This window comes from Pezoporus wallicus, unplaced genomic scaffold (genome assembly GCF_028554395.1).
Source record: "Pezoporus wallicus isolate ANWC-B61680 ecotype Strahan unplaced genomic scaffold, APGP_CSIRO_Pwel_v1 contig_3568, whole genome shotgun sequence".
Taxonomy (NCBI): Eukaryota; Metazoa; Chordata; class Aves; order Psittaciformes; family Psittacidae; genus Pezoporus; species Pezoporus wallicus.
Genome location: NW_026637826.1, coordinates 1,567,980 through 1,640,068, shown reverse-complemented (window position 1 = coordinate 1,640,068; position 72,089 = coordinate 1,567,980). Strand labels below are relative to the sequence as shown.

Genomic DNA, 72,089 nt, shown 5'->3' with positions numbered 1-72,089 from the left:
GATAAATGGCACAGAGATGTCACAGGATTACAAACAGGCAAGGAGGTATTCTCAAACTCCAGATTCACAAAGTAAAATGCCTTCCATTAGGGGAAGATCATCACCATTTCAAAACATGCAGATGTCTAAGGGAAAGCCAGGCACACACACACACCTCATCCAAGTGTTGTAAGGTTTTACTATTAGGAATAGCCTGGAGAAGAGAAGGCTGCATGGAGACCTCATAGCAGCCTTCCAGTATCTGAAGGGGCCTATAGGGATGCTGGGGAGGGACTCTTCATTAGGGACTGTAGTGACAGGGCAAGGGGTAACGGGTTCAAACTGAAACAGGGGAAGTTTAGATTGGATCTAAGGAGGAAATTCTTTCCTGTGAGGGTGGTGAGGCACTGGAATGGGTTGCCCAGGGAGGTTGTGAATGCTCCATCCCTGGCAGTGTTCAAGGCCAGGTTGGACGAGGCCTTGGGTGAGATGGTTTAGTGTGAGGTGTCCCTGCCCATGGCAGGGGGTTGGAACTGGATGATCTTAAGGTCCTTTCCAACCCTGACTATTCTGTGATTCTATGATTCTAATTATCGATCTTTACTACAAAGGCTGAGCTAGCTCTTCAGTACCTGGTACCACTTGTTGATGCCATGTGCTTCACAAAACCTTTCTGCAGGTCTCTTAGGTCAACAGGAAACTGTGAATGCTTCCCCATTCCCCTGTGCCTAGAATCAGAAAGTTCACCTGTTGACTGTGAGAAATATTTCTGTCATGCCTCAGCTTTGCATTTCATTTCCAATTAGGAGCTCCAAATGGCAGGTTTAATCAAAAAGCCTGACTGGCAGCATCTGCCATAGCAATGCATCCTTACAGAGCCAGTGAATTATCCCTGTCCCTAGTAATTTAAGTATGAGAAGAATTTTGGGTAATACCTACAGCATGTTAAAATCCTTACTCAGGAACTGGGAAGAGGAGCAGATTTTTCCATCATCGAGTTCCAACTACATAGTCAACAGTATGTTCTGTATCTTTACGTAGGCTAATTTTACCACCTCTCAAACATGAAGGCTTTGCTGTCACTTCCATAGAGACATATATTCCAGATAAATTTCAATGAGGAACACATTAGAAAGTTGTAATTCAGGAAAAACTCCTGCCAACCATCGCACTGTCACCATATGCCAAACGTACGCTGCTCACCCACATTACTTCCACCTCCTTTGTCCACCTTTCTGATTCTTGTAAACTGCCACAACCCCTTCCCATTCTTGTGGGTACTTAGCAAAGGTCTGTACAATCACCTCTCACTGTGTCACTGCCTGCAGGACAGGTCTAAGCACAGTGCAGTCTAACACATACAACACAGTTAGCTATTCCAGAGCCAGTATGCAAAAACAAGTTAAGCAGCAAGACAGTTGCAGCTGCACAGGTCTCAGCCCAGCCCAACCAGGTCAGGGACTTGAAAACTCGAATGAACCCAGCACACCGGCAGCTGAGCTGATCCCAGTACTGGGCTGTAACTGCGCAGGATGGGCTGGGCTCTATTTTCAGAAACCAAACTCAGGTCTTGCTGTTTAGATGCAGACTGGAAAATTCCAGCCCTGAAAAGGGTGCAGTTGTTAAACTTTCACAGCTTTACCTACTTATCTGATAGCTGTAACTTTGTCAGCTCGGTAGCGACGAGATGCTCGCATCAACTGTCAAGTTCTACTAGCAAAGTCACTCATATGCTGCAATAAGAGACCGCTCTTCTACCTAAATCACCCTTCCACTTACTGCCTTGGTTTTGTCCTCCAAGAATGCTGACATCTTTCAGAGTTGGTAACAGCTGCGCTGCTAAAATTCAGGTGCTTTGGGTTTTAAATATAACTATCAGGATCTGAGCAGTTCTTGTATAGAGACTCCAAAAGCTTTCCCATTTGTCTTCAGACTTTCACTGTTAAGAAGCTGAATTTGAGGCTCACTCGGAGTGAAAATTCACTTTTCATGCCTATCCTCAAGCACGACAGCTTTGCAGATTGGAGTCTGCTCCTGCTTTTAAGCATTCAGCTGTAAGATGAAGCAATGAAAAGATTGGACAGATGAAGCAAAAAAGGGAGCGAGATAAAACAGCATTTTGCAACACTGACAAACTCAAGGGGAAAAAGTCACATTGCGTGGACTTAACAGACTTCCTCTAGTCTTACAGTAATCCCCAGTACTCCATTTGCAAGCTCTCAGGCACCAACACGTCTTCTATCTTCTTATATCGCTTTCTTCCATTACTCATGAACCTTGACAGTTCCAAAACTGTTTTACGAAATCTGGATTTCCATCTTGTATTTCAACGTTTTCCCCCTCTGAATACCTAGCTACGGCTTTGCAAGTTCAGTGGGTTTAACTGTTTTCAACATCTGTTTTCAGATCCCTCTGCTATAAAATAAGACAAAACAAGTGCTTCCACCCACCTCCCCCTCACCCAAGGAAACAGCATGGGTTTATTGTTCATTCTTGCAGCCTATCATCCCTGCTTGCCTTCGCATTCCCCTTCAGAAGATGGCTGCGTTTCTGAATTTCAGAAGGAACAGGACGTGTATTTTCTATGCAGTGCAGGACCCAGGCAGACAAGCACACACAACTCTCCCAGCTGCAGCACATACAGGCAGCAGCAAGGTTTCGAACACAAGCGGAACTGTGTGTGTGTGTGTGTATATATATATATATATATATATATCTACATATAAAAGGTGACGAAGAGCACACAGCCCTGGAAGGAGCAAAGGGAAATCAAGAACACAAAACCTACTGAGCAAATGCTGGCTGACAAAACATTTCTTTGACAGCTTCCTAACTGCTCTTTCCCTGTCTGAGTCCCCTCTTGTCCATTTTGGGGACAGAAGACTTGCTTTTCAAACACTAGCAATACAGCACAACATCATGACAGCCTCCTGCTGAAGCACCTCCTCCATCCTTCATTTTGAGAAAGCACTGATTGCCATTAGGGATCCTGGATGTGGTCTAGGATAGCAGAAACACATCCCTTAACCTACTCACCAAATCATTTGATGCCAGTCAAAAATGTATTAGCTACCTAACAGGTAGGAGGGAGAAAAACACTTCTAAGGAAAGCCAGCATGCACTGCATGCAAAGTGCAAAACTAGGACTTTAAGAAGCCAAACCTGCATTTGTGGAAGCAACACCAAAGGGTAAATGTGTAGCCAAACAAGGCAGTAAAAACCACAGACTTTTAGAAGAAACAAGAGCAGGAAATGAAGCCAACACCCTCAAGACAGAAGCAGTGATATGTTAAAAAAGGTCTCAAATGCATGAAAACAAAATTTCACCTAAGATCAAAATCCTTCTTTTATAACTGAGTCTTTTTATACCTGATGACCATCAGTTTGGTTCTTCAACAGGGAAAATAGAAATGATTGCATATTTTAGTATCCACACCCTACTTCTGTGACATAAATCACCCAAGAGTCAACCTGCAGAAAGGAAAAAAGCCTTCGAGAAACCAAATACTTATTAGGAGAGAAGCTTTCCATGTTGATTCCCAAGCCATCACCCCAAAGTTCAGGAGGAATGTTTCAGGTTGACAACTTGCATTGAATATTAAGCCACATGTTCCTTCCCTCTCCACACATATAAATACAAAGTAGAGTGAAAGCGCAACTGTGCAAAACAAGGACAAGCTATTCTAAGCATACAGAAAGTGTCAGGATGATAAAACACATAAGCACAGAATTAAATCAAAGTTAATGGCTACTAGCTGGTATTTAACTTCCTTTCATTTCTCTTTTCTTTCCGTTTTTCCACCCAGCCTGCTCGGCTAATAAAATTGCCATTATAAGTGACAAGCAAAGGCACGATTCAATGCTACATCAATTATTATGACTTTATTGTGACATACTGGTATTCAGCTGATCCCAAAAGGCTATACTGATGCCTTGGATGCAATTAATTTTTGATTGCTCTAAGTCACTCCAGTACTGCACGTAAAATGTTCATAGACATTTGAATAATTCTATTTTATGGAGGGAGATTACTGCACAGAGATCATTTGAAATTAATTGCCAAGTTATTTCAGTAAATGTAATACACCGTTCCAGTCCTATTGTGGTAACAGTTATGTAATTGCTTTACAAAGTAAACTAATGAAGTAAATGAACTCTGACTAATAGATGACATAACAGGGCTGAAAAAGTGAAATCACGCTGCAGATTTCTTACCTACCTCTACAGGGTTGGGGTTGGTGAGTTAACTTTACTGGTGCAGAACTGAATGTAAGACAGACCTCATAATAAGGATTTTTTCACTGGCTGCAGTGACCTTATGGGGTGGGGAAGATGATTTCTTTTGGACAAATGGATAGAAGATGCCTACTCAACACCTCAAGTATTTGTAAAACCTGAGCATAAAGAAACCTTCATTATCACCAAGATTTGCCAGCGTTTGCTTTGCAAGTGATGAGTTTTTCTCGGGGCTAAGTATCATTTCACACTATCTGCTACACACAGAAGGTGAATTTAACCTTCTGAGCTGCTGGGTATTGCCCAGTTAAACTACAAGACACATGCAGTTTATGGGACAGCTTTGACATTAACAGCTGAGACATGCAAGCGAACCAGCTAATGGAAAGATTGATGAGTTGGACTGCAGCAAGAATGGTAAGAGTTTGAAGCTCTGCAAGTCGGGACCGGGGGAAAGCAACTGCAAAGTTAAAGCAAACCAGGAACAAGAAGGGCTTTTTTAGCACATTTCTAGAGGCTGACTGCAACTGCAGCCTCCAGCTCTCCCCTAGGAGCACTGCATCCGTGTTTCAAATCATTACTTCAAAGTACAGAAGCACAATAGAGTGATGCTTTCAGAAGGGTCAGTAGCCCAGAGAGCCACAGGAGTCAATACAGTCATTGGGGAACATTTCTCTTAATTTCAGGGTTAAGGGATGTCGGAACACTTCCTGCCCTCCAAGGATGTCAGAACACTTCCTGCCCTCAGCAAATGTGCCCTAAAAAGTACAATATAAAATTGTTATTAAAAATATAGAAAACAACATCCTGAAATGAAAAAGAAATAATTACAATTCATGTATCTTACACTTTTAATTATAGAGAATTTCTTCGTATAAAGTTCCCTGATAATGATCTTGTAATTTAATATCAAATTCTTTATCAATGTTTAGAGGGACTGGATCTGCTGAAGTCCCACATGATTTACACTCACCCACATCAAGAACAACAGAAAAAAACAGCCTCTACAAAATGCTGACCTCTACTCCTTACCAAAGAACAGACAGGTACAGGAAACTGTCTTAGCAACTGCTCCAAGACCTGACAACTTCCACCAGAATTGGACTGCTTAGGGAATTTATTTCAGCTACTCTTTGAGTCACAAGCTCCCAGCTATACTACAGGAGGATGTGTTTTGGCAAGCATAACTTAGACTCCTATTAAGCAAAGCAGGAAGAAAAGAAGGAATAAGAGAAGAAGCATGCTACAGGAGGGAAAGGGACAAACGGCTGAGCAATGAAAGGAAAACTAGCCTCACTTCTGATTGTTTTATCAAAAAAATGACGAGCATCATTTGGATTCTCTCACCAGGCAGAGATAACATCTCTGTTAAAATCAAACACAGCAGCATCACTGTGAATGCCAGCAGACATTAGTAGGCATAAAAAATGAATAGCTTGCTCCCCATCAGCTCCTCCGTTCGCAGGACCAGAACTTCTTTATTTGCTGTATCATGCCGAGATGTTTAAAAGGAAGGTGTTCCTCACATGTTTCTTCTCAAAAACATTTTTAATGTGGATTGATTTGGGGTAGAGAGTCTGAGGATTTTAAGCACAATCCAGACCATGTAATCCACAGGGAACCACCACTCCTGCAGACTGTCAGCAGCTGTTGGTAGTGCCTAGAGCTGATTAACCAGCTTGTGACACTCCATGTGTGACTTCTTAGCATTTATAGTTCTAAATGAAATAAACAGCAGCAAACTATCCGCAGGAAAACAGCCTTAATATCTTCCACGAGTCCTCTAATGTACCAGGGCTACAGAGAAGTATCTTTGTTTCTTACAAACGTGAGTTACTAGACATATCAAGAAGTGAATGTCTCCGACCCTGCAGCAGGCATGACAGCCTCCAAATCCCAGTGGGTGGCAAAAGAACTTTTTCCCTGTTTACAAACAAAAAATCATTGCTTCAAAGAAGCCAGAGTAAAAATGAGAATGGACATGGCAGGCTCCTTCAGGGAGTCTGGATTACCTGGCAATGACACTGGAGACCAGGAGAGGCAGAGAATCGTTGTCATTCCAGGAGAAACACCTGTTCAGTTGTTTTGTTGGAGCACTAACTTTAACATTTTTGCTAGAAAACCTTAGGAAGTGGTGGCATTTTGAGTAGCTGGCATAGCTAAAAAAGTAGTATCATTGGGAAGAATGGAAGAACTGTATCAGCTGGCTGGATACGCACGCTGGCCTGTCAGCGATCTGATCTACCAGGGGAAGTTCCTATTTTTCTGGCCAAATTTATTCCTATAAAATATGGGCCACTCAGAGGCATCAGTGCAGGAAGAATTCCCCATGCTGTCATTGCAGCACAGTTCAGAGAATCACAGAGTACCTCAAGTTGGAAGGGACCCATACGGATCAAAGCCCAACTCCTTGCTCCTCAAGTACTACCCGAGACTAAATCATGCGACTTAGAACGTCATCCAGACACTCCTTGAACTCTGACAGGCATATTGAGATTAACAGAAATAGGAAAGGCCCTGGCAGCATCAAGTAGTCACTAGCACATCTTGTTTCGCAGGATCACAGCTTTGAAGCTGGAATGATCTTTGTCTGGCTTTAGAAGAAGATACGAAAAAGGATCCAAATAGGTAAAGCATGTGCCCGCTGATGTCAGCGCTTTAACCATACAAGTTAATACAAGCTTTTCCTAATTCTTTGAATGATTTGCCTGTAAAAATCAACAGTGCACAGCAACAAATCCGTATTGTGATACCGTCCAAAGAAATGAACACCCCAAAAGAACTCCCTCATCTCTGACAGACAAAGGCTATCACCCCGAGGAAGAGGTTAAGAAGTTATCACACTTACAACCAGCCCAAGGAAGCAGGTACAGGAATCAAAATCAGTTCAGATTAGCAGCAGGGTGAGGGGGATTATCCAAAGCTAAGCACAGGGTGAAATCCCTCATACGGACTCTATTAACTAAAAATGAAATCTAAGAGCAAAGGTAAATCATTACAGGCGTTTCAGAAGCCTTAGTCACATGCCTCCAGAATACTGCCTGTAAAACCACTGGCAACACTGAAAACATGGTAAGGGGGAAAAAAGGCTTGCAAAGAACATGAGGTGGAAATTCTATCACAAAGAAACAGCTCCACCCTATGTTTGAGCAGCGGAGGTATTTGTTCAAACTTACCTCCCAAAAGTACATCTAGGGGACATCCAGCTACCACAATCCATAGAACAATGGTCAAAAAGGCATCTCTGCTCTGGAGTTATTTTTTCCACTCCAGTGTTTGCAGTATTACTGGCGGTAATAACTATGCTCTCCACAAAACAGATGTTGTGTCATGACCTCTTTACTTTTCCAGGCTGAATTCAACGCCAGCAGTGAATTTTCTAGTGACAAAACAATGTTATGTTCAGCTGCAGTATTTTTCCACCTAATTCACAGCTGCAGGGGGAAAAAAATATCCAACCAACCAGTCAGAACCCTTCATAAATTGCTCAGAGTTAGGAGGGAACTAGTTTTACATAGCGTATTTCAATTCGGGTGACAGAATCCATTTTTTATTGGAAAAATATATTTGCTTAACACCTCCTGGCTTTGATCCTTTCTTTTCCAGACTTGACTTCAGCACCAGATGATTTGTGCAACTTAGGAACTTAAATTCGTGCCCAAAGTATTTTTAAAATGATTAGTGTTTTCTTTTTCTTTGCTGTGACCGCATGAACACCTTTCCACCTTGAACACTAACTTTAAAGTCTAGAATTAGGTAGTAAAGTGCAACTGATGGTGTCTAAACCTTGTTCTGAATTGCCATACATGGGCTTTGCTCAAATAATACCCCACTCAGTGCAAGGGTAAACTGGAATGCTATAGGACAGCATCAGGGCACTTTTCACACTCCTTCCTTTCCCAGGAAGGAGCCATGAAGGAAGCAAGAGTCTGAAATATTCCTGCCTTCAATAAGGTTACAGGCAAAACTCTGCATTCCTCTCCCTAGCTCTGTTCTTCCCTTTTTGAAGATGTCTCACCAAAGCGTGCTATGAAAACCAGAACATGGTTCTTATTTACTGGCCAATTGGAACTACTCATACATCTTCACTGTGCTTAAGGACTGCTCTTAATTTTTTCTTCTTTTTGACACAGCTTTAATTATTTCAGTCTTCTGAAACGGGTCACATATATAACACATCTGTCCTCTTGGTTATATTCCTTTCCATTTCCTTAGTTCAAGGAGATGGCATACAAATTTGGAAGTAAGTCATGCTGAACACAGACCTATCTGTGAACCACAAAACCTACCTAGCAAATCAACACCATCAGATGCTCGCTTACCACAATCAATGCAGAAGTCTGACAAAACAAAACAGAAAACCAGTGTTGTTTTACCTTGCCCCACAATTACAGCAGGAAAAGCAACCACCCCACTCCAGCTGCACGAGAAAGTGCAGACTCATCAGATTCTGTGAACAACACTTACTACATCAGCATATGGTTATAAACATCCCACTGAACTGGGTGGGTGCCTCCTCCTAGACCACAGCAAGGTAGTGCAGGAACCACAGTTCAGATCCATTAACTGAAGAGAACAACCATCTTTCTGTGGAGGTAATCCAAAATGCAACAGAGATAAGCACTTCCTATCACTGATTTGTTCAGATCCCCCAGCTGGTAATGCTTTTGAGCATGCTGTGTGCTTAGCTTCCATGGCCCAGCTGTACCTCAGATGTGGAGGGCCTCAAACTTCATTTTAAGCTTACAATGAAAAAGAACTACGTTTACATAGCAGCATCAGAATGCAAATGAGTTATGTATTTTGTGCTGAACAAAATCATTGCATCTCAGCAGATCTATTGATGGACCAATATGGTTCATGAAGACTCCAGTCCTCTCTCATCCATATTAAAATAAGGGTAATTAAACCACAAAAAAACTGTGATGTTCAAACAGCAAGACATACAACATCTGCAAAAAGAATTTTAAAGTTTAGATCCAAGCACTCTCCAGAAGCCAGCTGAGCTCAAGGTACTCACACTCAGGACATCCTCCATCTGAACTCCACCACCACCTCTTATGGATGCCAGGCTGGACGAGGCCTTGCGTGAGATGGTTTAGTGTGAGGTGTCCCTGCCCATGGCAAGGGAGTTGGAACTGGATGATCTTAAGGTCCTTTCCAACCCTAACTATTCTAGGATTCTATGATGCTAGACTATGGTCAACATTCAAGCTTACATCTATTGCCTTTCACACCTATGAGAGCAGATGAACCATTAAGGTAAAGCTTTTAACTTCCAATTTTTTCTCCTTAAAAAAACCCTAAAGAGATATGCACACGCTTCCCCCACCCTTATTTTTTACAAATAAAATATTTACAACACTAGAAAACACCAGTAAGTGAATGGCTCCTTGGCACCTAACGCTAGCACAACCAGTTGAAGCGTAGTTACATTAAACTTCATTAACTATCAGGCTTACTCCTAGCATAAAACAGGTTTTATCAACAAGGCATTGCTTAAAAGCAAGCTAACAAACTTGGCCATCCCAATCCATACAAACATATATTTTGACAAGAACACAGGGGAAAAAAGTGACCAAAATATGTATCTATTAGGAAATGGTGTGTAAGTTTCTAGATAGAAAAATGAATTTATACATAAATGATCCTAGAAAATGCAATCAAATTTAAGCATCGACTGTACCAAAGATACAAGTAACACTCTACAAGTGGAAGACAAAAACAGAAGGTAAGGGAAATAAATTTTATTTGTTGTTACCCTAACATATAACCAGCTTACAGTTATTTGAATGTCATTCATCCAGCTATTAGAAAAACCACACCACTACGTATGAAATAATAACTTTTTCTCCAAAGAAAGCACTTTAATTCTCTTTTGGTTTGAAGTAAAGGATTTCAGAACATTGCAAAACAGCTTCATGAAATATACAGACAAGCATCCCATTGTGCCTTTGACAGCACACCTGACAGAATTGTAATCAAAAGGGAAATTTGGTCAAGCTCAATCTCAACTTTGGCCCTGTGTTTGACAGTTTGCTGCTTTAGAAATAAAGCAATTAACAGCTTTCATGTTACGGATCACACAGATAAATATGAAACCAGGAGACATCTTCATAGGTCTGTACTTCCTGCCTCATAAAACTTATTAAAATCAAATAAAGTCCAACATAAAACCCAGCCAACCACCACTGAACTGCTTACAGATGAAGTTTAAAAGAGGAATGTATCCTTAATCTGCAAATACACAAAAATTAAGCCACCTTAAATGTCTTCCTGATTCATATGAAATTCCATTAACTTGTTGAGATGCAAGAGATATTTATAAGGCTTTCCCATGTGAAATAAATTGAATTAAAAATGTAACTTCTCTTTAAATGCATACAAAGCATTTAAGAAAGATTTATGAGACTAAACAGCTCACTATTGGAACAGTGAGATCTCACATCATCATACTTGTGGTAACACTAGCAAAAATAATACCACTGCACAGCTGGGATCCTAACACTAGACAAGGCAGCATTACTCAAGCTCATTTTATATGACAGGTTCTTCAATCTCCAAAGCACTTGAAGTGAGGACCACATAAAACTTCTCACTCCAAGTAATTATTAAAATGCATTGTACAGATCGAGATATTCCCAAGGTAAAGCCCCAAAGTCATGTAGAAAAAGACAGACCTAAAAAGAGTTCAGAAGTTCAACTACCTTGGGTTTTTTTTTTTATGGAATTGTAAACAAGTCAATAAAGGAAATAAACTGTATGCAATGATAATTTATGATACAGAAGTTTCAACCCCCTGCAATATATGGAGCTGTACTCCATAGCTGATAGAAATGCAAGACAACTCAGGATTTAAAAATTTAAAAGGCAAAGAACTACCAAATTCATTTCATGAGACAGAATACGACAGAGTTTGTTTGGGTTTAACAGATTTCATAACAACTTCTGAAGAATCAGCAAGTCTCTATCTGGTACCTTTCAGGCGAGCAATGGAGACACCAGCATTAGCTGAGGAAGCTCACCTTTCCTTCCACTGTTGCACTTGGGCTTCTCTGAGGTAATTTGGTAAAACACCAAATCATATAAAGTACCTCTGGTGATTTCCACGTGGAAATGATCAGAGTTTAGGAAATCTTTCTAACAGTACCAGACCAAAGACACCGATACCAGGAAGCATTTCACACTGGGAACTACTGTTACCAGGATGAACTCCACAATGCTATTACAGTGAAGTGGGTTTTTAAGAGGCCTGAGCATCTGCAGAGTTGTTACAGAACTAAACTAAAAGCTTTCAACTGTACATGTCTGAGCACACACTTTTTCATAGCTTGACATTCTTTGGTCCATCCAAACACTGCAAAGGGAATGCTGATCATTATAAACATGCCACCTTTACAGGCTGAAACTGCCAAATTCAGATTTTAGACCAGCAAGAAAATACACCAGGAGTAAATCAAACTCAGCATCCTAACATCTGATTTTGCAACTTCAGAATTTCCAGATTTTCAACAATTAAGAAAAACAAAAATCAATACAAAGGTTAAGTTTGAACAAAGGAACAAGACATGAGGAAAACTGGCTGCAATAAAAAGAGCATTTTTGTATCCAGTAACAGAAGTTTCAATATGCATGAATCCTTGAAATAAATTGCTATTAAATATATTTAACATCCAATTCCACAGACAAGACAAAATTTTTATTAAGGCAAATTGTGCTGGCATCTCAAATCTCTGACAAACCAAAAAAACAATGGGGTGAAAGTAAGATTTATGATCAGCGTGTGACTGTAATTAACACCTTCTGTCAAACATGGCTCAAAATCCCTTTTCTCTTTCAGCTATTTTTGACAAGTCAATTAACACCCTCATAAATAAATCTGCTCAATGAACTGATCTTCCACAGCTAGCATGGACACATGCTGGGTATCCCACTCATTTAGTTGTACACATCAGAACTTCCTGCACACTGCTTTACACTTCAGAACACCAACAACTCAATCTCTCTGCAGAACCCAGGACACATACTGATCTTATGGAAAAAATACAGCCCTTTACTGCAAGCACATACAAGAACTGTTCTTCACATGAGCATTTCATGTTCCTTTCTTCATATACTGGGAGAGGAACTGGCTTCTGACAAAGTGGATCAGCTTGGTCTCTGTGCAGAACATAGTAACGATGGTTGCAACAAAGCACAGAGCGCCCATGCCGATGTGAATCAGCCTTGCCATCCAACCCTTATCGCAGCAGAAGAACACCTACAACAGAGGAAAGAAGCAATTGCAGGAAAAGCTAGTCAGCACAAGGTAGACTTACTGTCTCAATAAAAAAAAATCAGACCCAACACTTCTCTTGACTGTGCTAACATCAACCTTGAAGCTGAGCACGGTTTTGCCACATGCACTGATCCTCCAATAAATCACCTTTAGCAGACACAATATTTGCTTTCTTAAGAACTTCCTGTCAGCAAAAAATGAGCATTCAGTAGCTACCTGGTAAATGTGGACATTAGCTATTACCTGGCCTGCAGAAATATGTTAATTTAGGTATTAGGAAAACTCTGCTACTGCTGTCACAAAAGTCTGTCACTTTGCAGCAACGCGTTGGGCTATTTTCTAGGAAAACTGGAAATCTCCCATTCCAAAATACAAAGCTCTCCTTTCTAAGGCAGAATGGTCACATTTTTTGTACACTGCAATGCTACCATCTCCCTAATAATTAGTCTGTGCAATTACCATCTCTGACTGAATGTGATAAATGTGCTCTTTGTAATTACTGTTTCTGTTCTTGTTTCGGTTGCTTTTCCTCTACCGCTTTGTTATTACAGAATGTTTAATAACAGTTTGTGCTACTGCAAAACTTCAGTTATTAAGAACTAAGCACATAGATTTATCTACAGACAGCAGAAGCGTGTTACATTTTATTGTACTTGTCAGATACACCTTCTACAGGTGGCAGAGAGAACTTTGTATCAAAGGTAAAATGTCTTTATATTGTATCTTGCCTTGCCTGTAACGAAATCTTCCAGTCTATCCTCATAAGCATGAGGTATTTCTTTGCTAATGGTATTTCTCTGCCTGGGGTCACAAAGGTCATTCAACATCATTTTCACAGTGAAAGCAAAATTCAAGAAAGATGCTTACCTCTGAGACACCAGTGATCACTCCACTTATGATATAAACGAGCACCAAAAATGGGGAGGGAAGCAAGCCCATCAGAGGTCTGTAAGCGCTTTCTTTGAAGTAATCATAGATATAGTGGATGCTGTGAGCTATTCGGATACCCATGTTAAAGCAGTTGGCAAGAATAAAGCCCACACTGCCATGCCAGTGAGTCAAGAAGTAAGAGATGCACAGAAATGTGAAAGACAAGGCCAGCATAACAAAATTGTACCTGGGAAGAGGGGGGAAAGAACCAGTTTATCAATGTGTACAGTTACAATATTGATTTATGAACTTTATCTTTGAAGAAATACCACAACTTATTTTCTAAAACAAAGAACTGAAATTCTCTTCCCATTTTCTAATGGAAAAAGATAAATTTGAGAACCAAGCTGTTAATTAAAAAAATTCACTGAAAGAATAGAAAATACATCAAACACATTAAATAAAGAAGTGAATTATGTGAAGGAAATTCTGGTTTACTAATCAGCTGTGTACTCATTTCATAAAGTCAAATTTAGTAACAGTGATTAGTCACATAAAAACTTGTGCACTTTTGCTATTTTATTTCAGGTATGCATTGAAGAAAATTTGTGCTCAACAAGATGACACTTTACAGTTTCTGCTCCAAACAGTGGCTCTGGAACAAATTCACACCTCAAAAAGGCCATGAAAGCAGCACTGCTAAGTCTAAAAAGATACTACTTAGACTGTGGAAAGCAAACCTCACTGAAAATAATTTGAAAAGCCTTGTTGAGGGACAGGCACTCCATAAGCAATAAAAGCTTTATGGAAAGCACTGGGAAGGCCACCAGGCTCCAAAGTCAATAACCAGGAGGAAGAGAATAAGGAAATAATCTGGGCTTGAAGGGTTCTAAGGAGATTGTCTAGTTCAACCTCCTACTGAAAGCAGATAAACCACTGAATTCAGACCCTCAACTGAGAGAATTCAGAAGACTACCTGATACACAGGACCTGTATATGAGAACTTCTAACAGCTGCAAAATTTTGCTGAGTTTTAACTGATGGCCTGTCTTAAAAACTGTAACTTCAAGCCTGTATCTACAGAAAACAAGACTTTTAAATTGCTTTCCCAGTTAGTGATGTACCAAAAGCTAATCTCAAAATCTACTCCTTAATTTCTGACCTTTTTACCCAAGCATTTACACTGTTGCTAAAGCTTCTACATCTAAGTCTAAGCAGATAGCTAAATGGTTTTCAGTGGAGCAAAGTATTTTTATGCTGGTTTCAAAGGCACCAATCTCTCTGTAAATTCAGTACAAATGAATTTTTAAGATTGATGTTTATTAACAAATACAAGCATGTAAAAACCTCAAGTAGGGCATGTTCGGTTGCCTATCTATTGCACCTGGCTCTGGAGACAAGGAACAGAGCTTGAAGCTTAAACACAGTCACTTCTTAAAGTGACTGCAGAAAGAAATTTGCTCTTTGGAAACAAAGCACTTCCAAGCACATCACCCCCCAGAACTGCTGTTTACACACTGAACTCCAAGCAGATTAATTACAAGAACATTCTGGGGACACTATTTCCTACCTGTCCACCTCTTCTTTACACATCAAAGCAAACGTAAAACATTCCGTTACTCCATTGACAGCAAGAAATAGGACATATAATGAGTAACATCGGAGGAGATTTGGACCTAAGAAACACATTAGAATAATAAGTAAATACTACTTCTTTTATAAAACCACATTGTTTTTACACTCATCGATACTAAGAGATAAAAGCTGTAATGTTATCACTGAAAATGGAAATGTGAATGCATTTCAACAAGTTTCCTGTCTGGGTATTTTGACAAGAAGACAAAAAAAAACAAATAAGACACCAAACACCCAAGAACAGCAGTTATGACAGTAACAGAAAAGATATCCATCCAAAAAAGGATTTTATTAAGAGGGATTTCCAAATTAAAAAATATTTATCATAACCCAAATCCTGCATTGTACAGAAATTGGTGGAAATTCGTCCCAGTCATTCTGAGCTAATAAAAGCAATACAAAGTGTGCTTTGAACATAACAGTATGAAAAACAGCAAAGCTGTTCAATACATTCAAAATTGTGTTAGATGGAGAAAGTTCTTCGTATTTTTAATGGGTCAAAAATAATTTATGCATGATTTAAAAATCACCCATTCAGACCTTCAACTTTTTCTTGTACTTCAGAAATTGTAACACTGGGGAAAAAAATCCTATGCTTTTTAACAGGTTAGCATGCATCCATGAATACTCCTTCTTCATGGCAGCAATGTAGTTTGTATTACTAAGACTCCTCCTGTTTCAAAGAACAACTGCCCAAACTGTGAATACTCTGGTTCCAATTTGTTGTATGGGTTTCTGGGGGGGTCTGTCATTGTTGGTTTAAACAGCTGGGAGTTAGCAATTTTACATCATGGAGCAGTCAAATAATCCTTTGAAATGTTCTTTTATAACAGTATGAAACTGCAGGAAGGTAGAGCCCCAAACCTGATCCTACTTATTTGGAGCTCCTCAGTATATTTTAATGTGACTACATATTAAAGGGACTGCTACAAAGGCATGAGTTCTGGATTCAGACAAGCCAAGTCACCGATTTCAACAGGAGTTTTACAGACAAAAAAATCTTATTGACTCAAGAAATCGTAATAGCAGCAGTTTTTAAAAGTGCAGGGCTCTTCTGCCAGCTCTATAAATCCTTACCGGTTCCAGAACTGAGCATTGAACCTCCGTAAATATCCAGAGCCAGCTGAGAATAGGCATAGCCAAAAACCGTGATGGTAAGGCCAGTCAGAAGCACAAGTTTTAACAGTGATTCTAATACATTTGCAGCCATAGCAACATCGTCCTGAAAAAATTTGTCATCCGTTATATGGATCAGAATGAACATCATCAGTTACTTTCACACAGAAGATCTACTTCACAGGAAAAATTAAAACCAAACCAAACCTGAATAGTCTGCATTGTATATAAAGGTGTGAAACATACCCTTTGTTACTGAATTATCCATACATGTAGCCTTAACCGTATTTATTATTCTATTCTAGGTTTTACAGGTTACATATTTACACAAATATTAGCCTTTAACATGCGTGCTCAAGGAAACAGAACTTGCAGATGCTTAACAGTTAGTAAATGGCAAAGAGCAGCACAGCCCCTGCCCAAGGTCTGAGCCAGCAGAGGGTGGGATTTTCATTGCCACACGAGACTACAGGATTCGCCACACCAGAACAAGTAACTTGTCAGTTCTACTACATCATTACAAGAAGCATCCTTGTAGTCCTTGTAATTTCACTACATAGAAGAAAAACTCATCATAATCTTGCCAGTTACACATACCTGGTGCACTATGTATAAAAAATACGTATGTGTACACTTTTCTTAGCCCACCAATGCCCTGTAGCATGGAATTTGTTTTAGCTGCATGCTGATGTGCAAGAAACAAGATTCCTGCAAAAACTTGTCATAGCATCAAACAAAAGCCCAGGCTGACCTTTACAACTGATGAAGAATTTCACACCTAAAGCATACACAAAAAATATTCTGTGGAACAAAGCTCTTGTTCATTTAACCATTGATACCCCACATACAATTCAAAAGCTCAAGAAAAAGACAATTATTTTCTTTCCAAAACTGCACCCTCTGGAAGCATTACTGTTTAATTCTGAACAGCTACTTATGTTTTCAAGTAAATATTTTCAGACAGCATTTATTTAATAGAAATAGCCTGCTTTCATGGTTTAAAATAATTGCCTAAGTATATCTGGAAATGCAGGGTACAATAGGGTTTATATCACACCCTTTGGAGCAGCTGATGTTAACATCATTGAAGTACAAGGCAGTACTATGCCACTGCATACCTTAATTTCCATTTCATTACCATTTTACCTATTTTCTTGGGTTTTTGGTCCAGCCTCACTCAACAGTTTTCAATTTTAACAGCCTTTACACCCAAATTTAAACATAGTTCTGTCAGTCACATTTCTGTGATGTAACTTACCAACAACAAAAATCGAGCACTTAACACGTAGCTAATCCGAAATTAAACATACCTTCTTCTGATCCTTTACATTCTTCCCTCTTTCTAGCACTTTGGCAAAAAAGACATAAAAACTCTCCTCAATAGGCAAAAAGATAAACCTGGCCACCAGTGAACCGAGATTATTCACGATATCATAGACACCTTTGAAAAAACAAACAAAAAAACCAATAGAGCAGCAACCTGTGAGATTTTCAGACACATTTTAATTCCAAGTCTTTAACAGCAACATGAATTCTAATTTACCATTTCCACAGAACAAAGAGAAAATGAGTGGAATTTTGCACAGCAGTAAAGCAGTGTTCCCTAAAAATTCTGTCACAGCAACCACAGCTCAAAATTACCAGGTTTGCTCAGAGATGGTGAAGCTGGGACAAAAGCATCAGCCACAGAAATGTGAATCTACTAACAGCATCAAGCCACATTTCAAATTCTTACTCTAGAGGAAGTTAAAAGAACTTGATGAATTTCACTGAATGAGAACAGAAACGCAAGGATTTACTGATACAGGAGAAGAGAAAGGTATCTAGTTTTAGGGTGAGGTTCCTTCGGTTTACTTTCACTCCAGTGGAAGAGCAAGCCTGCATGACATTTTCCCAGCACTTCCATCCTCAGCAAAACATCACTACAAACCTGCTAAGACATCTACGTGTGTGCGGATACACACACAATCCAGAGCATACAAAGTCAGGCATACGGGTAAGTGCTTCACATATTCACAGCAAAATAACAGAATATGGTTCTGCCTGATTTCTGACAGGACTTGGACCAATGCTCCTCAACATTCTGAGAGCACAGGCACTTTGTACTCATTGCTCTTTTAAAGCCCCTTCAAGTAAGAGGCAGCTCAATTGCTCTGCAGGTGAGGAGAATCAGAAGCAGCCACAGTTACTGGTGGCAAGCACGTCTACTCAGTATTTACAAGGGAACATACTACTGCCAGCAACTGAAAGTAATCTGAACTAGCCAAGCAACTTCTAACTGTGGGCCAGCAACTACAGCCTATTTTTCTTCCCTGAGCTGCAAAGACTTGAGCTGCTGCCAAATCAGTCATTTGAATGGCTACTGCCAAACATTACTCTGTAGCCACACTGATTTCCTTTACAGAACATAATTCAATTTTGAGAGGCGATGCATTCTTGCTGTAACAGCTAAGACAGATTCAAGTGGAAGACAGAAAACAGGAAAATAGATTTACAAAAACCAAAGACAGACAACTATAACACAATCAGATACTCATGAAGTTGGGGGGGGGGGATTATATGGTTTTGGTGGTGGTGTTTCCAGGGAGTTTTGAGGTTGGTTTTTCTTTTGGGGTTTGTTGGTTTTCTTTTGGGTTCTTTTTTTTTAAGAAAAAAGATACACGGTGTCACACATCCAATTGGAAAGTTCTGGATTTAAACTGTATTTTCATTTTGGAACAGGATCTTAAATTCTTTTCTATGCCTGTATCAATCATTCTCTGACATGGATCTCAACATCACAAAGGCTTTGAAATTGTCCCAGATTTTCAAGTTATCTTCAAATACTTTCAGTCATTTTCAGAACCACCTGAAGAGCAGGGACTAAGAAAGCTATGTCACTATTCCACAATGCCATCACACTTACCCTGATCTCCAAAATTTAACACATTCAAAAAAGTCATCACATACCGTTCACCTGCAAGTTCAAAACAAAGAACTTAAGTATTGGGAAACATTTAGGGACTTGTTCTTGTTCTGGCACTTCCAATAGTAAGTATTCAAGAGACAAAGTCTAACAGGACAGCACCTACTTCAGAAAATCCTCAAAAACTTCATTCAGGTTGGTAACATCGGGCAACGACCTCTGAAAGTTACATGCCCACTCCCACTGCTCCCCCCCCAGCTTTCTCAAGCTTTATATCACTTTGATACTGTTCACTAGCCCTTCTCCACTGCCAACTATAGATCAAGCCTCACCCTCTGTCAAAATCTGTTTCAAGAAGGACTGTTTGAAGAAACTCCAAGTCAACCGTGCTTCCTTCCAGTTAACAAAGGTCTGCAAAAGAAGTACTGAAATCAAACAGGTACTGAAATGAAAAAGTACCGAAACATGATTGAAACTAGAGTGAAACAGAAAACAGAAAGCCAGTACAACACTGGAGGCTAACTCTGACTGTACTGAGGGGGAAAAATCCACAATGTCAGTTGCTAACAATTGATCTAAGATATTGCTAAATTCAAGCACCAACATCACTCTGATTCATAAACACTTTGTCCCTTGCTGGAACTCACTGCTCTGCAGATAAACTACCCAAACATGTTTTCTGAAGAAAATACCAATCAAAGTTGAGAGACAGGAAAAAAAACCAAACCCACATGCATGCCAATACAACTTTCACCTTCATCATATATATCATTTATTGCTCTTCAAACTGTCCCTACAAGTCCTGCAATCAAGAAGCCCCTTTCTCTTTCCAATCTGTAAATCTTTTTCAAACGTCATCTTCCATTCCTTTGCATCGTTTTCTTTTCAGAGATATCTGAGTATCTGTAGGATGCTGTGTAACACCATGGGTTTTTTGTGGAAAAGTCAATGTACCAAACCCCATGGTAAACTGATTCTGGTTTCCACCCTGCCTCTGATCCAGTGTGATACCTGGTCATTCTCCCACACGCTGATCGGTTTTTATCTCCACTTAATGGTTCATGCAAAGCTACTAAAAGAGAAGTCAGCCACAAGCCCATAAGCACAAAGAGGTGAAGTTTGCTAACTTTTTCTGACAAGAATTTTACTAATACAAACTATAAACAGAATTATGTTTTGGTTTGGTTTTTTTTCTTTCTTAATCAGTCTTATCTTCTACAGTGCAGGGATATCCCCCAAATCACTCAACTCCACCATCTCCAACTAATTTTCAAAGCTCTCTCAAGACAGACTTCAAACTGTGCAACCTACCTCATCTTCCACCATATTGGGCAATAAAGCTTTCATTCTAGCAACTGGAAATGACTTCTTTGTTGCTTCAGGAGATCCCAAAAACATCACAAAATAAATAACGTAGCACAGTACCAGCACACTGGTATATAAAAGCTGGAAAGACAGGGGAGGAAAGAAGAAAGATTAATATAAAATTAACTTACAAATGTAGAATTACAGGCTAGAATTACATATTAAGAGTTCTGAATTCAGTGAGAAAAAAAAAAAGTATTAAGTAGTCCTTATTCCTGTCAACATCAAATTACATATAGACTTAAATTTAACTCCTCAAGAATGTTGTTGATCTTTGTTTCTTTTTTTTTCTTAATTTATAGGTTACTGTAGTCCTTTAATAACTTCCATGTTCTATTCAGCATTTTTAGAATGATTATTTAAAGTCCAATTCAAAGCAATTATTAACTCAGTCAAAAACTCAAGTTGATAGAGTAGCTTCTGTCTACATCTCTTACTTCATAGAATCACAGCATCTTTTAGGTTAGAAAGGACCTTGAAGATTATTGAGTCCAACCATTAACCCAACTCTGAAAAACAAAACACAGGAAACTTACCTGAGCCAAGGAAAAAATGTAGAGGCCCCATTGAGGATAAAGGACTACTAAAATAACCGTCAAAATGCATTTTGACACTACTGAAAGGCTTTCAGCAATTACCTTTAAGAAAGAAAAGAGAGAAGGGTTATTTTCTGCCAAGTTAACCACACACACAAACTTAAATTACATCAGTTTCACACACAGAAATTATGCAGGAATACGTAGGAAGACTTTCAAAGTCAGCATCACTTTGTCACAGTTTCTGCTGAGTCGACCATCTGAGATTGCAATTCTGCGTAAATTTTCTTTTCTTGCATTTCACAATTCCTCCATTGCAGTTTCCCAGTCCTTTGTATGGGACATAGGGCAGAAAATTTTGCTTGAGACAAACATGTTCTCAATTGTTGTATTTCACAATTTCATATCAACAATCAATTGAAATGTGAAATCATGGAAGATGCATGCCTCTCCCTCGGATTAAAACTCATAATTAAGTATTTGATGATCACTAAGGTGATAGTTTCTAAATAAATCAACTTCCTTGCTTTAACATCTACAAATTTATACCTGTTACAACTGTTACACAGTACTAAACAGTATGCACAGGATTTTTTTTTTCATATGCTTGAATACATGAAGATCTAGCTCAGCAATCCCTTCTTTTCAATAGAGAAAGATAATTACAAACACACACGTATACCCCACGTACTTTACTAACCTTAAGTCTCACAAACAAATGAGCTTGTGCTAAAACCCAGAATGGCTCTCCCAGAAGTTCAATAATTGCAGAAAGACCAAATGCTACTACACCAGCCTGATAATGAGGAACCACAGAAGGATCAGGTACTTCGAGCAAGTGTAGCCAGACTAAGCCCAAGCAAACCGACCAAAAAACACCAAGAGGGACTCTAAAAAGTTAACATAAAAACAAATCAATAGAAATGTTACTTTAGCAGGAAAAATAAAGAAAAAAGAAAATTAGATTACATTGTCCACATATGGCCATCATTTTTTTAAAAGGCCCAGAGGAATAAATTTCCATTGTTACTATACCAAGAACATCTTTTTTTCCTGTGTGTTACAAACATCTTTAAGGCACTGTTTGCAAGACACAGAAAATACTTTTCTGACTTGTCTCTTTTCTACTCAAGAGCCTAACATAAGGTCACCTATCTGCATTTCTCATTCCCTAGGACCAAACAATTCTGATCCCTTATCAGCCTGCAAAACCCTGCATTTTTGTGGTCTCTGGTTACCAGGGGTTTGGCAGACAAGCTTTCTTGGATCTTGCTGTAACAAATAAAGGTGCCACCATTCCAACTGCTTGCAACACTCTTCCAGAAATCACTGGTTCTCCAGAAAGTGACAGCAGCATGATAAGAAAATGCACGCCTGCACCTCAGGAATGCAAGTCCACCATGATCGACTGTAGCTCAGATCCACTTCCACTAGTGAGTGTAGCTGAAAAGCCAAGCTAGGCACAGGAGTGCACGCATGTACCAGCTTCCGTTGACACTGCTTCAGGAAGCTTTGTTGACAAAGCTTCTGGCAGAGTGCAGGATGTTTGACATCACTGAGGCAGGATCTATTTGACCTTCCCATTATCAGATCCCTGAAGTATTTGACATCAAGCTCCTAAGAGGTATTTCAGATCCTTCAAGAAAGTTAAATCTCCATTTTAAGTTATGCTTCTCTACAAGGAAAAGTTTAAAAAGGTGCACACAGGCATTAGCTCCACTATGTAATACCCACCTGAAAGGCTGTCAAACGTCAAGAAACTGATTATAATGCAACTGAGAGAACAGATCCAACACACTGAAAACATCAGTATTAAACCATCCCTGAAAGCGACACTGATGTTGCCCTGCCATTAAACTGTACCAGTGCTCAACAGTATCTCCAGGGTAAGTGACAGAACAGCTCCTGGTAACAGCTTGGGTGATGCACCTTCCCATGTGCTCCAAAAGAGATTAAGTACATAAATGCTAAATCTACAGACTTTACCAGCTTCCTGCATCGGTCCTGAAACATGACTGAGGCTACCAGACACTCAGTGCTGAAGTAATCACCTCAGTAAAGAAATACTTGCTCTCGATTTTGTGAGCTTTCAGACAAGAACTAAATTCCAAAGTAGCAAATTTTTAAAGGTATCTTACGTCAGCCACAACAGGTTAATTGTTTTGGTCCAGTTTCTCTTTGTACTTGCACTCAGACAAGCTCTGCGAAACGCCTCCCTTGCCAGGAAGACAACCGTTGAATACAGCAAAGTGAGCCTAATGGAGGGGAGAGAGAAAAACAAGGAGAGAAAACGATTTCTTTACATACTGCTTCTGACATCCTCTACTGCTTCTGACATCCTCCATGCAGCAACATCACTGTTTGCACAGGCCTGCCTAACAAACAAATGGGTGTGCAAGAGAACATGGTGACATAAATTATCACCATACCATAAAAAAATAAGGAGGGGAAGTAGTTACGCCGCTTTTCCTCATCAAGTTAATGATTTAACATGGAAAACAGGCAGCAGTGCCTGTGTTTGAGGTGAAAAAATAAGTCGGGAGGCAGTCAACGATCTAACAGTGCAAAACACCCAACGGTAAATTAAACAGCGCTGTGCAAATCATTGTAAGCCACCCTGCCCAGGCGGCCCTGCACGAACGCTGTCCGAGGCCCCCCCTCGCTGCCTGGGAAGCCGCCCGGTGCGGTGGGCATGGGGGGGACACAGGCCCCCCGCTCACCTCACGTTGACCACACCGATCAGCTCCCTGGAGAGGTAGCGCAGAGTGAAAGCGTTGAGCGCGAACGTGACCGCCCGGAACAGCACCTGTGCAGAAAACCACACGGGAAACACCTGAGGGCAGAGCGGGACCGAGGCGGCCGCTGCCTCGCACCCACCAGGAGGAGGAGGAGGAAGAGGAACGTGCCCCCGATCCCTCCCGCACCTGCAGCAGCGCGCTGGAGGATGCCAGCCGCGTGGTCTGCCCGAGCACCTCCTGCGAGCCCATCGGTCCCGCCCGCATCAAACGGCGACGCCGTCGCTCCGCGAACGCGTCAGGGCGGCCAGGACCGCCCCAAGTCCGGGCGGAAAACGGGCACCGGGCGGGGAATGCGTCCTCAACCCGGCTCCTGCCGGGGTAACCGCGGGAGCGCGCCCGCTGCAGTAACGCTTCCGGTAAGAACAGTGCTCAGATGCTGCTCCGGGCTGCTCAGGTGCTGCTCCGCACGGGGGTACTCCGCTGAAAGCAGCCGCAATCTGCACAGCGGCTAATGAGAAGGGACACCGCATTCATGGCACTGCCTGACAAACGCTGTTTTCCGGAGGTTCTGAAAAAGGAACGTCCATGCGAGTTCCACTAATTCCTTCCTCAACTGAGGACAAGCCCACCAGTCTTAGAATCATAGAATAGTTAGGGTTGGAACGGACCTTAACATCATCTAGCGCCAACGCCCCTGCCATGGGCAGGGACACAAGTTTTACGGGTCGGCTCGGCAAGACACGGGATAAAACAAGGAACCGGGACACCGAGGAGCTGCAGTCCAGGGATGCAGCCGGGACCGTGCCCCCTTCCCATCCCTCCCGCCGGAGGCACTCGTGCTCCCCGCTGCCGCTCAGTGTCCCGGTCTCCAAGGGCAAGAGGAGCCCATGCCCTGGCTGCTGGGTACCAGCACCCAGCAGAGCCCGGCGCTCCTCTGAGCAACTCCCGGAACCATCGCAGCAGCATTCCTGGGAGAGGATTTTGTATTTAGGCTTAGCCGTCTTGAGCCCACTTTAGCACAGCCCAGCCTCCTTTAGCCCAGTTCACATCTGTCCAGACCACTTTAGCACAGTTAAGCCCAATTTAGCCCACTCTAGTTTAGCTCAACGCAGCCCAGCCCAGTACACTTCAGCCCAGTTTAGCCCTTCCCGGTCCAACGTAGCACACTTTAGACCACCTCAGTCCAGCCCAGTTTAGACCAGTCCAGCCTATCCCAGCCAAATTCAGCCCAATCCAGCCCAGCCCAGAGAAGTTTAGCCCAATTAGGCCCAGTTTAGCACAGTGCAGCTGGGTTTAGCTCAGCCAAGCTCTGTTTAGCCAATTCAAGCCCAGTTCAGCCCAGCCCAGCAAAATTTAGTCCAATTCAGCCCAGTCCAGGCCCATTTAGACAAGTTCAGATCTGTTCAGCCCAGTTCAGCCCACTTTAGGCAACTTTAGCCCAGTTTGGCCCAGATAAGACCAGTTCAGCCCACTCCAGGCAAGTTGAGCCCAGTTTAGCTCCGTTCGGCCCAGTTCAGCCCACTTTGGCCCAATTCAGCCAAGTGGGCTAAACTGGGCTAAACAGTGTTGAACTGGGCTGGAGAGGGACGAACTGGTCTCATCTAGGCTAAACTGGGCTGTAGTGGGCTGAACTGGGCCAAACTGGGCTGGACAGATCTGAACTTGTCTAAATGACCTGGACTGGGCAGAACTGGGTTGAAGTGAGCTGGGCTTTGCTTGGGTGGGCTCAAGTGGGCTGGACTGGGCTGAAGTGGGGTAAATTGGGGTAAAGTGATCTAAACGGGGCTGAATTAGGCTAAACTGGTCTGAACTGGGCTAAACTTTGCTGAATGGGCTACACTTGTCTGGGCTAAAATGGGCTGGGCTAAAATGAGCTGGGTAGGTCTGGGAAGTTCTAAACTTGGCTGGGCTGAGATGGACTGGCCTGGGCTGGGCTAAAATGAGATGGATTGGTCTGGGAAGTTCTAAACTGGGCTGAAGTTGCCAAACTGGGCAGAACTGGCCTGGAGTTGGCTGAACTGGGCTGGAGAGGGCCAGGCTGGGCTGAAGTGGGCTAAACTGGGCCAAACTGGACTATAGTGGGCTGAACTGGGCTGGACAGATCTGAACTTGTCTAAATGGGCCTGGACTGGGCTGGATAGGATTAAAGTTTGCTTGGCTGGGCTTCACTGGGCTGAACTGGACCAAACTGGGCGGAGTGGGCTGAACTGGGACAAACTTGGCTGGACTGGTCTGAATTGGGCCAAACTAGGTTTAACTGGGCTAAAGGAGGCTGGGCTGGGCTATATTGGGCTGGAAAAAGCTAAACTGTGCTGAATTGGCTAAATTTGTCTGGGCTAAGATGGACTTGGCTGGGCTGGGCTAAAATGAGCTACGTTGGCCAAGGAAGGGCTAAACTGGGCTGGAGTTGGCTGAACTGGGTCGAACTAGTCTGAATTGGGCTAAACTGGGCTAAAGGAGGCTGGGCTGTGCTATACTGGGCTGGACAAGGGTAAACTGTGCTGAACTGGGCTAGATGGAACTGGGATGGGCTGAACTTGGCTAAACCAGGCTAAACAGGGTGGAAAGGCTCTGAAGAGGGCTAAAGTGGTCTGAACTGGGTTAAACTGAGCTGGGCTTTGCTTGAGTGGGCTAAAGTGGGCTGCACTGGTCTGAACTGGGATAAACTGTGTTAAAGTGGTCGAAATGGGGCTGAGGTAGGCTAAAGTGGTCTGAACTGGGCTAAACAGTGCTGAATTGTCTAAACTTATCTGGACTAAGATGGACTGGGCTGGGCTGGGGTAAAATGAGCTGGGTTGGTCTGGGAAATGCTAAACCAGGCTGAAGTGGGCCAAACTGGGTTAAACTGGTCCAAACTGGGCTGAACCGGGCTGGAGAGAGCTGAACTGGGCCAAACTGGGCTGGAGTGGGCCAATCTGGGCTGGAGTGGGCTAAAGTGGGCTGAACAGGGCTGGACAGATCTGAACTTGTCTAAATGGGCCCAGACCAGGCTGAATAGGACTAAAGTTTGCTGGGCTGGGCTGAAGTGAGCTGAACTATACCATACTGGGCTGGACTGTTCTGAATTGGGTCAAACTGGGCTTAACTGGGCTAAAGGAGGCTGGGCTGTACTATACTGGGCTGGACAAGGCTAAACTGTGCTGAACCAAGGTAGATCGAGCTGGGCTGGACTGAACTTGTCCAAACTAGGCTAAACAGGGTTGAAATGCTCTGAAGAGGGCTAAAGTGGTCTGAACTGGGTTGAACTGAGCTGGGCTTTGCTTGGGTGGACTAAAGTGGGCTGGACTGGTCTGAAGTGGGGTAAACTGGGTTAAAGTGGCCTAAACGTGGCTGAACTATGCTAAACTGGTCTGAATGGGGCTAAACTGTGCTGAATTGGCTAAACTTGGCTGAGCTAAAATGAGCTGGGTTGTCCTGGGAAGGGCTAAACTGGGCTGAAGTGGTCTAAACTGGGTTCAACAGGACTAAGCTGTGCTGGAGTGGTCTGAATTGGGCTAAACGCTGCTGAACTGTGCTAAATTGGTCTGGAGAGCTCTGAATTGGGCTAAAGTGGGCTGGGCTGTTCTTGGCTGGGCTTAGTTGAGCTGGACTGGGGTAAAGTGGGCTGGACAGGTCTGAACTGGGCTAAAATGCAATGGATTGAGCTAAACCATTCTTAGCTGGGCTTAACTGCACTGGAGTGGTTTAAACTGGTCTGAACTGGTCTGAATTGGGCCAATCTAGGCTTCACGGGGCTAAAGGAGGCTGGGCTGGGCTATACTGGGCTAAACTGGGCTGGAGAAGGCTAAACTGTGCTGAAGTGGGCTAAATCGGGCTGGGCTGGGTTGGGCTTGGCTGAACATGGCTAAACTGGGTTGGAGTGGTCTGAAGAGGGCTAAAGTGGTCGAACTGGGTTAAACTACATGTAATGCTACAGTTGAACTAAACCATCACATCTAACAGCTCTTCACAAGACCAGGCAGAGTATCTGAGCCCTACTTGATTAGGATCTTAAGAGAAGCTGGGTAACCAACCAAAATTCTTCAAGCTCATGCAGAGAACCCATCCCAACATCAATTTTGTCCTCTACATGACACCCCCACCCCCCCCTCCTCCTTTGAGGCACCACTTACTTGTTTCTGTGTTCAAAGTGTTTCATATTTCTTCCTCTGGTCATTTTTCCTGATAACACTATTTAAGGAATCTGGAAGTGGTGTATAGATGTGGTTTATATGGCAGAGGACTATATCTGTAAAAACCTAACAAAAAGAGATTATTATCCCATTGTTAATATGGGGAGATGGGGACAGAAAGAAAAAAAAGACTCATCTGTGTCTGGCAACAGCAGAGACAAGATCACAGATGTGGGGCTGCAGAAAGCTATTCTAGCTAGAGAGGATGAAACATTGTCACCTCCCCTTTCTTACAGGCAGTTTTCCAGTTCTCAATTGGAAAAGGCAATTAAAAACGTCCTAACTCAGACTTTGGGCTTTTCTTAGTGGCAGTACTGGTGACAGCAGCCATCAAAAGGCTTTTAGTATGTTATAGCTTGTGCTGATGTTAATAGGTGCACTTGAACTCTGGGGATTAAAACACATCACCTATTACCAGATAAGATGAATAGGAAAACAAAAATGCAGGAGCATAAAGCATACAGCATCTACCAACACTCCAGTGAGGATTCATATTATTCACTCTACACACATACAAATATTTTCATTACAAAAGAAGGGAACTTCAATGAATGAAACAGGAAAAAACAGTGTGCTAACTGACCTTTCCAAGCATCTGCCATGGCCAATAGTAAATGATAGCTAGTGATGTTTTGTTAGACACTTTGGCTTGTCACCTCGTAAAGCTGAAACAGAAACAGCTGCAAAGCATGGGGAGGTGGAAAAAGTAGAGAAAAAACTGTAACTTCAACTGGTTTTAATAGGAACCAGCTTCGCCACTTCCACCCTTCTGGCATTAACGCCTCTAAGCCACTAGATGGCAAACCTCCCGTACGAAGACGGGCTGAAAACGTTGCGGCTGCTCAGCCCGGAGAAGAGAAACTGCGTGGAGACCTTACAGCAGCCTCCCAGTATCTGAAGGGGGGGCCTACAATGATGTTGGAGAAGGACTCTTCATCAGGGACTGTAGCGATAGGACAAGGAGGAACGGGTTTAAGCTTAAATAAGGGAAGTTCAGGTTAGATACAAGGAAGCAACTCTTTACTGTGAGGGCGCCGAGGCACTGGAACAGGCTGTCCAAAGAAGTGGGGAATGCTCCATCCCTGGCAGCGTTCCTGCCCATGGCAGGGAGGTTGGAACTAGATGGTCTTAAGATCCTTTCCAACCCAAACTATTCTATGATAATCCTAAATAAGAAGTTATCTTGTGTGTTGCTTCTTTACTTTCTAAAATATTAAATGCCTTCCTTTATTGTTCATGTCAGATATATGCAACTTGAACTATCATAATGACAAGTACTGTTTCTGGGGGGTAGCACATCTCAAATTCTAACCTATAAACCTGAATTACAAACGTGTTAATGAGAAGGTACTAAGGCAAAACATGTACATATTTTCTCCTTCCTATGCATTCTGTAAAATACTTCACAGTTTGTATTTGCTCCTGCAGGTCTGGTCTCGACTAATGCATTACTTGTGAAAATACAGAAGGGTTTTGGGAGCATAATAGCCATAAAAAAGATACAGAAACAGATTTTGCAGCCATGAGCACTCACACTTGAAAAATCTCTACTAGCTAGTTCTTGGTATCTCTGCACTACAAAATCATGCCATGAGCTCCAGCCTACTTCCCCTGAGGGAAAACGTATTCAAAAGATATGGAGTTGCAGAAAGCCCACAAAAGAGACTTGTACTTGCTATGCAAACACATATGTTCACAAACACTATTTGTTTTAATAGACAGAAATAAGGCTCTGTTCATTAAAACAGTTTAGAGCTGCTGAATACTCATGAGAAATGATCCTCTTGTATTTTAAAATTCAATAAGAAGTGTTATTAAACTTGCTTTGACCTCAGCATGACACATTTCTGCATGAAATTGCCTTAAGACTTTTAAAATCAACAGTGACAATAACTCAGTGAAGATGGTAAAACACACACAGCGGAAGGACTCAGCTGGCAAGAGCTGGATTCTGAGAAGCACTGAATACAAGACATTCCTGTAAAATATTCCAGTTTCCTTTTCTTGAGTCACTTGGAGACTTACTTTTGAAGTAGATGGAGACATGCAAGAGTTATACTTAACAACCAAGAGGATCTCTGACACAAAATGGAGTGGTTTTGCTACTTTAAGTAATTCAGCACCTATAAGGAAAAGAATCACCTAATGGAATGCTTTAAAATGGTGGGAATATAGGATTTGTGAGTCACCATATAGTGCTTTCAAATTACATTTGTGCAACATTATATAATATTGTGCATGATCATGTCTTGAACAGAATTAATTATGAATCAGTATCTCTTCATGTCATTCATTTCCATCTCCCCTGAGAGCTGACTTCCATTCTTCATTGAAATAATCCCTCTGAGCAAGACAGTCATTAGTCTGCCAAATTGATAGAATAAAATATTCCCCCCTTTATGGGACCTCCTTTAGCACTCATGACAGCAAAGTGAAATACATCTTTTGGATTCCTCTTATTCCTTAGGGCCAAGCAAGGAATCTCTCTAATAAAAGAGTCCCAGCATATGTTTACCCATTCAGTTTCAGAATCTCCCCCACTATCCTTCAACAGCTGAACTTCACTTTCAGTACAAAGCCCTGAAATCCAATTAGAAAAAAACTCACTAGCAATACAGGAATACCACTGTCCAGCAGACTTCTCTCAACTACAGATAAGGCAAAAGGAGAGCTCCAAAAAGGCCTATTTATCTTTCAGTGGGAGGTCACCTAAAAGCAACTTTTCAATATAGGGGGATAATACTGAGAGTCAAAATGATCTCTGCCTCTAATCCAGATGTCCATACAGTCAAGCTACTGAGCCACCACTGGAACTGAAAACATGACTTGACCACAAGTCTCTCTGTTCAGACCAAAGTACAATTATCGTCTCCTCAAAGAGGTCCAAGGTTATCAGACAACTCACCTTGACAAGTCCTACTGTTCTCAGCTCAGTAGGAACAAGACTCTACTCTCCAGGTTTAGCTTCACTGCCATCCTAGCTGGATGGAACAAACAAACATAGGATGGCTTAGGCCTAAGGACACCAGCTGTCCCCAGACACCACAGTTCTGGTGATGGACAAATAGAAAAAGATAAGTGAGATTAGTCATCACATGAGATACCTTTCTGCAAGTCTTCAAACACAAGATATTGTGCCATGCTAACAACATTAGGGGATTGCCTCAACCTTGTCCCTTAAGATTGTAAAGTAAAACTCACCTCTTGCTTCTCTGCTAAATAAGCTGTTGTTTTATTTCTTCTTAAAGACAAACCTTTTTCCAGCTTTGCCAATCAGTCTGTGCTTGTGTGCTGAGCAGCCAAGTAGAAAAAAATACTTCCCTTTGTTCAGCCAAGTTGCAACTGTATCACAGTTGAACCATGATGGGTCAACACATACCTGTAACTTGAAAATAAAGAGAAATTAACATCCACTCTCACTATGATTTGTTTGAGCAGGTCATTGTTTGGTTTTGGGTTTCTTTTAAGCAACAGGTATATTGAGCTAAATTCACAATTGGAATAAGCTACCTAAATATACCAGCAGCAACCAGCTATTGCCTCAAGCATTCTTGCTTCTTGCCTCCCTGTGCAGATGCATGCTTTAGCTGCAGAGGGTAAGAATTTGCCTACTACAACAGAAGATGCTGTCATCCATTACTGCATTCCTGACCACATCTCCATCCTGGTGAAAAGAATGGTTGCAGTACTGCCAAGACACTTGGGGATAAATTATTAGGCAGCTTCCTCAAATACAGGAGGTATGGCTTTAACTCTGTGAGGGAGAAAGGTGCTCTAGACACATTCAGTGGGCTCTGCTTCCTCCGAGGACCACATGAGCAGCTTGACGCTGGTATCTTTACATTTGCTATACTTCCTATGTTCCTAAGAATTTATGTTATGAAAAGAGCTGTATATCCTACTAGATATTTCATTTTACCAAAAAGTCAGCATCTCTACCATGAGTCATGGTGTGGCTTCTTGCCCAGTTGAAAGATGTTGAAAACAGTCAACTCTATAGCCCATAAAAGAGCAAACGTAACCCAATCAAAAACCAAAAGTAAGCCTTCCCAGGTTTATATAAGATGAAAATTCTTGAGAAAATCTTTTGCCCTTACCATTACTATTACCTTTATTTGCTGCTCTGCAGCTTACAGGTCATGGCTCACAGCACAGTTCTTCCATCAGCAGATTTCAAAAGCACTGTGCACTCCACTATGCATTTTTTACATCTCCAATCCCCACGTCCATCCTGCCTAAACTTAAATTGAAAATTCTTTTCTTAGAAACCAATAATACCAGAGGCTCATTGAAAGAGATGTCACAGGAGTCATTTAAGGTTTTCATGTATGGCAGAATACTCCCACTCACATCCTGAAGAATGTGGGGAGGTTCAAACAAAAGGATCTAACCACATGTCAGACTAAACCAGCAATGCATATCATCTCCTACCCACACCATGCTTCTAAAGCTTCATGTCTGTTATGAAAGAAGTCTCTTTCCATCTGCAAGCAACACTCACTATTTCATGTTACCGGTCTTGCTGAGAGTTCAGTAGAAAAAGCAAGAAATTGTTAGTGGCAAAGCATTAGTGGCAAACTAACTCTTGAAATCCTTTTCGTCACAGAGAGCACCTTGCAGTGTTCCTATAGAAACATTCAGGAATACGTGCTCCTCTTGACTATTCCATTGACACTGTATCCTCAGACTCTGACTTCAATCAATTCATCCTCTCTCAGATAGTAAATTGTACTGGGTTTCGTTCTGCAGTATTGTTGACAATGTTTTCAAGGCTTACTGCAGCCTGGGAAAGTGTTAGGCAGGAAACTATGTGAGAAGTTAACCATATTTTGTTACTGTCATTCCGGCAGTTTTCCAGATCTTTATGTCACTAATTGCATGTGATTACTGACAAAAAGAAGAGAGCTCTTCTAACCATGATACTAAACAATGCCATTAATTCCATTCTACACACACAGAATACGTAATTTGCAACAAATCAGGCCCAAACTCTGAGGTGCCTTGGTAATCCATAATGACAGAAAGTGAACAATCCTTTTTCATTATGTACTCATGTATTTTTCATCATCTATTGGAATTAGCTCTTGTCCTTGCATATTCATTTTTCCAACATCCTTTTAAGTTATTCAAAAGGACATTTACATTAGCAGGATGAAACCTGTGGAATCTGACTTAAAGAAATGGGCAGTTTTAAAAGAACTTTGTATTTTTACATCCCCCCGCCCAGCAAGGACTCTCTGCTTTTTAGAGACCATCATCAGTTGGACTCCCCATTGCAGGCTTCTATAATTGCTTCTCTGTCCGAATAAAACTTTGCTTTAAAGTGCCATTTACTGGTTTTCTTCCTTAACATGACATAACACTTTCTTTCCTGTACCAACGGAGTGGAGCAGTTTGGGGGTGTTACAGGCCACTAAAACAGAAATCTGCATTGGTGGAATTCCTTCTGAATAGTTATAAGTGAATTTGGCAGTGGCAAACTCTGCTGAAGTGGTGAACACTCTTCAAAACCTCTGATTTTGTTCTAAGCATGTTACTAAAATCACAGGTTGTTTCCTGCTTTTTGTGTAGCTAACAAATACATGAAGGTTCATGGCAGGGAGGAATCAGAATCACATCTCTTGCTTATTCACAATCCAGACTTACCTTCAGTCACTTTTCATTTTTGAGACACAATCTTGCATCATCAAAATCTTGCTCCATCATTAATTTAAAGGCAATTCCTTTTGATCACCTTAATAAAGTAGAAGCATATAAGGAGGTTGCAGCTGGGTAATGCACTGGAAGACACAAAAGCTCAAAATTCAGCTAAGAAAACTGCAAGCTCGCTCTTTGCTAATACCATCATCTCTGCTTTTGTCCTACAAATGCTAACATGGTAAGAACCACAGCTGTGCAAAAACCAAGCTCTCTGTTAATAGTGGGACACAGGCTGCTTGGGCATGGCTGCTCTTCCGCTGGTAAAGTGCTCTTTGCTATATGCTTCTTGTTTCAAAACTGAAAAGGAGATACTTCCCAACATGCAGTAAAACAAAAGAAGGAGAATAAAGTAACTTCAAAAGTGACTGTGGAAGGGACAACAGAAGAATGCTCAATACTTCAAGACCTTTCTTTCTCCTTTTGCAATACAATGAAAACAAATGAGACTTACAGCATCACTCATTTTTAAGACTGATGATTCTATATTTAGAAAAGAAGTCAGACACTGGATTTCACAACCATATGTGGAAAACATTAAAGGGAAAACTGGATGGGATTGCCAAGGCACTATGGGGCCAAGAATTGCTATTTTTTTTTAAACCCACCCTGAAACACCAGTGTAAGGTGGGAATGTTTCACACAGCTCTCCTCTGTAACTGTCACTAACAATATGCAAAACCTGGCAGCACTGCGCTGCTCCAGAGGCTGAATTATGCTGGCAGCACCAGAACTAGATGGACAATTTTGGGACAGTTTCCAGTTAACTGCCCAATCTCTGCCGGTTTGTGATGAAATAGGAAGTTTCAGTAAAAATTCCAGTGCAATTTTTGAGATGAATAGACAGTAGGTGGAAGAGCAAGGCTTCCCAGCCTTCCCTTGGAAGTGCATGAGAGGATTTTTACCATCAATAAGCAGTGCATGTCAGCCAGAATACTGCTGTAAACAGTAGAAAATTTGTGACTATATTGTTAACGTAGATAAAAATGAATGGCCTGAACATGCATTGTTACCACTTTCTTCTGAATATGTGCAGCAAGAATAGCAAAAAAAGTCTTGCTAAGAGCCCTCAAAATATTACTTATTAGTTCCTTCCTTTTTGAGGGAAGATTACACCCAGTAAAAATTTGTCCAACTTAAAAAGCCAAACATTCTTTTTTTGAGCCCATCCAGTTCTGCCAAAAGGCATATGGTCATGTTGGCACTTACTCTGCGCAATCCTTTGCGCATTCAGAGCATCACATCAACATTGATTAATTGTCAGAATGCTCATATGAGACAAGCAAATAGAAATATGACAGCCAGATGCCACAAACAGCACTGTATTCAATCAGATCATTTTATTGCCATTGCTTTTCCCCCATATTTTCAGCCTCTATAGTGCAACCTCAGTTGCATATTCTCAAGAGGCACACAATACAGTACACATCTACATCACTAATACAAGTTGCAAAGTAAATGAATTGTGGGAGGTGGGGGGAATGGAGCTGACCATTCCTCTGTAAGATTAAAAACCATTTTGGGATTTTTATTAGAAAACTAGGCCATACAATTCCTAAACTTCCTTTTCATCCCAGTGTTTCTCAGGTACTTTGTCCTTCACAAGACAATATCTGCCTTCAGGGAAAACAGTATGTCCACTGTTCAAGCATTACAACTTGGAAGGGCAGAGGAGCAAATACAGCACACTTAACTAAGTGAAACTACAAATGGCATTTAGACTGAAATAATGCAAAGAGCCTAAGAGTGAACATCCTCCTCCTCTTAAAAAAAAATGGCATAGAGACTTTAAGAGCCACAGCTTGTCAGCATCTTCCTTTTCGTCATTGGAGGAGCATGCTGGCTCCTTAAAAGGATGTCTACATGATGCTTCCATTCTCTAAGGCAAAATATGAAAGGGGTCAAATGACTCATTATGGATCAAGACCTCACAGGACCCACTAATGCTGCATCCCCAGGCAGAGCGAGCACATGTAGAACTTACAATACTCCCATGGGAAGATACATACTGAAGGAACCAAGGGGAAATTGGGAAACAGACTGAAACCTGCCATGCTGGGAAACAGACTGAACAAGCTTACACTCTGAAAGGATGCAATATATGGCTTGAGTTTACAGTTTTGCCCTTGCAATCATAAGTTGTCCAGAACTGAAAGCAGTTCTGGTAGTAAGTCATACTCCCACTACCTGGAATGAAGGTGGTTGTTTCTTCAAACACCTTTGAAGAAATGTGGAACAAATCTGCACATGGCAGAACACCAACAGAGATTTCACAACTAACACCTTTATATTCTTCTCAAAATTAGCCAGGACAGCCATGTTTCAAAGATGACAGCTGTCTTGGCTGACTTTTAGACAAGCTACCAATGCAGTGACTCTTTAACTCTTTTCTGTCACATTATACAACTGCAAGCATTTACTTAAGACACATCAGTACAGGATGTACTCCAAATTAGTCCCTACATCGCATGTTAATGACTTCTGAAGGCACTGGCTTTAAGAGATTACATAGTGTGCTCCTACACCTACATAAATGTGGCATTTATCTGGCTATTGTTCTAGACTGTGTTGGTTGCCAGCTGTTGTTCTGGGAGTCAGATAATGTAAATAATTAGCAGGCAGCACATTCTTCCAGCTGCCAATGCTGTAACAATTTCTCAGATGTTATCCCAGAATTAGGTTTAGTCCTGATTATTAAGCACTTGATAATAATGTGTGGTAAAAGACAACTGTAACAGAATGAACAGTGTACAGGAAGAGCTCATTTTTTATCTCACTGGCTTTCTGCCTCCCTTTTCATCAAATTCTTCAGGAGTGGTAACCGTAGATTCAAAAGCAAATTTTTTGCATGCAGACAGTACTTTCTTAGCCCTCCTTCCTGCATTTCCATCACATCTCTGTTAATAGTGGTATGTTTTCATTAGTGATGGGGCATCGGTAGCTACTGCCACAAGCTGAGTCACATTCAGGTGTGCACTGCTATTCAGAAACAGATGTTTCCCTCTTACAGCTAACCACATGGGTTAGCAGTTCTACACAAAACCTGTCCACATCCGGTTGGGCAAACCACAGAGAGTCATCAGTACACTCACATCCACTCCCTCCCTGTACACAGGGCATTTTTAGGAGCCACCATGTATTTTAGAGGTGCAATCCACTGTGGTTTGATTTTTATGCTTCATTCTCAGAACCAGGGGACCCCTCCCTGAGGTTCTGTGAGCCCTGAGAGCTGCAGAAAGGTCTTCTGTCACTGCTCAGGATGGAATATAAGTTATTTTAGCCCTTGCAAGAGCCAATGACTTCATGTAAGCTTCTGAGTAGAGACAGATACCAGCAAAGCTGCTGGTACTAACATAAACTTACCTTTGTCTGGAAAAACAAGCCTTCTGCAAATGTTTGATGAACCATCAGACACTTTGCGAGGATCTGCACCTCATCATCACTTGTAGAGTGCCCAAGATCTGGCATTAGTGTATCTATGTTAATGAAGACTCGGTGTTTAAGAAAGAGATCAGCTCACAATTAAAACTATACTTCCAAAATGGGAGTTTAAAATTAGCATGTCTATAGGCTTTTTAAACTGGAGTATAAGTTGTAGTATATATGGACTGGAGCACATCCAATTAATAAAGATACAAAGTTCTTTAAGAAGGTAAAACCGCAGCCTCATATACTGTCTTAAACTTTCTCCAGTCACCCAAGCAATCACATTCACCCTAGTATAGTTGTGGACTTCAACTCGGAAAGCATTAAACGGATTCTAATCCAGTGACATACTATGTTGACTTTGTTGAGAGCATAATTAAGCCCCTGCTACTTGAAGTCTTCACCAAAAACTCTCCAAGTTTCTTTTAGTGTCACTACTGACACACTGACAAAGCCAAAAATATTCATTACTGTGTAGGAGTTAAGTGTTGTGGATATAGCAGATCTTAAGGGCTGAAGGCACTCAGTATTTGGATGCAATTCCTGGAAAAGCGTCAGGAAGCTTTTTCATTAACAGTGTTAAATCAGCAAGCACCATAACTTTCCAGTTACACAGTTATTAAGCTGATTTTTCAGTACCTGCAGAGGCTTCAAATGTCTGGAAAACATATTTTGTAAAACTGAACTACCAACTCTGACTATTAGAAGTTTATCAGATTATGTTCTGCTTGTACAGGAACACTTGCATTGTGTTCTGAGTATCAGTACTATTGCTGCAAAACCGATGTGGAGACTGCACTGACCTCTACTCAAGTTCAGCTCTGCAGGGTAATATATAAAAGCACTGTTCTGGGGCAATAGCTTAAAGATGAGGTAACTCATGTCTGAGCTTGACGTATTTGATGGTAGCCAAGTCAACAGCCTGAAAATGTTAGCAAGGTACCAGAGCTAAACCCACTTTCCTCTCGGATGACCTCTCATTCCTTGCTGGAAGAAACCAGGATGAAAGTGTAGATCTGAGGTCTGAAAGATAGTTCTTTTCTTCAAAAACTCCATTTTTATTCTAATGCCACTACTACGAGGCTGCTGAAGATTATAAAATGTGTAATTACTCCAAAAGAGAAGCTGGGGGATAGGCAACAGAGTCCTTCAGCATGACTGACATTCTACTGAGGGGTAAAAAAAATAATCCATGTGAAAGAGCTTGTTAGAATATGAGAGCCTATGAACTTGGGAGGTTTATCCAGGCTACAGACTATGCAGCAGCACCTTGCCTTTGTTGCGTTTCCCTGCGTAACCCTACAATGTAGAAGTGGCCTTGTAACATGGTTCATTTTAAACTGTGACTGATTAGAAACTTGACTGTGCTGATAATCCAGTTATGTTTGGGGAATTACTGTGTACTGGTTGATTAAATTAAGAGTTGAAGACAGAATTAGGTACCACTTGCCACAGATATATATCCCTGTAGGCTTGTGTACATGTCTCATGGTTTGCTGTAACAGGCTATGCAGCAAAATTCTGAAGAGACAGATGATACAGCCAAGAGCTGTTCAGGTTAATCTGTGAATAGGCAAGGCAGGAATGTAAGGGTGAGGTATAATACTCTCTTTGATTACAAAGAGAAACAAACTGGCCTAATAAAAACACATACAAGTCCCATTTTCAAAACACTGTCCCACTTCTGTCACCACTGGAAGAACCAAACCAAGCTGCAACATCAGGACTATTTCTTTTTCTACTGTAACTACACCAAATAAGCTGTGCTTGTTTGTTTGTGTGTGGTATACTTCACCGGCCATAGCTACACTGTCATTGTTTAAGATTACACCAAAAGAAAAGCAGTAAAAGGATGTCATTTTGTATGGGACAACCCTTGCACACCATTGGATGTTGCAGTTCTTACAATTAAATAAACGATAGGAACATGCTAGATGGCTTCTCTTAACCCGACTTTCTATCTCACAACAGATGTTGTGACTGCTATGTAAAATTTATAGTGGGAAAATTATATGCATTAATTATTGTCTTTCTTAAAGAAATACGTGTTGGTAGCAGGACAGATATTTGTAGCCAATTTGCTTCACATCACTGTGTATTTTTCAGAGATCTCTCCCAAGTATTTTAAGAGTGATTCAGCAGTAATTCCAAAACAATTCTCATAAATTCTTTACCATGTTTGGACATAGAAACTTCTCCCCCCACCCCCTTTTTTTTTTATTTTGGAGCATGCACTGCAACTTACCAAATGCAAGATTTCTGGTGCAACTTGAAAGCGAACTGTATTCTAGGCTTGCAAATGATCGGTGATTTCAGTTTGGGTTTAGCAGCTCACCAGTCAAGAAGAACTATTACTGGTAGAGAGAAGGCTGCGAGTCAAAACACAAGGCTGGATTCCCAGTAGCATTCAAGACCTGTGAATTCAAGCACTCGGCTACATTTAAGCATTTTATTTTCCATTACATACAAATACTTCACAAGGATAATATAGCAGAGGACAAAATGTACTGCGTGCATATGCAAAGAATAAACTAGTTAATAGTGAAAACTTTTGAGATTTGCTGTGAAATCCTAAGAACCGAGTTATGCTTCTATTCTATAAAACATTCATAAATATGCATGGGGTTGTGTTTTGGGCAAGAATTGTTGCTGAAATGAAAGCTCAGGGCACACAGCTCTTAAATCTTCACTGACGGATGAAGATAAGATACAATTTCTTCTCAGGCAAATTATAAAATGCCTGATTATTAAATTATGAATTAGTGAAATTCTCACATATTTCATCCATTGCTGTTAAGTAGTTTAAGATGACAAAGGTTCTATTTGTAACCAACTTCCAGTCCTGATATTTCTACAAGGTATACAGAAATTGAATAAAGTTAGTTGTATGAAAACTGCATTTTAACAAAGAGTGCATTAGACTTAACAAGGAATAATAATAATAATAATAGAACCCCAACAACTTGTGTTAATAAGTGTCCTGAGAGTAACAAAAAAGTAGACTGTGCATTACTCTGCTTGGTTTTCTGAAAGGAACGCTCCTGCCTATCCACTACTTGGGCAGTGGTATTTTGTCTCGAGATGTATATGGGTTAAATGCCTCGAGCAACATTCTCAAAGGCAAGTTAGTTGCTGTAACCCACACACAATACAGAACAAGCAGAAAATAATATATTTCTTTAAGTTACTGACCTCCAGATCCAGACGGACGCAGTAAATTAACAGATAGCCTAAGGGACCGTAAAAACCAATGAAAGACATAAACCATGTATACTATATTAAATGCCAGACTTCAGGACCAGGCATTGATTTTTATTGTTAAACTGCATTACTACTGCTGCAGCACAAGATTCACTAGAGACTTCTGTATTGATTTTGTCGAACAGCAATCAAGAGTTCAGTTTTTAATGGCATGTAGCTCAAACTGAAGTTCCCACTTACTGCACAAAGGTTTTAATCAATTAAGTCTTCCCATTACATACTCTCATTCACCCTGTATAACTGTCCTGCATAAAAACATAAAAGAATGACAATGTCATTTTGTTATCATTAATACTCCATGAAATTCCCTTTACTCATTAATTTAGTAACATTATAGATCCTCAGTGTGCAAGGCTTCAGAAGCAGTCTAAAAATCCTGTCACAGATTTTCTGCGTGACTGCTCATCTTTGCAACTTGGAATTACACAACTGTAATGAAAGACAAATCAAGTATTGGAGAAAATTAATTCCTTCAGTTACACAGCACTCTGACAGTCGACTTGACCTTATTTCATGGGGTCCAATTAAGATTCCTCTGCCATCTGAAGTTTAAATGCCCACTATTGATCACAGCTCCAGCATTGAAGACAATAAACCCTTTCTCCATTACTCCAAATGAAACATCCTTTATCTTTGGCAAAGATGATGAAATCACCAAAATAAATCCACCATAAAGCTGAAAAATTACTACCAATTGCGGACTTTGTGATACATAAACTGTTCAAATTGTGCATGACTACTCCACACGTGGAATTACATGTACAGAAATTCATTCTGGTTTTACATTTGCAATCTCTGCGTGATAACTTTTGATGGAGACAATCTGTTGCTACCATAGAGCAAAGCAATGAAAACCTGAAGCAGTACTCGTACACTTGCTGAGTCCACTGCAAAAGCAGGGACAGATATAAAGTATAATTATGTGGAGGGTTAGATTTTGAGGAGACAAATAATTAAGAATTCCAGCTGATAATATGAAACAGAGGGAACTAATAAAATCCATTGGTGTGAAAAACAAGATACAAAGTGGTTAAAATATAAACAAGATATGAGCTTATTCCTCACAAATGAAGCAAAATAGAATAAATCATGACATATTTGAAATGTTAAAATGAAGGAAAAAAAACCAACTAATTAAGACTTGCAGGCAATAAATGACCATTATAAGCTTATGAATTGACAGCACAGTCTGAAAGGATTCAGATACATAACTAAATGACAGGCAGCGCTGCAACAGGAAAGTAGCTCCCTTGATACAAAGCACAAAGTATGAAAATTAGCCAGCTGGGTTAGGTGTAAATAGCTTTTCACACCTTCCTAGTAAAAGGGCAATTGGGATCACTTCATAAAAATAGGTGCTGACAGAAACCAGCTAGTGGACTCTCTGGTTAGTGCTCAGATTAGCTCCTCTGAATGTTAACATATAGATGTGACTTTGATTGTGGAAAATGCAAAAATTACTGCTGGGTAAACAAAAAAAAGAAATATGACAAGAAAAGAAGAAAATTGGAACAAATAACCACCAAAGGAAAAAAAAAGGGGTCTTGACCCTTAAGTCTGCAACCTCTGAAGAACTAGAAATGTGAACAACAAAGAGCAAGGAGCTTCCTGAAAAACTAAGTGATAAACCATTTCTGATGCTGAGCAACCTAGGAAAAGAACTAAAGCAGATGTAATACATTCTCTATTTAAAAATTCAACCTGTTTTCCAACACTGTTGAAACTGTTCAACTCTTCCCCTGAGAAGAATGCTCTGTGCAATGTATGTCATGAAGTACTCTATGAAGTGATGAAGTTTCTGATAAGAAGTGATAATTGGGCACAGTACCAAGGCAAACTCTGAAGTTGTGTGTTAACTCCCAGAACTGATCACTTCCCTGAGTTTGAAGTTTTCACAGAAGACACATTCAGCTGTGTTACTGTGCTGAAATTACTGTCCATGGAGTCCAAGTTAAGCAGGAAGATTACCAGAATGTGATGATAGTTAAACTGACACAAAGATGAAAATAATCATTCTGCTCACACCTTAAGAGGACTGAGTGGCAACTACATGCTTCATTTACAGTGTGGCAGTATCTTCTGGAGGCAAACTGAGCTGCCTACCAGTGAAGGGCTACAGAGACTACACATTCCAATGTTTCAGTGAGAGGAGCTTTTCCATGCAAGCCATCAAGACAGGCACCAGAACTGGTCAGGTGCAGCAGTCCAGAATTCAGCAGAGGCCAACAGGTTTTAAAGGGTAAGAAGCATTACTAACATGAGCAGACATTGTTGCCACACATCAATGTTCATTAGAAATGTACTTAGGAAGTGCAACACTTTCAGTTTTGTAATCCCCATCAGCATGAGCTGGATTTCTGGGATGTCTCGCAAACTGAGTTGCGCGTGGTCCTGCCCGCGTTTCCTATTTTAAATCACTCAAACAAACATGAGACACTATGCACCTCAAGCATAGGGAGCCAAGTGACTATTTTAAGGAGAAAAACAACACCATAGGTCCATCAGGTTATTCAACAGCAATAAATGTTTCTCTACGTAATGAAACATGAACATTATACTAGCCACACAAGACTGCCATACCCATTTTGTGCCACTAAGCAACACAGAAAGGAAATGCAACCCAATATATGAAGGCAATGATCAAAACTAACCTGAAAGTACCAGGGGAAAACCAAGCCGCACATAATCCTTCAAACTTCATAGAAGAGTGGTATGCTCTTAAAAGAATTTAATTAAACAAACGGGTTTTGGCAAACAATGAAGTACGATACGTTCACAAAACATGGGTAAGAGCTGTACAACCAATAGGACTAAAAGGAAAGCAACACTGCCTTTTAAAAGATTTAACTGCTCATACCATCAGCAAGAAAAAGCCATCAAAATTTGGCTGCTCTTTCAGATGCATTCCACTTCCTTTCATCTTGAATGAGTTCTCCTCAGGCTCCCATGAAAAAGCAGCTTTTTATTGGACAGGAATAAACCAAATAAACTGTGAAGCTAATATAAAATGCAGCTCCTTTTAAAATCTCAAAATAAGACCTATTCCTTTCCTCCACCCACCAAACCTTGCCAGACAAGAGCTACGTAATACTGGGTAGTAGCAAGGCAGGAGAATGAGCTTTTGTGGGAAGAACAAGATTGCTCTTACTTTCAGAACCATATTTCAGGCTGCCTTTACAAAAACGAGGGGATGATAAAAAAAAACAGTCAGCTTCTTGAAGCCAGATTAATGGACACTGAAAGGTCAGTCTGGAGACTCTGTGCCTGAGTCATAAGCAAACCAAGACTCCACTATCCTTTATGTTCTGTATCACAGCAAGGAAATTATCTGTGCTGTATATGGAAAATCAGTCGCTCTGTTATTGTATACAACTGTGGTTTATAAATGAAAAATTAGATGCAGGATGCACAAGATCTGTGCAATTCTACTACAAACAGTACTTTATATTAAAACAAACTTCATAAAACAGCATTCATAATCTCCATAAAACAGACCCAAAAACCTAATCTATGTGATCCCCCCAAATCTCACATCTTTTCTGGAGTTGCTCCTGTTCCTTTCTTTTTTCTTATTAAGATTATTCCCTATTGTACTGGAATTCATTTACAGTTCTAAATGGTGTTTCTTCCTGTATTCTTTTCTGTGAACGAAGGCCACATACTCAGCATTATTTGCTACTTTCCTCTACTCTCTGCAGAGACTTCAGGCATTCACTTCCACAAAAGGACAAGATGTTATTCTTGATGCCTTTGTTTCTCCAAAACAGCAGCAGCAACAAACACACTATCCACATCACCAGAGATGTGGCAGGCACCTCTGAGAAAAAAAAAAAAATCCATAACAAAAAGCAAGGATTAGATATTCTTTACCTTTGGGCTAGGAAAAGAAGTGCCAAAAGCATCCCTGACACAATAAGCTACAGTTTCAGATGTTGCTATGCCTCCATTTGATTACAGAACGTAGAAGAGAGCGCTTCATCACCACTGATATTTATTTCCAATCGTGGGAGTGAAATGACAACTGACACCCAGTGGGAAATGAAGCACAAAGACTTTAATTGCCCACCTGTGCTCATACCTAGATCATGCTAAAAATGCTGAAGGACATGTCAGCCTTGTCTGCATTCCAGTTATAATCCCCAAAATCCTGCAGACAGCAAGGACAAGCTTGCTGAGAAATGAATTTAGCCAAGTCAAATGTCTTTCCAAGCATGAATCGAGCCATATGGTTTTCCATGTAACACATCTATAGCTTAAATTTTCACCTGACATACTTAAGACTCAAAGGAATAAATACATGCATTTTCTCACTGAAGCGCCTGAGGATTCTATCATTATTAGTAATATTATTGTTCCCAACAAATAACCGTTACCTTCTTATATATTAGTTCACCTCTGTGAACTAATTTCTAAACTAAGAAAGAAAAACCTGATTCAGAGCTCAGGCTCCCCATGAAGTATTGCCTGTAAAGGACCATCACTAGACTGCCTGATCTGTGTATGGCACAGCAAGATTCTGGACTTCCTCACTTGCTGTTGAGGATCTTTTTCCATCAGGCACCTTAGGGCTCTGCAATCTGTGCAGAGCATTAACAAATCACAATGCTCCTTGTTTAAATCAGAGTGTTATCTTAGACCTATTTTGCCCTTGCTTTATATACATGTGACAATAAAGTGTGTATCACCTGAAAATAAGATCCTTAAGTCAGTTGTGGAAATAGAGGTAGGAAGGAAGAACTGCTGTAAAACATTAGGAAGGAATGATACTAGGGGTCTTTTTTGCTTTCAAGAAGTAAGAAAGATATTGGGAAGGAAAGAAAACAAGAGTCAGGTAGAAAAGCAATGCTGAGAGCACTCAACAATAAGGAGCAGGTATTGGATATGCACTGTATTTCATATCAAAGGAGTACGTAAAGCTACATTTGCTCTATAAAGAGCATAAAACCAAATAAGAGATGTGGATCTATCCAAACAGACATCATTAAGACAGATGCTGGAAAAAAAATCAAAATATGTAAAGTCAGTATTAATGTATAACACACATTAAATCTCACCTATCTCATTACCAAGACTTGTAGCAGGTGATTTTGTGAAGACTGAAGCAAGAGTACTTCACATTTACTAATCTCAGTTGCAGACCTCAAGCATTCTTCTCCCATAATCATGTTTGCTGTGGGAGGATGTGGGGGCTGTAATTGTCCCACTGAGGGCTTCTGACAGATGATCATATTTCAGATAGCTGAGCCTGTGAATCTGTAAAATTTACTTTGACTTACTACATTAAAAGTAAAACAAAGCACTCAGAACACTGGCAAAAAAATATGAAAATGTCTGCTCCTAAAAAGATGCTCTACAAAATGAATCTTTTTTTACCTTAGCCATGTAATTTTAAAGATTCCAAGTAAATACAGCGAATCTTACAAAAGTCTGGGATGCAGGGAGTCAGCTGCTATGAAAATGAAGCTGAAAAGTTTCAAACACTCGCACTATACACAATACATAAAAGTGAGGCATACATTCACAGAATCTAGGCCTCCATTTTAAAGGCTATTTTCTCTTAACAGAGACTACTGTTACAGTATTGAAACCAAGCAGCTCTGGATGCAAATTCATACCAGTCTGTACAGTTATCCATACATACCTTGAAGTTATTGCTTTGCTCACACTGTTTGGAAGAGCATCAGGTAACTGTTTGATGATGTTACATATGTTGGACATATGTGCTCCAAATTAAATCTGTACAAAAAGAGCAAACAACATTTTTAGATTAAACTTCGAAAGAGGAAATGAAGCTGCATTCTTGGCCTTCTGCAATATAAGACTTGTCCTTTTGGAAATGTTCATAAAGCAGTCAGTTAGCTCAAGATAATGCCATATGTTCAAAGTCAAAAAACACTTTTTCCCCAAAGGGGCAAGTTAGGACTACTGGTGCTGGAGAAAGAAGAAATACTTGATTCACTGCCAGTGTCTGAACTCTCAGAACATTGCTGATCGCAGCTCTGAGAATCAAGCTCAACACCAGAGCAGCTATTTATTTCAACTCACATCACCATTAGGAAATTTTAGCCTTCCCATCCTTCACAGTCTGGCTACATCTTTTTCCCCACCAGAAGTGGTATATGAGGGGTATTTGTAGCTCTGCCACACATTTGTAACACTCCTTTTGTAGCATTAGCTTGAGTATCTGTATCCATGATTGAGCATACACTTACAATTAATGAATGAGGTTTCTTATTTATAATTCATTAACTCTTTAAAACATTTCAGTCCATAGTTTTCATGGATTTAGGAATCCCAGATGGAAACCTTTAAACATCTCTAATCTTTCAACCCAATATTGCGATCCATCAAGCTCTTTTTTCATGCAAAACTTCTAGGACCTTCAAATGGCATCATGACATGCTGGTTCTAACCACTGCAAATACTTGAGAGGAATCAAATTGACTGCTGTGCCCAGGTAAGGTGGGAAGAGTTTAGACCACAGCAGTTCAGTAGAATGAATGGTTTTCTAATAATCACACAGTGACAATTCCCTTTTCCCAGTTGCAATCCTACCTACACAAACACACACACACTTCTGCTGCTGGCTGCTGAAAGACTGCAAATTTTCATCTGCTGTTCTTTGTGGTACCTTAAAACTCTGAAGACTGGTCTACTTTTAAGAACTGTATAGCTCTGAGTCAGTTAAGAAAGTGACGTCTTTCATCCTATATAAAATATAAATCACCCAGACACTCTAATATTGTAAACAGCACCTAAAACTGGTGGCTGATTTGGATTTGCCATGATTTGCCAACACAGCCTATCAATCTAGCATTTGAGAGCTTACTCTGTGATCAATTAACTCTAGGCATACAGCAGGCAACGTTGGCAAACGGCAGACTGAAATTGCTCCATTCGGGGAGCATATGGTTGGAATTAGCAGGTAATAGTTTCATGTAGAATATAGCACACTTTCATAACCAAAGTAACACACACTCATTTGGAGGAGTGCAAGTACCATTTGTGGAGCACTCAATATTGAAGTTTTTCCTAGTATCATACATAGAACCATCCAGCCTGTATGTTTAACATTAATCCTGCCTATGAACAAACACATATCATGTATTTTCAGTCCTGACTGGCAGCTATACACAAGGCACTGAACTAAAAGCCTAAGACTCTGTCTGACCCACATGGAGGAACTCTAAATGCTCAGAGCAGCTGATTACATTGCACTGTTCTAGAGTTACTCATCCCACCCCATACAGCTTCTGCTTCCAGCTAAAAGCACATTTGTTATTAATTTTTCCAAGACAGCTCCTGGGAGAAAACAAGCCTTTCTTTCTGTTCAGATTTTTAAATAAAACACAACCAAGTAACAGAACCAAGACAGAACCAAGATACACATTTGACAGTGTTTAGATATAACTGAAATTTACGCTTCCTAATTCAGGGCAGGCTAGAAAATCCCTTAAGTGCTATGAAAGAGGTTGCCTGAGCACTATGTACTTTCAAAAGTGCCATCCCTTATTCAATGACACACCATCAAAAATGATGGCGCATTAAATTAGCATATCAGAAAGAAAAAGATGGCAAGAACTGTGGATTAGAATCTATTCTCAATAAAATTCTCAGGGTTTAAATACTCTTGGCAGTGTCACCAGCATTAAAACCCCTTTTATATATCCATAAATGATCATGAGCTTTGAAAGTAAGGAAACAGTACACAGAACTACATTCGCTGTTTGCCTGGGCACAAGGATGCTGTTGGCATCTGGGTTTGACCTGAGGTTTGAACAGTGAGAAATCCCTTCAGAATCTCATCTACTTGCTCCTCCACAGCTCCTTTTAGAGTTGTTTTAGTGTCCACAAAAACTTACCAGAATCTTAGATTTACTGGTTAAGGAAGTTCTTGAGGACTCTGAAAACAGCCTTCCGTTTCTCCCCCTTTACTGTTTTATAATCTGTACAGATACAGCCACATTCTAGATGTGGCAAAAAGTACTCTTTGAGGCTTAGCAGGCCCCTCACCTGCATCACTGCTTTAAGATGCTGCTTAGAGTTCTGCCTCAGCCCCACAGAAATCCTCCCGCTCCCTTATTATGGGGAGACTGTTAAAGGGGTTTATGATAAACAAGTGTGGGTGGGAGCCTGGGGCTCTCTTTGCTCCCAAGATACAATACAAATACGTAGCCAGCCTCCATGCAAAATTAAAAACATTATTAAAATATTTTTGCAGGCTGCATCTGTTTTCAACACCCACAGCCTTGCTCCTGCCTTGGTACTACTGCCTACCGATGTGAGCCTGTCAGCTTTAGATAGAAACCATTTTAGAGAGGAGGGGCAGTAAGGTTAATGACAGCTAACTTTTATTGTTCAGGTTGCATATGGCCAAAGTTAAGGACTTCTTTTTTGCATAATGGCAAGATCTCTGCATGTACACTCATACACAGTTTTAATAAACAAATAAGCTCAGCCTGTGGTAGCAGACAAGTTCATTACTGCAGAACTGCCATGAAAGTGACTCTTCAAAGACCATGCGGCACCTTCAGCAAAAACTACTTGGTTTGCTATTTCTTCCTGATGCTCTTTGACATCTCCAGGAGGGCTGGATGCTTTCTGTGCTAGGGTAACTTTGACATTAAACAGGTCTGAACTTTTAGGTCTGTCCCTGATCCAACTAAAACTTTGAACTGACAAATTTCTGTTGCTCTGCTTCTTAGACATATTCCACTGTTAGTCTAAACATACCAGTCACATTTTCCAGTTGCCCAGGCAGCTGTACAATTATTAGAAAGTTGATTCCAGAACCACTGCACTGAAATTGGTTTTAAGAACTATTAACCTATGTAAAGGTACATTGTCAGCTTGGATTCCTCACAGCTGTTGAATATGCTGTATATCTTTTCTAAGCCGTATCGACTGTGTGTGAATAGTCAATCGCTGTGAATTGGGAAAATGCCAAGGGTGCTGTGAAAGCATACAGGACATCAGTGTCATTCTTAAAGTTTTCTACAACTTCTGCTATTTACATAATGAAATTTGAACTTTTTTCCCCACTGTTATTATTTACCTAATAATGAAAACTCATGCTTTCTTAAATGCACTGGCTTGAGAACATGGGAAATAAAAAAAACAACATGAAAGTCTTTAGTCCAATAGTCCCTCTCACTAAGAGTTTCTATTAGTGTAGAAACGAAAAAGTTTCAGCAATCTAGACAGTTGCAATTGAACATTGCCTTTGATGTTGTCAGGAACAGTAACACACTTTGAACGTGGGATGAAATGCAAGAGGGGAAAACAGCAAAAGTAGATGCCATCGCTCTAATAAACCATCCAAGTTTACGTCTGCTTCTAGCCACCCTCAATTAAGGAATGGAAAAAACAGTGGATTTCCCCCACACCATAGATACTTGAGGTTGGCCCTGCTTCACATGGGAGATCAGACTTGGTCTCTCTACCAACCTCATCATTCCAGTTCTAATTCTAATCCCCTTAAGCAATGCACTTGAAAATGGCTAGAAACTGCAGGGTAAGAAAGGATTCATATGATTACAGTAAGTTTCTGACAGTAAGAAGTTTATTTGCTTCATGACTTTTCAATTTAATTTTGTTCATTCAGATTCTACTCTAGAAATGGGGTAACAGCAGAAGCCACATTGTGGCATAGCAACTACAGTGCACAGCCAAGTGGGACCGTGCCTCAAGGGGTCATGATGAAATAGGGAACACTAACCTACAAACCAGTCACAAGCTGGAAATACTTGCACCATGAGATGAACCACTGCTTCAAATCCTAGACAAAGTGCCAGAACAAAGACACACTGGCTGAGAAATAGCCTCCTCTGTTCAGGATCACACTGTCAAAGAAAATGGATGTGAGCAAACAGCAAACAAGCGACTGTCAAAGATTATGTGTTCATTTGGGATGTTTTCCCACAATGTTGAAAAACTTAGCTGTGCCAGTGCCCTTTTCTAGAGCCTTTCCTTAAACTCCGAGGTCTTGTCATTCACAAGAAACACCAACACAAATTCAGAAGGACAACTACAGTTAAAAATAGAACAAAACCAGCAGGTAAGAGCAGTTTCATTGTTGCCTGCCTTAACAAAGGAAAACTCACCTGACAGAAATACATTTCTTATTTTTCCGTCCTCCTTACAGCAAGACAAGAAAGCTCAGTTTATTCTATTACTCTGGATTTGCACAAGGATAACTAACTCCAGTAACATCACTTCAGTTATTCTGGCATGAACCCAGTATAAGCAAAAGCAAAATTTAGTCTCTTGTTTGTTCTTCAGAAGGCTCCTGACCCTTAAAGCATCAGACTGTTTGGAAACAATCCCACAGCCTTCAAGTTAGGAAAGCAAAAAGAAATATCTGACTTATATAAAAAATACAAGTAAGCCAAGTAAATTTAGTATTGCTTTATATTCTACTGACTTAAAAAAAGATGTTGGTGGGTGTATTCTACTACTGAACCTGCTGCTTCTCTCCATTACTTTTGGGCAAAATGCCTTCTTCCTCCCCCCCCCCTTAAATGGAAACCACAGTTCTTGGCTAACTGCTTCATGGAAGAATTAAGAGTTTGATAGCTATTATGAAGGGTTGGATTTTACGATAGATAAGAAAACATTTATTTCTGAGGTTTTTTTAAAGCATGGCTGTTACGAGAATAACAATAAAAAGTCATCTGTGTGTCACAATAAGCCTGGCACAGGATACAGTACATATTTTGCAGTCTAGAAGTAGTATAAAGACTTTTGGTCTTGAAGTACAGATTAGGAAAGAAGGACAAGTGAGCCTCCTCTGGTAAAGGTTTCACCCCATGCTGCCAATCATTGCCTTAAATTCCTTTTCCAGCTTTTACTCTTGAGGAGGTGCCTTCAGGAAACAAATAGGAAGTGGAGCAATGGCATCGGTGATGGATGGAGTATAAATGAACCACAAGACCTTCCTTTCTCTCTCCAGGGATTGGGCTGATTGACAAAGTTTAAATTTGCATTACAGTCATATTTCATTTGTGGAGCTTGAAAACATCAGAGATCAGTCAAGAAATATAACACCATCTTCTTTCTTCCTCTTTTTTTCAAAGGAAGCAGGGCTAATTTGGTAACTACCAAGGTTCTGACAGCAATCACTCATCTAACTGCTTACTTAATCATTTGGACCTGAACTTCCCAAGTCTGACAGCGTCTAGAAACTGTTTATGGAATACAGACATCTTCTCAGATGATGCACTGGATTTGTGCAAGTCATTTGTCACTGTCCCACATAACATCCTCTTCTTAAAACTGGAGAGACTGGAACAGGTTGCTCAGAGAAGTTGTGGATGGCCCATTGAAGTGTTCAACGCCAGACTGGATAGGGCTTTGAGCCCCAATCCTGCAATAGCTGCAAACATCCAAAGAACTTGGACTGAAGTGATCAAACACAGGACACGTGCAGAGGCCACACCTCACCCAGATTAGCATGGGCCAGCTCAACTCTCACACAGCAGCCAAAGAGCTGATTTTAAGGAAAGATGTGCACTTGCTCCTAAAAAAGGCTAGTCTTGCCACAAATCTTTAGTTCAGAATAAGTAGAGAAGTTACTTAGAGTTTGAACTAGCATTTGTATAGCCCCAAAAAGATGTCTATGAAAACCAGTATCTAGGAATGGTAACAAGGCGTAAAACCTGTGTTTTAAAGAAGGATGATTGTTCTCAGAAATAACTCAGCTGAGAGCTAAAATGGACCATTTCCCGTGGTAGTGCCTGCCGAAATCTTGCTACAGTGTTCCAGTGTAACCAGAACAGACTAAGAAATGCTGACAATACACCCATATATTTTAGAGAAGTTAGGGACCAAGAGATCTAAAACAATCATGTCACAGTTGAAGCAATATATCTGATATTATTAAGGGCCATGCAGCCTCACATAATTTTGTTCTAGTAAGGCTGTAAATCACTGCAGCTTTCAGCCTTCTCTGCTTGGCTACATTTCTGTAGGGAATTTTTGTTCCCTATCCCCCTCAAGCTAAACAAATGAAACATTTACTCTTGGAGTCATCAGAATTATGAATTCATATCTCTGTGTAATTTCAAGAAACTGGAACACTCCCAAAGTACCACAGCAAAAACCAGCTCAGAATTAGGTGCGACTGTAACCAAATCGGAGGTTCAAAGTAGAATGCCAATCCACTCTCAAGTCTGGAGAAACTGATTCTGACTCCTTACAAAAAGGATAAGTAACATTAAGTTCTTTTAAGTATTCATACATAAGCAGGAAAGAACAGCATAGAGCACATCTGAATTAAGCAAGCTCCTGAGTAACACCAACAGCTTTCTCAACACACACAGTTCCCCACACCCCTTCCAGACGCTCTACATAGGCAGACAACATAAGCTACAGGAAAGCTTCTGATCTAGATGATTTTTGCACAGCTTTGAAAATCAATAGATCTACTTTTATACCTTTGAGAAGAGGAACATTTTTACAAAATCCTAGCAGTAAATGGCTTTATTTTTCTCAATTCTGTTTAAGTTACCTATCATTCTCACTCCCTCCCCAGTTCTTAGAGATTTTAAATACAGGATTGAGTTAGTAGCTTCTAACTGCAAATTCCAGTTAAACCCAATTCCTTTATGAATTGCTTTGTATAATGTTTCATCCACTGATATTTACAGAATAAGAGCTATTCTTTCCGACTTCCAAGGTTTCAGGTTACTCGAGAAATGGGCAAAATTCCATTGTTCTGTGTGTGCAAGTCCATTAGAGTGCAGGAAGATCAAATATGCAAGTGAAAAGATAATGGTCATCTCCATCATATAGCTAAACAAAAGCAGAAGTAACTCCACACTCCTGTCCATATACTGTTATTTGCTTGTCTGGTCTCAAAACCAAAGTTTCATTCACAAACTGGAGGGGACAATATTTTTCCCCACATAATTTAAACCCATGCATGAAAGCTTTAATGGTTTAAAGCTTCGTGCTGTATTAATCCTAGAAATAAATAGCACATATTTTAACAGCTTGCAGTCTTATGACAGGAGATGGAACTCACCAGGAGACTCAGTGCAGAATCATTTGAAATGGATGGCCACACACAAAGAGTTATCGTCAACAGGGCAGTGTCCAGCTGGAGACCAGTAACAAGTGGTGTCCCTCAGGGATCTCTGTTGGGACCGGTCTTGTTCAACATCTTTGTCGCTGCCATGGACAGTGGGATTGAGTGCGCCCTCAGCAAGTTTGCCGATGACACCGAGCTGTGTGGTTCGGTTGATACCCTGGAGGGAAGGAATGCCATCCAGAGGGACCTCGACACGCTTGTGAGCTGGGCTGATGCCAACCTCATGAAGTTTAACCATGCCAAGTGCAAGGTTCTACACCTGGATGGGAGCAATCCCAGGCACAGCTACAGGTTGGGCAGAGAAGAGATTCAGAGCAGACCTGTGGAGGAGGACTTGGGGGTGCTGGTCAATGAGAAAATGAACATGAGTCAGCTTCAGTGTGCGCTCGCAGCCCAGAAACCAACCGTATCCTGGGCTGCATCAAGAGGAGCATGACCAGCAGGAGGTGATCCTGCCCCTCTACTCTGCTCTTGTGAGACCTCACCTGGAGCATTGTGTGCAGTTCTGGTGTCCTCAACATAAAAAGGACATAGAACTGTGGGAACAAGTCCAGAGAAGGGCCACAAGGATGATCAGGGACTGGAGCACCTCCTGTATGAAGACAGGGTGAGGAAGTTGGGGCTGTTCAGCCTGGAGAAGAGAAGGCTACGTGGAGACCTCATAGCAGCCTTCCAGTATATGAAGGGGGCCTATAGGGATGCTGGGGAGGGACTCTTCATTAGGGACTGTAGTGACAGGACAAGGGGTAACAGGTTCAAACTTAAACAGGGGAAGCTTACATTGGATATAAGTAAGAAGTTCTTTACTGTGAGGGTGGTGAGGCACTGGAATGGGTTGCTCAGGGAAGCTGTGAATGCTCCATTCCTGGCAGTGTTCAAGGCCGGGTTGGATCAAGCCTTAGGTGACATGGTTTAGTGTGAGGTGTCCCTGCCCAAGGCAGGGGGGTTGGAACTGGATGATCATAAGGTCCTTTCCAACCCTAACTATTCTATGATTCTATTCTAAATACTTCTATCGTTTCAAACTGACACCTTTCTTTAAGTCCTTGTTTGGGTTGTGATGCTTCAGATTTCAAAATTATTGTCATCCCTCCCAGTGTCCCAGTAAATATCTTTGAGTTGGAGCCTTCCACCATTCACAGGGGAATCACATTGATGCTAGCTATTCTACCTGACCTTCATGTGCAGGCTTCTGATCTTCAAAGTGCTTGAAGAAAAATCAGGCCTTCTGTTTCTACCTTGGGGGATGGAAAAGAGCACCTTCTTACTCCACTAACGTTAAGACAAGAGAATTAAATCAACCTTCCTATAAAATGTATGCTAGAAATGATTATATAGATACATACAATTGTTATTACACCAAATATCAGAAGACCAAGACTACTAATACCATCTTAGAAAGCAGTTTCCTTTAAGATTGGTACTGTATGTAGTGTTTTGTGACAGACTATTTTTTTGTTTAACCTGTTACCCTTACCAAGCAGACCTCAATGCTTACATGAGCTTTCACCTATGGATCTGCATTCCTCTCCTTCCCAACCTCTGTAATAACTACTTAAGGACCTCATGCAAGCGATACTTTTGCACTGTACCAGAAAGAAGAGACACAGCTTTGCTGGCATTTTCTGGATATGGATGATTCTTCTGACTAAATTTCACTTTCATTAATTCTGTCTGCTTCCCCATACTCACCTGCAGTTCAAATTGGAGAAAGAGTTTTCTACTGCCTTTCAACTGCTGCACACCAATAGTTTATTCTCAGGTAGCTTATTTCACTAGAAACTTCAGTAATACCTACTGAATGCACCTTATACCTATTCAAGACCTCCTTGACCCTTCAGCATTCCCTTTACGTCCATACACTTTTTGTGGAACAACCAGCAGGGTGAAGCTGACATAAACAGGCACTTGCACTGAGACACCAACAGACTGGGTTAGTCTGTAATTTGTATTCCTGCACTGTTCCTCCAGGATGATTGCATAGCTATTTGCAATGCCATAAAAAGGTACAAGAGACCAAGCCCTGCCCTTCTTGGTCAGTCATAACCCTGTAATTTGTGGTAGAAACAATCCTGGTATAGTAGAAGGGGTGTGATGGCACCATGCTTAGGTGTTTTATGCGTGCCAATAAAGTGGAGCGAATGAAAACGTTAACGTACAGAGCTCAGCTCTGGCAAATCTTCCACCTCATTAATCATGTGCTCTCAACTCTGCAGTAAAGACATGTTTGCTCCTCAGTTATTCTTCATTTAAATATGGCCTTAGCCGTGTCCTGCTATGTAACATAGTACCTGGGACTGTTCTATACAACAGGGGCTTCGCTACTCTAAGGGAAGTGTAGTTCTAAAACATTTAAGACATTTTATTCTGCAAAACCATTAGCATGATTGCTAGAAATACTTGGAGAGCCGAAAGCTAAACACAGACTCTTCTTAAAGAACAGGTTTCATAACTAATTCAAGATGCTTTTTAAAGTAATAGGAAAAAGTAATGAAGTAAATAAGACAAGTAATTAAGCAATAGAAATAAGTAATGAAGAGCAATTTAAACGTACCTAGGGATGAGTCTTGTTTCAAAAAACAAATTAATGACCTCCCAATCACACATCCTTTTATTCATCCATGATTACAACTGTCTATTTTCCTCTTTCTTTGCTATCATGCTTTTTCAGACTTTGGAAAATTGGTTGAAGATGTTGGCAGTTAAAAGTAAGCACAGACTGCATAAAAGTTCCACCCCAGGCCATCAAATATATAGGACAAATAAAGGTAAGATAATACTGTTAAACCAAAGCTAAAATCTTCCAAAATTCTTTCATTTTCAGCATTTTTCATCTTTCCCTACTGCATGACTGCCCTAAGCAAATAAAAATGGTGTAGTTAAGTGACTCTACAAGGAAACTACAACAGTGCTCACAAAATGCATGGCTATCTGAACTGAGGAAACTAATCAGGCAGAAAGGCAGAATTTATGACGGAAAGTTGAGACATTAAAAAAAAAAAGTCTGTTGGAACAAGCAGTTTTTGAAAAGGTAGAAAAAAAATTTCATAAATTTCACTCTGTGCTTGAACCAACATCATTAAAGTAGACTTTAGTCAGAAAATTGTTACAAGCTTTGTCCCAGCTTGTTAAAAACACCTATAACATGACCAAAAGCGTTCAAAGCTGGATAAAGTATTTAGTTTCTAATAAATTCAGTATCTCAGATCTGCTTCCTATCATGTTATAATCAAGATCACTGAACTACAAGGCAATCTTCCATCCAAAACATGTAAAATGTTTGTGATATATTAATGGTTTAGCAGTAATACCTTTTTTCTCCTCTAAGCATTTAATTAAACCCTTGCAACAACTGCTCAAGTATTTCCAGGAGTCTTTCGTGCCTGCTATCACCATCTCTCAAAGAAAGCTATCTTTTTTATAAGAAACAAAAATATGAACAGTAGAATTATCAGCCTTTAACACAGGGCAAACCAGATTTGGATTTTCTATTCCTCTAACCTTCATGGAAAATGGCTGACAGTCCCAGAGTTACAAGCCCAGTAGTTTTGCTACATTATTTCCTATTATCATAAATAAGTATATGAAGTCTGTTAAGGGAAAAAAACAACAATAATTTCTTGCAGAAGGAAGAGGATGTCAACACCATAAAATACACACAAGAAACTTTTTTCAGGGCAGGGAGGGAAACAAAGAAAATAAGAATGGCAAAGCTTATTCCAGTGGAAATGTAAGCATACCACAAAATGAAGGGTGAGTAATTCTGGTCAATTTAGCAGACAACAGTGCACCTTTAAAGTTACACTGTCCTTTGTAAAGTACCAGCATCAATTTGTATATGTTTATGGCCCTAAATCAGATTCTAAACACTACTTAAGCCCTGGATATCTACCATACCCCAACAGCGGCTGATAACATTCGAAAAGAGTGAGAACAGTTCTTTTGCTATGCAGGTGTTCAACAGTACTAGAAGTTTACTTATTTCTTAAAGAAAAAAATACAACAAAGAAATCCTCACTTTGAACACACCACTCACAATATTCTCTCTTCGCTTCTTAACAAAGTAAACTTTGTTTCCCCAGGCAGTTGATCCATTCAGGCTTTACAGACGTTAATTGGGTTTTAAGCAGACAGAGACTCTCTGATGCACTCTGCGTGGTGAAACAGGATACACATCGTGAAATGTTCTCACTGTATATAAAAAATGCTGTGCTAATGTAACCTACTGATTAGGACCTCTGCAAACAGCAGGAAGCTGTTCTCTAATGCCAAGGGAAAAAGATAGGAAGGGAAGAACTATATGGCCATACAACAGAGAAGCAGCAGAAAGCCATTAAGACTCTCCATAGTGCTCCTGAAATAGAACGCTCACTCAAAAAAGAAGAGATGCCAAGGCTTTGCAAACAAAAAGTATTTTGCTTGTGCACCTCAGGCTATTTTGTATTCTACCTACCTACCTTCTACTTAGGGAAGACTGCCTACACAAACGCTGAGATAAGAACAAAAGGATCATAGTAGAGATAAAAGTATTCATCATTCAGGCTCAACAGGAAACAAAAGTACATTACTAAGCAGAAACTGTAGCCCAAGTTCTGCACTCAGTGTTTGGCTCAATGCTGCAACATTAACAGCTTCAGCCCACATACTTCAAATTCATACCTTTGGAAGAGCACAACTTAATCTACATTTTCAGATTAGAACTTCTACTAATATGGCTTGTGCTTTATGGCTCTCCACTCTGTCGGGCCACCAGGAACAGATTAACAGAAGCAGAAGAACACCAGGATGAAATACATTCTGGCATACAAAAATAGCTGAAATCTCCAAAGTACTTCCTTTCCTACAAAACAATCTTAAAAAGATTAGTCTGTAAAGAATGAGGAGTTAAGCCTTCCTTAGCATTTCCAAGGTGGCCTTCTAGAGGGTGATTCAGAACAAGGATTAATCTAGCCTCTGGCAATTTGCTCTCACTCTGTTATAATAAAACACTTCTAATCCCCAACAGGAACTGTCCCTCCCTGATAATACAATACAGCTGCAACACATCAAATGATACAAGAAACAGAACAGCATTCACTACAAACAGTTAATCTCTTCCTAAAATTCACTCTGATGCGCAACTTAGTTCCCAACTTTTAAGGAGCAACCATTTGAAAACCAACAACAAAAAAGACCCCAAACACTCAAAGACTACAGTTGGTCATGAGCACACCTTGTACACTAATGTATCAGTTTAGCTAATACACTGACCCCACTTATCTCAATATGAAAAACGTTAATATAGTTTAATGTTTTCTGTAGCGTCAGATTCCAAATAGCTGTATTACTTTTTAATTTACACTTTGTCTAAGGTATCACAACTTTTCCTACTAGGGTATTTGAACCTCTATTATTCTGACAGACACAATATCCCTCTTCAAAAGTAGAGCTCAAAGCTCTACTTTCTAAATACAGAAAGGACTCTTCAAATTCAGTCCAGTACAGAAGGATGTTGTGATGGACCCAATTACCATGATTGCCAGATGGTTTTTAGCATTTATGGAGATAGTTTTCCAGTGACTGAAGGAAGATACAGAAAGAATCTGTGAAAAATGGAAACTGAAACAATACCATCAACCCTCAGTAAGACTACACACAGTTTCATGATATATTAGCAGCAAAGTCAATTTAAGTAGCTAGAAATGGGTTATCTCTTGTGCCCATGTGTGGCAAGAGAGAACTTGTCACTTAAATCAGAACAAGTATTCTGAGAGCTGTGCTGTAAAGGGGATCAGAGAAAAAAAATACCACCACAAGAACAAAAAACCCACACAAACCCAAACAAAAAATATCAAACCACCACAGAACAAAACACTCAAAGAAAATCATACACATATACCTCACACAGGTACTTTTTGTAGTCGTTTCACAGTCCAGTATGGAGGAATACTAAACAAACAATGCAGCAATAGCCACTGAACTGAGAACAAGAAAGCTAACTGTTAGGGCAGGTCTGCCAACCAAGTCAGAAGCTCACAAAGTAACAGCTCTACCCATCTTAGCAAAAGTTGATCTTCTGATCATAGCTGCACATGATTTGCCATACTGAACAGCAGAAACCTGATTTAAGGGCGTAAGTACAGGCACAGCAAAGTACCTCATTTTATAACACACCTTGTGATCTCTACTGCCCGAGTCCACAGCCTCACCTGATCAGAAGGTACTAAACTTGCTAGATCATGTGTTTGGTTTTATGAGAAACAATATTCTCAGCAGAGAATGAGATGAAAAACACCGCCTCATCCCTACATTCTGAGTAGATCTCTGTAAATGACAGGCTCCATCTCACCCACTGACAAACCAGCCCCTGTGACTTTGGTATTATGGAAAGCTACCAACACTCCAATCATTTCTTAATTCCTAGCTTTAAAATGTCCCAAACGAACCATTTCAATAATTGTGTGGTTTGAAGGGCAAAAAGCATAATGCTTCCCTTTTATTTTGCTTTTACCTCTGCTGCCCCAGCTAATAATGTTGTTGAGTGTGATTAGCAACACTGGCACTTCACCTCAGAGAACTGTAATTTAAAAACACACTTGTGTTTTTCATTTTTTTTTTCCTCCTCTAGAAATGGATTCTGTAGAGAGCAGAACTAAAAACTGCTGTCATTTTGTTACTCAGACAGGTTTAGGGCCAAAAAGACAAAAAAGTGAAGAAAAAAAAAGAGAGCTTATGGCACTCAAGTAAAGCCCATCACTAATCTGAAAGTTTAGGGTTGGTCCTGCCCTCCTCCCCCCTTCAGCCAGGGCTAATTTCTTCCCCTTCTTTATGGTACTTACCTGTTACAGTACTTTGCTACCAAAATATAAAGAGGCAAAGACCAAAAGCAGTTGCATTATCACAAAAGGTATCCTGACAAAGAGATACAGGGAAGAGAAGAGGGTACCATGAATCTTAAAGATAATGATAACACAGAAATAACTCTTCTTAGAATTCTGAAGTACAGGCCTTCAGCAGAAATGACAGGGAAGTCTTGCTTTCACGTATTAAGATCATTAAGAGTTTCAACTGTTTTGTTTCAGCTGCTGCAGAACACGAGAAAGGTGGGAGCCAGAGAGAAATTCTCCCACCCGGACTTAAGCTGTCAGAATTGAAATGAAGAGAAGAAATCAAAGAAAAAAGAATCCGTGCTAACATCATATGACTCACAAGCTTTAACAAACTGCCTTCAGAAATACTGTTGGGCAGTAAAGGCTCCCTTGTCTTTCTCTTTTCCATTTACACATCCCAAGATTTGCTGTGAAAGGAAACACCGATATTTTCCTCCAAATCTTTAGGGAGAAACAGCTTCATGTTTTTGCAGCTGCACTTGCCAGAACATTATTCCCACCAGTCCCTTGGCTCTTTGCTCAAACATCCCATAGTTCAGATTCCTTTAAGGATAACTGTAGAATCCTCATATTAGTCCCCCAAACAGAGACATAACCCCCTACCTTAAGGACTTCAAATGATTCTCCCATCTTGCAGTTGCTATAGCTCCTGCTAAGCAACATCCCCAAAGAGAACCCGACACAGCACAGGGATCAAGTCAAAAACATGAACTTTTCTCTGCTTCTTTTTCTATTTCAGGATCCAGAAGCTGTCAAAGGTATACACGATCTGTTCAAAGCAGCAGATGGGTACATGTGCCTTGAACTTTGAAGCTGCTCCCCCCCTGAATCTATGTTGGGAGCTTTTAGAAGTTCCTTCACAAAGCTGAGAGCAAGGCTCAACACCTACAAAGAGAACATTTTTCTTTGCTCTCCTTGGCAACATTCAGCATGTTTATCCTTTCAATGCTCACAGCTTTGCAGTATCCACCCCATAATAAAACTGTACCTCATTAAAGGGAGCTGTAAGACAAAACAGCCCTGTAGGCCAGTTATCTTGACTGCACCTTTTGCTTGACTCTGCCCACATAAGCAGTCAGTCTAGTAAAAGGTTAAGAACATGAATATAGATGGGCTAAATTTAAAGGGGGGGGGAGAAGGGGAGTGCAGGGGGGGAGGGAGGAGGAGGGTGTAGGAATATTACCAGGTAAGAGCATGGATCATAAAATCACAAATACCCTCAACAGCTCTGCAGTGCTTCTCCTGCAAATGAAGTTAACTAGGTTTACTCACCTATAATGCTCACTTAACACTTTTGTATCTGCAGGGACTATCCTCATCCTGAAAAGGATCTGCTTACTGTGCTACCCTATACTTTACAAGCTTGTAAAAAAGAATTGGTATTCTGCAGCAATTAAGACCATACACACTATACCAGAGCAGAGAACAGTGATGTTCTTTGTTGTAGGGCTGTTCTATTTGAAATAAAGAATGGTTAGGAGCACTCTGCCTCCAGATTGTGCCCAAGTCCTTGAGAAACTCTCACTGGCAGACATTTGCCTTAGAAGTAACAATTTAAAAATCAAAGCAGCCTTGGTTGCCTCTGCAGTATTGAACTGCACGTAATTGCAGCTCAGTAGCAGAGCACACGAGACATGCTGCCAACCTCCAAGCAGGTGGCAGGAAGGAATACTGCTCTTAACGGCAGAGAACTGCTCCCTCACCCTCTCTCAGATCGGTTTCACAGGTACTGCAACCAAAATAGCGCACTCAGTATTTATAGCCCCACAAAGCATTCCAAAAGGTTTAGTTATCGGTGTTTGAGGATGGACACACCCCTCCGTCAAGGGCTGAAAACGGAAGGCTGTTAAGGACTCCTGATCCAGGTTTGGTGAGTGAGGTAGTACTGCTTCCCACAGCAGAGACCTTCCGTGAGCTCAGGGTTTCCCCGAGGTTTTTTACCCGGTGATATCCGAGAACTCCTTAACTGCTCACCCTGAGCACAGCTAATGATTACATGATTAATCTCTATAACCCTTGACTCTAAACAACTTGTCAGCTCCTGTTGACAAGAGCAGTTGACAAAGCTGCTTTCCCAGCCCTTCCAACACACAGCAAGTCATGCAAAACAAATTCTTAGAAGGCAGTGGCAAATTGGAACCCTCTGTTATCAGTTAATTCTAAGTATATGTATTCATCCAGCCAGAACTGCAGAAAATGTCTTTGCTTTCTTCAAAAAGAAAGTGAAACTTGACCCTTGCTTCAAACAAGTGGCAGCAGGTTACACACCTGCTAAAATGTTCCAAAAATTAAACTTCAAATGATAATGCCTGCTGAGTTTTACATGGAATCATTTACCAAGCCAGGGTTCAGCAGAATGATGGGGCTTAAGGAGAAGGAGGGGTAAGAGGGGAGAATCGATCGAATAACCACAAAAAAATCAAAAAGCCCATCTAATGAAACCCTTAACCCCCATTTTTAAGCTTTTTTTATAAAACTCATGTGGAACTTCCCAGCTTGTTGACAGCACAGACTGCATTAATCTGGGATTTCCACTGTTCTTTGAAAGGGTACATCACAATATTTCCAATAAATCACAGCTGGGGCATTCGCAAATGAACAGCCAAAACACATACGAAGAGAATTATGCCATTTAATCCCCTGCCTAATATCTATTTCTTTCCTTGTCAGTGGAAAATGCTGAACCCAGATCTCAGCTTTTGTAAAAATTTATGTACCATGCCTAAAACCCCTGGTGGTATTGAAAGTTCCACTGCTCAGCTGCAATTTACTGCAATTTCAACTGCCCAGAATCATCTTGAGAATAAACGCTCTGCATCTTGTTATGATTGACTCTCCTTCTGTTTCTGTGCCAACGGATAAAGAGCATCCAAGAGCATCATGGGGAGAAGGAAGAAAGAAAAACCCCAAACTACATAAAGGAAAATGCAGACAGACTCTTCACCTATTTATCTTACTTACATTTTTCTTTCGCTTGCCATGCTCTAGAAAAATATGAAAATAGAACCAAAGCAGCATTTAATTTGCAGCAGTAGTATTAGAGAAAAATTACTTCTTTCTAAGCATCTCTAGTTATGGAACCACTACTTCCACACAGTGGTACTGTAGAACAGCTTTAAACCAGGACAATGGAATGAAAAAATAGTTTAACTAAAGATTGTGCCAAAGCATCTCAATCATTTTCCTAGGTACTGTTTTCTGTAAAGAGTATCACTGCAGAAATTCCCAAGATAAAGAGTTCTGTGCTTAACTTCTGCTGTACATAAAGAAAGCAGGATAGGGTGATAGAACACTAGAAAAGTACATAATTAGTACAAAACAAATTTCCTCACACATCACCTCAAATGGAAGGAGAAACAGAATAAGAATATAAATAGGCAAAGCCTCTGCCATTCTGGGCATTAGTTCTGATTTTGTTCCTTAATGGCCAAACTGCTGACAGATGAAGTTGACATCATCTTCATTTATAAGGAAGGTTTGAGGATCCACTTTTAGGCATTTATTTTCATCAACAATCAAGCTGGAAGGCTGTTGCACTGAATTTGCAACTGTGCACAAGGTCCAGACAACATAAATACGATTTTGAATCCTCTTCTAGCATGCACATACCTAAATGCATTTTACATTCATTTTTAAACCAAATCCCTTTTGCCACTTATTTTGATCTGCACGTTTAATTTTAGATACTGTCTGATAAAAAAATATTTTTTATTCAGCAAAGAACTCTCTCAGAAAGTTTTTTGGGACATTGCTCCACTCAGAACAGTGTCAAAAGGGCACAGACTTAAAGAAACTTTTCCCACAAGGTGTGTCCCTTCCCCGGCTGTCATCTGACAGACACATGAGAAACACCCACTGACCACAGAAGAGAATAGCTTAAGGGACAAAGGTGACAGCTGTACAAACATATTTTCAATGCCAGGTTTAGGCAGGACACTGAAATGCCTGGGTCCTAATCTTCTGAAGCCATCGTATATAAAGTCTCCCTCTCTGCTTCCAAGAAAAATCAAAGGCAGAGAGCTCCAGTATCTGACTTCACAGGAAAGCCAAACATCTTGTAAAATGAAGAAGTCAGATTTTGCCTGTGGCAAATTTTACAAAACCTCTTGACACTGCTTAAAAGGCTGGGTTTGGTTTGTTTTCTGATTTTCTACCTCCTGGCTCTTGCTTACAATACTTGGGCAGATCGCAGTTTTAGCATTCAAATTACAAAGTATCCATGGCGTGTTTGACACGGCTCCAGGACAGCAATGTCATGCAGGCTCCGCTGTGCTGCAGAATGGCACAGCTACCACCATCTGCCAGGACACACTCTGCAACTTCTCTCCAACGGTGATTCAGAGCAGAAAAAAAATGCAGAAAGATGCAACCTAGAGGGGTGAAGCTTTGTCTCTATTTGGTGTACAAGGGAAAACAACTCATTAAATAAATGGAAACAGAAGTAATTAATTTAGTGCAAAAATCATAGAATGCTTAAGGTTAGACAGGACCTTAAGATGATCTACTTCCAATCCCCCTGCCATGGGCAGGAACACCTCACACTAGCCCATGTTGCCCACAACGCTTTCCAACCTGGCCTTGAACACTGCCAGGGATGGAGCATTTACCATTTCTTTGGGCAACCCATTCCAGTGCCTTACCACCTTCACAGTAAAGAACTTCTTCCTTATATGACTCCCTTCAGTGCCTGGTTCATCGGTAATAAAGGAACAGCTGATGAGTTCAAAATAGGCAAGGCCAGAAGGGACCCCAGCTTGCTTGGGTCAGGAGCATTCATCAGTGATGTGTGTTAACATTTGGCCTACATCACAATTAATTTGGAAACCAATTGCTTACAGGGGTCTGCAATTAATGGAAGGGATTTTTCAGCCATCTGAATACAAGCCAACCTTGTCCTTCTTATTTTACTTTAAAGACCTGATGGTCTGTAAACTAGACTACAGGAATCAACAGAACTGGAGCAAAAATATTTTGTTGCCTTCCATTAAAATAAGTGCAGGATAATTCATGAGAATGCAGTCAGTCTTACAAAGTGAGGTTGATGCAAAAGACAAGAACATATTTACAGCACAAGACCATGACTCCAGGGTTCTGCTCCAGAGTTTTGCTGACACTGTTTTAAGCAGTGCAATTTGTTTCATACAAGACTTTAAGAAAACCAAGTAGATTTTAACAAAAAGCAAGGTACACAGCAGAGCTGGTCAGCAATTTTTTGATGAAATACTAAAAAAGATTTCTAACCAGAGGTGGGAAAAACCTCTTCTATCTGGATGATGAGAATGGCGCCAGTTTGTTAGCCACTAGCAAGAGTCACGGCAGCACACGGTGAGGTACCAACAACAGCCTGAATCAGCCAGCAGCACTGACAGGCTATGGCACCTTTCTTTAGTTCCAAGGACATGTCCACAGTCTCCACAGCCAGACCATTCTAGACAAAGCAAGCAGCTCAGCAGATAGCAGGAAGAGAGAAACACTGCAGGGTTAAACCTGCTTCTGGGTGCAGCAGCAACTGCAGCCCAGATATGGTCTCTGAATACTCCTCATTCAAGTATATGCTTCATATTTGAGGTGACAGAAAAGCCTGAAGACTCACAAGGCTTAACATTTGGTAAATCTTACTTATTTCTCAGCTGAAGGTATAAACAAATTGTAAATACCAACCAACCTGATACCAACAGGTATTTTCCTGTAACTGTCACATTGTTTGCAGTGCACCTGAGTCACACAAAACTGGGAAGACACAAGGAAAAAAAAAAGAAAAGCAGGAGTTACACCTGAGTCAGCATCAACAACTGATCAGCCTGAATCACTGTCAGACAAACAAGGAAGTTGGGAAACTCTGTATCACAGGTATTTCGATTGGGAGTTTCCTCTTTAATATAACTTGAGATACTTTAAATCCACTTTTATTGCAGAAACTGATTCACGGAAGACTGATGGAAAATTAAATATTCTTCAAAGTTAGGTATAATATTGACAGTAGTAAATGACAATGCCCTCTAAATCCAGTCTCTTGACTGTTGACATATACAGCAATAGAAACACTTTCATACTTGTTTGATACATGACAATGCATTTATGAACACAGATAGCTAGGTCAGTTTGCCCAGTATCCATGGTATCACATTATTTTCTTGTTCACAGTAAGCAATCTCTAGTTTTTGCAAAGTCAGAAAAACTTTCTTACCTCATAAAGAAAAACTTATATGCAGATAATACAGACTCAACTGCTCAAGGTATAATGATTTGCAACTTCAAAGGTGTCCTATGCACACTAAGAGGAGGGTGTCTATTTCACTACTGGTGTGGAGGACAGCACATAGCCCGTGTAGCAGGCAAAACAGTACTGCACAAGTACTGAAGCTGGAGACAGAATGATCCAGCCTGGTGAAACCGCAAAAAAAGAGAAATCAGGACAGCAAACCTGCAGTTATCTGCAATATTCTTTGGCCATACAACTTGCATTATAGTTTACACTACTCTTTACTATGAAAGCAGAATGATTCTAATCCCAATTGCCGTAATTATAGCTGAATTTATCAGTCTTTGCTTATCCTTTCAGACCGGCTAAAACACACTCTCAGCTCGGGGATTTTCTCTACTCTTCAACTCAGCAGTCACCCTCTTGGCTCAGCACTCAACTTTCCTACAGCCATAGTGATTTTTAAAGGAAGTCACTCTGCATCATTGGAATCAAAGGATGGAACTGTTACTAACAGCACTGAAACTCATCTGTTGTCTTCAGCTCCTTAAATCTACAGCTTGGTCTCTGGTAACCTACTGCACAGTACTGTGTAGGGCTTTAGTTCTACAGATTAGGAAATCTCCATTTGGTCATAACACTTGGCTACTAGGTTTTAATAGCAATAACTAAATGTAATTTTCAATGCTACCGAGTTAGTTTCATTAAAATTAAATATTCTTAATCAAACACGTTAATCCCTTTTGGAAAAGTATGTCCATTCACAGGAATGGAAGAAAATATAAAACTTTTATGGCAATTTGGACAGAGAGGGTAGAGAAAATATGGTTATTCATTTTAATTTGACTGAAGCGCATAAAGCATTCCTGCCAACCCTAAGCACTCAAGGAAAAGAATAACCAATTTCCCTACTGACTTCTGCTTCAATAGGATATAGAAACCAGATGAAAACACTGGGTTTTATAATCACAGCTCTAGTCAAACATTTCTGGCAGACTCTATAGCAAGTGAAGGACTATAAAAATAATAATTTAGCATTCTTTGAAAAGTGTATGAGCGAGAAGAAATGAGATTTTCAGTGACTCAGTCCAGATATTTGTGCAACGTGAAATAAATTTTGCCTAGGCAATACTTTCGAGAAAGAAGGTTTTGCTATTTCAAATCTTTGCCCTTGAAATGGAAGTATGAGAAATAACCATCACTCCCACTCAATTTATTCTTGAAGAATCTTAGAGCTGGCATTTTCAGTACTAAGGAGCCTAAAGTACGCAAATGGACAGATCACAGGTAATGTAAAGAAATAAGGGAGTGCCCAGCTCCTTTTAAAAGCCTTCCCATGGAAGAGGCCCAATGACCTGCGTCAGTAGTGTCCTGGCCAGTGATGTTACTGCAAGATACTTCGGGCTTTATATTTTTTTCCCCCTGAAAGAAACTTCTTGCTTGCCTAGAAGAAAACATTTCACATCTCCAGCCAGCAAAATCCATTGAAGAGGCATAAAGACAGTCTCTGACTGCTCCAGTTTCAGCTGTATTTTTCTCTGGCCTAGTCTACAGATTTATCCCAAATCTCTCCCCATATCCATCACCCATTACGATTGCTCAGCAGTTCCCATACCAAAGGGCTTCCCTCCCTTTCAATGCGATCTCTCCTAGATAAATCTATATCTCAAACTGAAGCAGCTATACTGGTATTCCATGCCATTTGTTACCTTGGTCACTCAGCCATATATTCTACTCTTTTTTTCCCCCACTTATAATTGTTGTGACTTTTCAAATAATGAATATTATGAATTTAAAAAGGGTTGGGTTTAAAGGACTCCTTCAGGCACAGCTACAGAAAGTAATGTTAATAATCGAAACATTTTCCTCCTGAAAACTTAGGTGTCAAATTTGAATGATCACATGAGAGTGTCATTGAGAAGAAGTTTCTAGCTACCACATCCACAGGATAAAAACTTAAAGCTGACCCAAACACACTCCAAAAGGTCAGAAAAATAAAGAAATCTCTGCTTTTCATATTTGCTACGTATCTTTTTTTTTGTCTTGGTTTCTAATATTTAAATGGTGAAATTATCAGCTGTCATGCTGTGCCTGTTTCAAGCTGAAATTTAGCAGTCACTTGGCAATAACTGTGATAGCAAATGCCATAGGGAAGAATCACATAATAAAAATGTTCTACCATATGTCTGAGTGGTTTGAGTGTAATGTGTAATGTCCAGACTTTTTTTTTCCTTTGCCATTTCAAATGCACTTCTTCTGCTTACGGTAAAGTACAAACAGAAAATAAAAGGGTCCATATGAATGGTTAGGAAACCAAATGTGCTTTGCAAAGAACATAATAGGATTAGGAAAACAGTGGCACTTCTTGTTAAACAGTTACCTTGCTCCCTATTTACAAGGTTTTGCTTTACTGGAACTATTCAGGAAAGCGTCTTACAGAACAGCATCTGATCACAAGTGGAAGCTGTGGAACACAAGGACACATAAAATATGCCCTAACTGCAGGAAGGACCGGTGAACTCCCTTGATCTCTTCTGTATACTATCAAAAGAAGAGAGCAATGCTTTAACTGTTATTGCAGACTCACTAAAGGAAAAGAATCCATCCCATTTTCCAAAATCTTATTCAACAACCAAAGAAAAAACAAGCAAACAACCCAAACACAACACAGTAGCAGACAGAATCGCAGAAAGGTTAGAAAGACCATAGGACAAGGAAAGGAAGTGCAGCAACATAGACACAAAATAATTTTCACATGTAAATGAGATTCAACCTCCTGATACATCAAGATATCCATGTCACAAGGACAACTTATCTCACAATGTCTAATAACTCTGATGTCCAGTAAGTGGGAGATAAACACAAGTCCTTCTATTACACTGTTGCTGTCAAAGACAAATTTGATGTTTTCCCCCCTACAGCTACTTTTGCTACACAAGACAGCTTTTCCTTCAGGGAAAACAGCAGAATTGTAAGCCTAAGTCATTCTGTGAGGCAAAGATAAGCAGCTTCTGCTTCATGATGGAAATCATTCTGATTTTCCAACTGATGATTTGTAAAGAGTCACAAGCCAAGTGATGAAACTTGACACCCTGGATAACCAGATCTGACACAGAAAACAAGTTTCAACACTATAGAAGAGAACTCTGCACTGTATTTCCATTCAGCTTAAAACTTCCTTGTGGATAAAAGTACCAAATGCATTTTAATATGTGCCTGAGCACCACTGTCTCATTTTAGATGCTTCATTTACAATGCAAATAAGCAACAAGAAAACGTCACCAACATACAACCTTTTGTCTAGAGATATTGTTTGCCTTCCCCAAGAACTGCATTCCTTTATATCCCTTGGGAAATTATTTATCCCTTGGGATATTATCATATGGATGATTTTGCATTTGAAGTTCCTTACCTACACTTCATGTACATCTAAGCTAGCAAAACACCACAGCTCAGTTAGTTACTCTAGATTTCGATGCTTTGAAGTTTTAATCAGAACTGGGCATTGATACATCTCACTGCTCTCAATTCTAATTGTTCTTTATCACAATTTTCCTCAGCAAAGAACACTTTTGTTCCTCACTGAGGAACAACGACCCTGAAAGCTAAGCCTGATCACACACCCTGTTTCACGCGAGTGCCCTACAGTGTTGTCCAAAATGGGATTTAGATACCACCATAACAGCAAGTTCCCTTTCTTAAAGGTGTGCTTTAGAGACCCTCTCCATCTTGCAACTCCTAGGTCCCAAGCCTGGAAACCCAGGTATTTCAGGACCTCACTTAACACTGGATGAATTTCATCAGAACTTGTTCTGAGACGTAAGTGATCCTGAACAGAATCTGAAATGACCAAGGTTGTAAGTGACAGGTATCTACCAGTAACAAGCAGAGCACAAAACCGTGAGAGTGCAGAGACCCGAGTACCCACTCCATTCTTACCCTCTGCACCATACCTAACAGTTTTAACTAATATAACCATAACACAATCCTTATAAATAAATATACATAATCCTTTTAATGAATTGGAAAACAACAAATTATGCTATATATGTAAAGATTCTCTATATGTGGCAAGCTATTCTGAAATGCAAGTTTACCAGCAGCTTGTCTAGCACATTCAGCAAGCATGGGCTCTAGGGAGGAACACTTCAGAACAGCAGCACCTCAAACCTGAAGCAATTTCAGCCATTGCAGACCCGGGTGTGGTTTCTTTATCTTCAGAGGTCATTCTATTTGCCCTGCAGCTGAACTTAAATCTATTAATATATAACAAGGAAAGATTTCCTCCAGAGACAGCAATGCACTTAAAACAAATGGTGACTGGTATTATTTTAAACTTACAGAGAAAGCAAGTGATCACATAACAGCTCTCCTGGTTTCCAGATACCTTATCCTCTAAAACACACTCCCATTTTATTGGGCTCACAGAAGACAACTTCTCCCAAATCAGGCACAATATTGGTACAACAAGCTTTTCCTCATCTGCTGTTAAAACAAGAATCAGGACCTCAAATAACTGCATGCTTCTCTTAAGTAGAAGTACCTGAAGTACTGTATCTGAAGTACCAGAATTTTCTCCAAAACAGGGTAGAAATATGATATGAAGACACAGGAAACCAGCACAAGAACAGCAATTAAACTGCTACTTTGGACAACTTAATTAAGAGTGTTAATCCTAGCAAAGTCAGATCCTTCGACTTCTCTAATGCTTCAAGTCAGAATGGTTAGAAATATGCAAAACTACATCTATTGGTTTTACACTCTGAAGAAAATACTCTGTGAAATAATCTGTTAAAAATACTCTTTTCGTGTTTGGGGCTTGATGTGGGTGTATTACTTGGCCACAACCAGTCCCAATGGATAGCAGTACAAGCCATTCCTCTCAAACAGTTTAGCTGCACCGTTATTCTTACACTGATGTTATATTTTCACCCCTGAAATCCCACCCTCAATATGTATATGTACACTAATACGTGCTTTGATAAAAACACTTGCCAGTCACCTTTACCCAGCAGGACCACTTGCTCATTATATACTTGGAGAGTTAAAAGACGAGCCCAACCTTTTCAACCTATTCTATATGACAACTAGGGAACTTCCTTCTACCAGCTTATGCCAGAAATATGACAACTCAATTACCTACTACACCAGCTACACACATTAAGCAGTACTGTAAAGCAGAATAAAATGGTGCTCAATTCAGAGGTGCCCTGAACCTCAGGAAGAAAGCTGATGTGCTTCTCTGGATCACAGTGAAGCTTTCAACAGCTTGCAGAGTAAAACTGGAAACTGGAGAAATGATGTACAGTTTTAAGTACACAACTCTGAAAAGTAATAACCATCATTAGTGCACATTCACACATCTGGAAATAAGACAGATTTTCAATAGAAACCTTTATAATAAGATTGGGATAACTCTGGTCTGTGGTATAATAAATTCTTAAAAATATCAATTAGAAGCCTCTCTACAAAGTATATTTATCAGTCTACATTAGTTGCCCCTCACAATAATACTCTATTGTGGCTGTCAATACACTTCTAATTACATGTATTAACATCTGCATCACGTATTTCAGTATCACTGATTTATCAAGCTTCTCAGAAAAACATACCTGCTACTGCAACCTGAGCCAAGACCTGCAGCCCATGTAATATTCCCAGGATCTCAACACCAGCTTTGTACTCAGGTCAAAACAAGAAAAGCAAAATGACCT

At 40.5% G+C, this 72,089-nt stretch overlaps 1 protein-coding gene and 1 long non-coding RNA gene across 6 annotated transcripts; both read right to left on the bottom strand.

Annotated features, from left to right (window-relative positions):
- Positions 1 to 12,245: 12,245 nt before the first annotated feature.
- RFT1 (RFT1 homolog) lies at positions 12,246 to 23,922 on the bottom strand. 2 transcript variants are annotated; one of them, XM_057407739.1, is made up of 13 exons: positions 23,845 to 23,922; positions 23,641 to 23,726; positions 23,059 to 23,175; positions 21,621 to 21,810; positions 20,921 to 21,022; positions 20,331 to 20,465; positions 19,352 to 19,430; positions 19,020 to 19,070; positions 17,425 to 17,555; positions 16,076 to 16,220; positions 14,934 to 15,039; positions 13,361 to 13,610; positions 12,246 to 12,475 (listed from the first exon to the last, which is right to left on the bottom strand). In XM_057407739.1, the coding sequence occupies exons 1-13, from the start codon at positions 23,920 to 23,922 to the stop codon at positions 12,311 to 12,313; spliced, it is 1,635 nt and encodes a 544-aa protein (XP_057263722.1). In that variant the 3' UTR covers positions 12,246 to 12,310. The 2 variants fall into 2 exon arrangements, with proteins under 2 accessions (XP_057263722.1, XP_057263721.1); XM_057407738.1 differs by lacking the exon at positions 19,020 to 19,070 and having other exon boundaries at positions 23,845 to 23,914.
- Positions 23,923 to 27,747: 3,825 nt separating this feature from the next.
- LOC130598375 (uncharacterized) lies at positions 27,748 to 45,560 on the bottom strand. Of its 4 annotated transcripts, none has more exons than XR_008971994.1 (7): positions 39,195 to 39,895; positions 36,891 to 37,018; positions 33,477 to 33,564; positions 31,928 to 32,065; positions 29,856 to 31,215; positions 28,414 to 28,510; positions 27,748 to 27,896 (listed from the first exon to the last, which is right to left on the bottom strand). It is a non-coding gene; the product is annotated as an uncharacterized LOC130598375 (long non-coding RNA). The 4 variants fall into 4 exon arrangements; XR_008971996.1 differs by lacking the exon at positions 27,748 to 27,896 and adding an exon at positions 45,269 to 45,560 and having other exon boundaries at positions 27,992 to 28,510; positions 39,195 to 39,804; XR_008971993.1 differs by lacking the exon at positions 27,748 to 27,896 and having other exon boundaries at positions 27,992 to 28,510.
- Between the last annotated feature and the right edge of the window lie 26,529 nt (positions 45,561 to 72,089).

What these genes read in the sequence shown, in the direction of transcription:
- RFT1 (XM_057407739.1), bottom strand. Translation starts at nt 23,922, where the DNA reads ATGCGGGCGGGACCGATGGGCTCGCAGGAGGTGCTCGGGCAGACCACG. An exon ending in ACATTTTTTCCTTGGCTCAG is followed by an intron (nt 20,466 to 20,920) that starts GTAAGTTTCCTG and finishes CTGTCTTTCCAG; the next exon opens with CTTTTATATACCAGTGTGCT. An exon ending in CCAATATGGTGGAAGATGAG is followed by an intron (nt 19,431 to 20,330) that starts GTAGGTTGCACA and finishes CTTCTTTTGCAG; the next exon opens with ACCTTTGTTAACTGGAAGGA.